The 72089-nt window shown below is 43.7% G+C and overlaps 3 protein-coding genes across 3 annotated transcripts; 1 reads left to right on the top strand and 2 right to left on the bottom strand.

The window, feature by feature from the left end:
* Positions 1 to 4978: 4978 nt before the first annotated feature.
* Positions 4979 to 5596, bottom strand: LOC115394091 (NLR family CARD domain-containing protein 3-like; the record flags this gene model as incomplete). Its single annotated transcript, XM_030099250.1, has 1 exon — positions 4979 to 5596. A coding segment is annotated over one exon (618 nt), but the record flags the coding sequence as incomplete, so codon positions are not given.
* A 56715-nt stretch (positions 5597 to 62311) lies between these two features.
* On the top strand, positions 62312 to 64741 carry LOC115394656 (trihelix transcription factor GT-3a-like). Its single transcript, XM_030100013.1, has 3 exons — positions 62312 to 62922; positions 63121 to 63324; positions 64329 to 64741. The coding sequence occupies exons 1-3, from the start codon at positions 62559 to 62561 to the stop codon at positions 64739 to 64741; spliced, it is 981 nt and encodes a 326-aa protein (XP_029955873.1). The 5' UTR covers positions 62312 to 62558.
* A 1497-nt stretch (positions 64742 to 66238) lies between these two features.
* LOC115394802 (protein ANTAGONIST OF LIKE HETEROCHROMATIN PROTEIN 1-like) lies at positions 66239 to 68786 on the bottom strand. The gene is made up of 2 exons (XM_030100144.1): positions 68320 to 68786; positions 66239 to 67401 (listed from the first exon to the last, which is right to left on the bottom strand). The coding sequence occupies exons 1-2, from the start codon at positions 68656 to 68658 to the stop codon at positions 66307 to 66309; spliced, it is 1434 nt and encodes a 477-aa protein (XP_029956004.1). The 5' UTR covers positions 68659 to 68786; the 3' UTR covers positions 66239 to 66306.
* Between the last annotated feature and the right edge of the window lie 3303 nt (positions 68787 to 72089).

Below are 72089 nucleotides of genomic sequence, written 5' to 3'. Positions count from 1 at the left end.
TACATGTATGTGTATATGTGTGTGGGTGTGTATGTGTGAGTATGTATATATGTTTTTGTATGTGTGGGTATTTATGTAGGTGTATGTGAGTGTGAGTGTGTGTATCTGGATATGTATGTGTATGTGTGTGACTATGTATGTGTAAGTGTGTATGTGTGTGTGGGTATGTATCTGTGAACGGGGTATGTATGTGTGTGAGGGTGTGTATCTGTAAGTATGTATGTATGTCTGTACGTGTGGGTGTATATGTGTGGGCGATTGGAGCTATGTATGAGAGAGTGCGGTGTCCGGGTGGGGGTCGTGGGGTGGGGGTGGGGGGGGGGGGGGGGGGGGTGGGGGGGGGGGGGGGGTGATGCCCTGGATCTCGGGGTGCGTGGCCGGAGCGCTGGGGGGTGTACTGGCCTGGGGTGGGTAGCCGCCCGTGTGGGCTGGTTCTCCCGGGTGGGTCATGGCCCTCCGCCTGGGTGGGGGGTCGGCTCCTGGGCTCGTGGACCTTGGGCTCTCGGCCCTGCCCGCCCCGGGCGTCTGGCGCCCGGGGCGGACCTGCTCCTGCCGGTCATGGCTCCGCGGGGCCCGGGCCCCGGGACTGAACGGGGTCCCCGGCCGGGGCTTTCCTCTGCCCCGTTTCTGGACTGGAGCGTGGGCGTCTGCCCTGGGGGGGCGGCTTGGATCCGGGCTCTGTGATGTCCGCTGGCTGTCTGGGCTCTGAGGGCCTCTCTGGCCTGCTTCTGGCCTTCTCAGAGGTCAGAGGTCATATATGCATGATCACTATCACCATCACTGTCACCATCATATTCACATGATCACGTTGATCTTTAACCACTCTTCACATACTCGGTTACCTTGTCTTCTTGTGGTGGTTAGACTAATGGTGATCTGTAGCAGATCTCCCTTGATGCACGCCCCTAGTTTACTACTAGTTACGACTAGCTATATTCAAAAAAAAAAAAAAAAAAAAAAAAGGGTTTGTGGTGTCCTTGCATTTCCTTCCTCCCCTACACCTCCTTTTATTTTTGTGGCCTGGTCTGTTCATTAATATGTTTCGGGAAGAAAAAAAAAAAAAAAAAAAAATGTATGTATGGTTCTGTAATTTTGTGTGTTGGTTGTCGGCTCTGTTTCGGTGTTGTCTAGATTGGGGGTTTGGGATTGTTCTAGGTTGCGTGTGGTGCGTCGACAACACTGTTTTGTATTGTGACTTTGTACATAGGTTGTGCCCCCCCCCCCCCCCCCCGTTCTCCCTCTCTTTATCTTTCTCTCTTTCTGTTCCTGCTCACTGAGCATTTCCGTCCCGGTCCTGTCCGGCAGCCATGCCGGATGCCAGCTTTAAATAAAGGCAGCAGCAGGAGGAGACTCAGTCTCCTCCTGCTGCTAATATTAAAATCTGTTCGGATAGTAAAAGGCTACAATCATACAATATTGCACGCCCCAGCTGCCGAACAGGACAAGGGGAAAAAAAAAAAAAAAAAAAAACTGAGTTAAACTACAACCGAGTGTGCGTGCTTCATTCCTGAGGTTACAACACCGAAGATGACGACTTGTGTTGTTTTGGTGGTGCCATTTGGTGAATTGTTTTATTTACTGATGTATACGATCCTTCACTGGCTTTATTTGTCTTTTAGCCTTATTTTGCAATGTGTTGCAGAAAGTTGAAGGTGGGTTATCTGATTGTGATTACCACTTGCTGGTAATGGACAAAATATGAATAAATTTGTGTTTACAGTTTACATACATTTCTTCCGTTCTTAATCTTTCTACCTTCTTCATTTATGTCTGCATTAACTGCATTATGTCTGCATTAACTGAACAGGAGCAATTTTACACACACACACATATATATACACACACACATACACACGTGTGTGTGTGTGTGTGTGTGTGTGTGTGTGTGTGTGTGTGTGTGTGTGTGTGTGTGTGTGTGTGTGTGTGTGTGTGTGTGTCTTGATGCCAACTCAAAGCCAGTGGCACAGGTGAGCATCAAATGCGGCATATACCAAGGTGATGCCCTGTACCCCCTGCATAGACCTGAACCCCCTCAGCCAGATCATTACCAAGAACGGCTTTGGATACCAGTTCAAGAGCCACCTACATGGATGACATCAAACTGTATGCCAAGAATGAGCGTGATATCGACTCCCTGATTTACCTCACCAGGATATACAGCAATGACGTCGGGATGTCATTCGAACTAGATAAGTGTGGACTAATGGTATCTAGAAGAGGGAAGGTGATCACAACTGAAGGAGTTGAATTGCCTGAAGGGAACATAACAGATGTGCAGGACAGCTACAAGTACCTGGGAATCCCACAGGTAAATGGTAACCATGAGGAGGCAGCTTGAAAGTCAGCCACAGCCAAATACCTACAGAGAGTAAGACAAGTCCTGAAGAGTCAGCTGAATGGCAAAAATAAGATCCAGGCCATAAACACCTGCGCCCTACCAGTAATCAGATACCCTGCTGGCATAATATCCTGGCCACTGGAAGAAATGCAATCCACTGATATCAAGACAAGAAAGCTCCTTACAATTCATGGAGGGTTCCACACTGAGTCCAGTATACTGATGCTATACACCAAGAGAAAGGAGGGAGGCCAAGGACTAGTGAGCATCAGAGCCAATATCCAGGAGGAAACCAAGAGCCTTCATGAGTATACCAAGAAGATGGCCCCCAGTGATGATCTGCTAAGAGAATGCCTCAGACATCAAAAGCCCAGTAAGGACGAACCAGAGGAGCTATCATGGACAGACAAAGCCCTGCATGGCATGTACCACCGACAAATTGAAGAAGTGGCTGAAATTGAGAAAACATACCAGTGGCTGGAAAAGGCCGGACTGAAGGACAGCACAGAGGCCCTAATCATGGCTGCACAAAAACAGGCCCTAACACAAGATCAATAGAGGCCGGGATCTACCACACCAAACCAGACCCCAGGAGCAGACTGTGCAAAGAAGCCCGAGAGACAGTACAGCACATCACAGCAGGGTGTAAGATGCTGGCAGGCAAGGCATACATGGAACAGCACAACCAGGTTAGCGGGCATCGTGTACAGGAACATATGTACCGAGTATGGACTGGAGGTCCCAGGGTCAAGATGGGAGACACCTCCAAAGGTGGTCGAGAACAATCGAGCCAAGATCCTGTGGGACTTCCAGATCCAGACTGACAAGCAGGTGATGGCCAATCAACCTGACATAGTGGTGGTGCATAAACAGCAGAAGACAGCTGTGGTGATAGATGTAGCAATCCCAAGTGATGGCAACATCAGGAAAAAGGAGCACGAGAAGCTGGAGAAATACCAAGGGTTGAGGGAAGAAGTCGAGAGAGTGTGGGGTGTGAAGACAACAGTGATACCAGTAGTGATCGGGACACTGGGAGCAGTAACCCCCAAGCTGGGAGGATGGCTCCAGCAGATACCAGGAAGAACATCTGAGATCTCTGTTCAAAAGAGCACAATCCCAGGAACAGCTAAGATCCTGCGCAGAACCCTCAAGCTCCCAGGCCTCTGGTAGAGGACCCAGGCTTGAAGGAGACAGACACAATACCGCCGGGGTGGCGAGAACACAGTTCATATATATATATATATATATATATATATATATATATATATATATATATATATATATATATATGTGTGTGTGTGTGTGTGTGTGTGTGTGTGTGTGTGTGTGTGTGTGTACTGTACATAATTTCAAAAGGGTTGAATTATGATTCACAGTATTAAACGATTTACTTTTACTTTTTGCACTTAAGTATTTTCTAAAGCAAATACTTCTTTATATTTACTTAAGTACATTTTTGATTTGCCAACTTTTACTTTTATTGGAGTAGTATTTCACTGGTAATATCTGTACTTTCACTCAAGTAATGAAATTGAGTACTTCGACCACCACTGCATACAGGCCTTAACGTAGAGCCCTGGTTGAGAAACATTTCCACAGAGGAACTATAACTACTTCCAACAAACATCACTGAGACATTGATCATGATGACATGTGGACTCACACAGCTTTCCTGCAGTTCCTCACAGCTGGGATCAGTCTCCGTCGTCCCTCCTCTGATGTGTTGTACTCCTTTAGGTGAAATTCCTCCAGGACCTTGTCTGACATCTGCAGCATGTAGGCCAGAGCTGAGCAGTGGATCTCAGAGAGATTCTCTGATCTGTTCTCTGACTTCAGGAACTTCTGGATGTCCTGATGCACTGAGAGGTCCTTCATCTCCATCAGACAGTGGAAGATGTTGATGCTTCTGTCAGGAGACATTTCATCACTGTTGATCTCCTTCAGGTTCTGGATGACTCTCTGGATGGTTTCTGGACTGATCTCTGTCCGACCCAGCAGACCTTCTAAGAGTCTCTGGTTGGACTTCAGAGAGAGGCCATGAAGGAAGCGGATAAACATGTCCAGGTGGCCGTTCTGACAACTGAGGGATTTCTGCAGGACTTTCTTCAGGAACTCGTCCAGAGATGAGAGAGCATCATCACCACCATCATCCTTTTTGAATAACTTTGACAACTTATCACGAAAAGACTTTTTCTTTTGTCGCATGTGTTTCTGGTCCTCATTGAGGAAGGTCTTCAGTACATCTGTCTTCCCGTTGGTGAAACAGTGGAACATGAAGACTGCAGCCAGAAACTCCTGAACACTCAGATGGACGAAGCTGTAGACGGTTTTCTGGAAGATCACAGACTCTCTTTTGAAGATCTGAGTACAAACTCCAGAGAACAGCGAGGCCTCAGTCACATCCAGACCACACTGCTCCAGGTCTTCTTGGTAGAACAGGATGTTTCCTTTCTCCAGATGTTCCAAGGCCATCCTGCCCAGCTTCAGAAGAAGCTCCCTGTCAGCCTCCGTCAGCTCCTGTGGACCCGTCTCAGGTCCTTCATGGTACTTGAGCTTCTTCCTGTGTGTCTGAACCAGCACAAAGTGGGAGTACATGTCAGTCAGGGTCTGGGGCAGCTCTCCTCTCTGCTCGCTGCTCAACATGTGCTCCAGAACTGTAGCAGTGATCCAGCAGAAGACTGGGATTCCACACATGATGTGGAGGCTCCTGGAGGTCTGGATGTGGGAGATGATTCTGCTGCTCAGCTCCTCATCACTCAGCCTCCTCCTGAAGTACTCCTCCTTCTGGGCGTCAGTGAAGCCTCGCACTTCTGTCAGTCTGTCCACACATGATGGAGGGATCTGATTGGCCGCTGCAGGTCTGGAAGTGATCCAGACCCGAGCCGAGGGCAGCAGATTCCCCCGAATGAGGTTAGTGAGCAGCACGCTGACTGAAGACTGCTGGGAGACGTCAACCAGCCGCCGTTTGCTGCTGAAGTCCAGAGAAAGCCTGCTTTCATCCAGACCGTCAAAGATGAACAGCAGCTTGCAGACAGCCAGCTCCTCTGCCGTCAGCTTCTGGAGCGCCGGATGGAAAACATGGAGCAGCGTGAGAAGACTGTACGGCCGCTCTCTGATCAGGTTCAGCTCCCTGAAGGAGAGAACAACCAGCACACTGACATCCTGGTTCTCCAGGCCCTCGGCCCAGTCCAGAGTGAACTTGTGCACCGAGAAGGTTTTTCCGCTGCCGGCCACGCCGCTGGTCACAACCACTCGGATGCGTCTGAGCTGCTGGGCCAAGGCTTTGAAGATGTCCTGAACCCTGATGGCAGTGTGATGGAGGCTCTCCTTCCTGGAAGCTGTCTCCAGCTGCTTCAGCTCAGGTTCCCTCTGAAGCTCCTCACTGAGTCCCTCTGTGATGTGGAGCTCAGTGTAGATCCTGTTGAGGAGGCTTCCTCCTCCTGCTTCATCACTTCCTTCAATCACACGTTCACATCTCCTCCTCAGACTCTTCTTATGTTCTTCTAGAAGCTGCTGCAGTCCTGATGAAGAACCCTGGTCCTGCTGCTCCTCACAGACATCACTGCTCTTCTTCTCTCTGTGGACACCAAGAAACATTTACTCTGAGCAACACGACACACAGCAGAGACACAAAGATCCAGCTTCAACTCTCACACTGATTCAGAATATTGGAAATGAATCTGAAAGTGAGCAAAACATCTCTCACTCTGGCCTTGAGAAAATGAAAGGACACATATATAGACTTTCTTACTCTCTGTCTGAAGGTCCAGGTTCACCACTGAAGTCTGGTGGATAAAGTTTGGACCGGCCACTGTTCAGAGACAACCTGCTGGATCCTGAAGACTCTGCTGTGGGTCTGCTCCTGTAAGCACGCACACGCACACGCACACGCACACACACAAATTCGGTACAACATGAGCAAAACATCTCTCACTTTGGTTTGGAGGAAACAACAGGAAACAAAGAGTTTCTTACTTTGTGTCTGAAGGTCCAGGTTCAACACTGAAGTCTGGTAGCCAACCTTTGGACCAGTCACTCTTCAGAGACAACCTGCTGAATCCTGAAGACTCTGCTGTGTTTCTGCTCCGACACACACACACACACGCACGCACGCACGCACGCACGCACGCACGCACGCACGCACGCACGCACGCACGCTGCAATTGTTAACCATTAAATAACAATGTACTCAATATAACTATTTAATAAAATTACTAAAAGTAAATAACTGCTTTCAGTAATCTATACTTTTAGTAATTTAATACGAACAACATGTAAAACCCAACAAATACATGCAAAACTGAAAAGTTCTGACATTTTTGTCATGTATATCTGTGAATTAATGATTATTTTGATGTCAGATTCCTTTCTTTGTTGTTTTATCAAAGGAAACCACTGTTTAGATGATTGAGGTGCCCCAAGATCAAAATATATGACCAACAGAGTCACAGATTTACTTAAAATAAATTTTTCAGAAAAAGGTCGTTTTCTTCCATTTTCTGCTCTGAGAGACGTGTTTTTGGTGACACCACCCTACTGTATGATTTACTGCTGATTAGTAAAGAACACTAAAAGGTAGAAACCAGCTTAATTTTTTTGATGAAAGAAGAGAGCTTCCTCTTTCATTTGACAGTTTCAGTGTTTACACACCGTAATTTCCAGATTATAATCTGCTAATTTTCCCCATGCTTTGAACCGTGCGGCCAATACAACAATGCAGCTCATCTATGACTTTTACATTATTAGCTATTCGCATGGAACTACAATTACCTCGGGCCCTCTGGTAATTTGTGAATTACCCCCTGACGTCTGTGTTTATTTCAGTGCATTCACACAGATTACGGTAAAAACTGTGTTTTACTCCAATTTACAGACATCAGAGCCATATATTATCACAGAGGGATACATCCATTCAGGTCAAAATATTGTTACAGTCATACAGACTTGTTGGATCTTTAGGCCTCATTCAAGCTAGGGTTGGCGATCTGAATGAGATACATTTTTTTAAATACTGATTAAAATGATCTTTATGACCCGATGAGAAGCAATTCATGGCGTGTTTTTAAAGTAGTTTGGAGCTGGGCGGAGCTAGGCGGAGCCTTGGGGAGATGCTACATTCGTGCTCCATGCCAGTTTTCCAAGATTGCCAACCCTAGCTTTGACACAGAAGCCCCAAAAATATTTTTTTTTTAATTTTTCGTCCTTTTTGCTGTGATCACGGGCAATGCATGCCATTTTTAAAAGATGCATTTCAGGACTTATCATTATGCATTTTCTCTCAGGCATTTGGCACACTGGTTTCTCCCTCCCAAGAGAGCACCTCCCTGGCTCCCTCTTGAGAGTGAGGTCTCTGCCCCATTCACACCTCTCTCTTGTCTCTCTACTAACCTTGTTCCTCAAACTGAGTTGCATCCCATCTTATCTCATCTTCAGAAAGTGTGAAAAAGAATATCCCAGATTTTTAAATTCAACCCACATCTTAATCAGTCTTCAGGTCTGTGGCATCATCCAAAACTTTGTATCGACAAAATCCCACTCCTTTGGAAATCTTGGTTTATGAAAGGTGTGTTAGTATTAGGATATCTGTATGATAATGGTACTTTGAAGTCATTTGAAACTTTAGTAGGGGAATTCAAAGTGCCCAGGCAGGACTTTTGGAGGCAGCTGCGACACTTATTAGTGAAGACCTTTGGATCAGCAGCCCTAGCACCCCCAACTTGTGGCTTCTTAGAAATGCTCGAAAAAGCTCTTGTGCGAGGCCATGCAGCCTCCACTTTTTATAAGATGTTATTGACTGAGTCTGACAACAACCTGATCCCTCTGAAGATGTCATGGGAGAAAGATTTCAATCTTGTTTTTAATGGAGGATGAGTGTGATGGGATCCTTAGAAATGGGAAGAGAATATCCAGGGAGCTGAGGATTCGATTAATTCAATTTAAAATTCTGCATAGAAAATACTGGACACCCCATAGGCTGCAGAAAGTAGGATTAGTAGATAATCATACTTGTTGGAAATATCAAGATGACATCAGTACTTTGATTCACAAGCTGTGGGGTTGTCCAAAAGTTCAGGACTTCTGGTTATCAGTACAAAAGGTGGTGGTAGGGATTGTTGGCAAAGATGTCCCATTCTGGAGCAAATTTTACATTCATGGGGACCCATCAACTACGAGGGCTTTACCGTCATCTCTCTCACAGTGGGTCCAAACAGTGATTATGCTGGATAGAAAATTATTGGTCACTGAATGGAAGTATCCCTCAGCTCCATCTGTAACGCAGTGGAATAACTCTCTTGGCCAACCAGCATCTTTAGAGAGGTTATCTTTCAGACTACTGAATAGAGTAGATGATTACATCCACAAATGGGGCCCCTATTTAGCGTATATTTACTCAATGACGTCTCCAGCTCAAAGAAATACTACAGGTGTATGAATGTAAATGGTGTTATTATTTTATGTATAATTTAGCTTGGCATTTATCGCTATAGTGAGTATCATTTATTTGTTTATGATTTTATATTTATTCTTTTTTTTTTCTTGGGCATATTTGGAAATTTTGTTTGTTTTGTATTGTGGGAGCTGTTTTGTCCAGTTAATTGAGGCATGTTGTTACCCGTGTTGGTCCACTTTAAGCCACATGCCATGGTTTGGATCTTATTTTATGTGGATATGTTCTGTCTTGTTGAATTTTGAAAAATTAATAAAATTCAAGTCATAAAAATGCATTTCAGGACAGATTCTGGTCAAAATATTGTGCATTCCAGTTTTATGATACAGACATGATTAAGTACTTTTTATTTTCTCTGCTCCGCTGCCACGGCCCACAGATCAAGGGGCTGGAAGAGGAGGAGAAGGGATACAGGACCCCAGAACCCAACACAAGTCACCAGGCCCAGACCGGACCGGGTCCAGAGCTCCTGGACACAGCAGACCAGGACCCCACTGTGAGATGGGATGGAGAACCGGTTCTTATTGTGAACTGGTTCCCAGTGTTTCAATCTTTTGGACTCATTTGCCGATAAAGCAAACGATTCCCTGATCAATTCCACTGGGATGAGTGACGTTACCACAGACACTGAGTAGCTTATGCAAGTTACACAACATCTCTGTGGAACCAAGAAACATTTACTCTGAGCAACACGACACACGGCAAAGACAAAAAGATCCAGCTTCAACTCTCACACTGATTCAGACTAAATAACTGAATTTGAAGGTGAGTAAAACATCTCTCACTCTGGTTTGGAAGAAATAAAATAAAACAAAGAGTTTCTTACTTTGCGTCTGAAGGTCCAGGTTCAGCACTGAAGTCTGGTAGCCAACCTCTGGACCAGTCACTCTTCAGAGACAACCTGCTGGATCCTGAAGACTCTGCTGTGTTTCTGCTCCTGCAAACACACACACACACACACACACACACACACACACACACACACACACACACACACACACACACACACACACACACACACACACACACACACACACACACACTGTAATTGTTAACCATTAAATAACAATGTACTCAAAATAACAATTTAATAAAACTCACTAAAAGTGAATAACTACATTCAGTAATCCATACTTTTAGTAATTTAATACTAACAACAAAATGTAAAACCCAACACTTACATGCAAAGCTGAAAGGTTTTGAAAGTTTTGTCATTATATCTCTGAATTAATTATTATTTTGATGTCAAATTCCTTTTCTGTGGTGTTTCATTGTTTTATAGAATGAAACAACAGTTCAGATGATTAAAGTGTCCTGAGATCAAAAAATAGGACCAACAGAGTCACTGTTTTACTTCAAATGTGTTTCTTAGAAAAAGTTTGTTTTTTTTTCCATTTTTTGCTCAGAGAGACTTGTTTTTGGTGAAACCACCCGATGTTGTAATGCTGGTTAATAAAGAACACTAAAAGGTAGAAACCAGCTGTTTTCCTGATGAAAGAAGAGAGTTTTGTCTTTCATTTGGTCATTTCAGTGTTTATATCATCCCAGAACTCAAATATTATGTGAGTCTTAAATCATCAGTCAAAACTGAGCGGCTGGCTGATCTGATGAGAGCAGTGTACAGTACGGAAAACGGCTTGTGGTTAGAGACCTGCTCTACCCAGGATTATTGCACATGAGATATGTATTGCACGTGAAAAGGATATCGCCATCATTCAGGGGGGCAGACATTTTACAGCTTGGGGGTAAAAGCTGTTTTTGAGTCTGTTGGTTTTGACTCTCAGTGCCCTGTAGCATCTGCCTGATATGAGGGGAGGGGGGAGAACAGAGAGTGTCCTGGGTGTGAGGGGTCTGTGGTGATTCCCCTGGCTTTCCCCTGTCTTGCTGCATCCTCAGAGACTCTACAAATGTTCTATTTCCAACATTTCTGAGGTTGCCAAATGTGCTGCTATTGCCAAATGAATTGCCCCTCAGGGATAAATAAAGCTTTTCAGTCAATCAATCAATTTCATGAGAAAAGATTATACTTGCAGAGTGTATATTTCTTCAAATGGAGGAAATACGACCAACATGCAGCAACATTTGCACACAGCAGGTGATAACTTTAAATCAACGTTACATTTTCAATCTGCTCCAGAGTGAATCTCAACCCAGCAGCAGCAGAAACGTCAGCACGTCCTCTGCTGTTCAGACTGGAGGGAACTCACTACTGAACATTTCCCATCATGACAGCACAAGAACAGACACTGAACTGAAGGTTCATTAGCCTTGGAACTTGCCGCTTACTGTTAATGAGAGCACTTTTTTTCTGATGAACGTAACTTATTTATAGTAATGAAACATTAAGTACTTTTAGCTGAAATGTCCCCTTATTGCAAACAGAGTGAACAGGAAGGAGATATAACCCCAACTTGGCCTTTGCTCTCAATCACAACAACCAATGTATCATTGTATTGTGACATCTAATGGTAAGTCCATGATCGTTGTTGATTTGGTGTTGAGATCCAGATCGTGACTCCCTCTGGTTTTCTCTCTGTGATGTTTATTAATATGTAAAATAACCAACAACTCAGTGTCCTTCAGTCCTAAGACTCTGAATTGCTTTGTTTTGTTGTATTTCTTTCATTTAGAAAACTCCACTGTGTTCCAGACTGTCTGTGGAGCATCTTTTCACAGCTGCTCCTTGGATCTGATCTACTCTGGTCGACTCTTTCCTCTGTGGCTCTTGAGCTCAGTGTTTGTTCTTGTGTTGCCATGATCAGAGCCTCCATGTTGACTGTCAGTCCAGGACTTTCTAGACATTCATAGATCTTCTTGATATCATCCACTTCGTCCAATGAATGAAGCTCACTTTGAGCCAACAGAAACACTGAGAGCTGCATCTCTTCTTGTGTTTGGTGTCTTTGTGGATTCTGTACCTGGACTCTGCAGGAGCAGCTGGCGTCTCTTCCCTGTCCACAGACTCTGCTCTGTCCTCCTCTTCACCCACATCACTCATCTTCAGTCAGGCTGAGAGAGAAACCAGCAACAAGAACAAAGCTGTGAAACCTGTTGAAGACTCACTGTCAGAAACCAGACTCCTCTCATGTGGAACTCAGCTCCCACTTTCAGTTATGGAGGTTCACACAGTCTCTACTTTGAAGTTTAAGACTTTTCTAATGAGAAAAAAACTGGCAGTTAGAGCTGGTTCAGGTCACATTGGATAAATCTCTAATGAAACTGTGACAGATTTTTACACACACACACACACACACACACACACACACACACACACACACACACACACACACACACACAGTCTTGTATTTCTATCCTTGTGGGGACCGTCCATTGACTCCCATTCATGTCTAGCCCCTAACCCTGACTCTTACCCTAACCCACACCAAAACAATGCGTAGCCCTAAAGAAATGTTTTTGCACTTTTACTTTTTTCAGTAACAACTACATGGCCAAGAAAACACTGTTTTGACCTCATGGGGACCCAAGAAATGTCCCCACAAATGACATTGTGCCTGGTTTTCCTATGTTGTGGGGAAGTTTTGTCCCCACGACCATACAAAAACCCGTGCGCACACGCACACGCACACACACACACACACACACACACACACACACACACACACACACACACACACACACACACACACACGCACACACACAAACAAAGTTTCTTTTGTTCTAAACACTGACATCAGAAAACAAAAGTTGGACAAACACTCACCTGCTTCTCCTTCTCTGACAGTCGACTGGAAGTTGAGATTCTGAACTCACTCAGTTCTTCTCTTCATGGTTTCCTGGTTGGACTGTTGAACAGCTGCTTCTCCTCCTCACTGTCTGTTTGCTATCACAATTTCACAGTGCAGGAAGTGTGAGACAAGGATCAGCCTATCAAAATAAGATCATGTGTTTTGGATGCAGTGTGAAACAGAAAGTAAAGAGATGAATTTCATCTCACCTCAAGATATTACAGTTTTTCTCCATTGGTTTGAGTCATTTTCTGAAAGAGAAATTACAATCTCAAAATAACATGAGGAAATCTCCAAACTGCTCTGCAATTGCTCAGAACAGAATGGTGTTTCTCATTCATTTAATCACACTGGGAATGTTTTAGTACATGTCTTTATGTCTCAGAACATCTTTGCAGCTGATTAAGCACAGCAAGGCTCAATTCAACAGTGAATAGACATGTTGATCTAAACTCATCGATTCTCAGTCTTGTTCACTCCAAAACACATCAGCATATCAGTCATCACCTGCAAAATCATCTGTGCAGCTGTGAAAATTAGTCAAGAACACACTGCAATAACATGAATATCAGACAGGAATCTGTTTGCATGAGGGTGAGGAGGGTCAGGAGGGTGGTCAGTGAAGAAGTGACCATCACTGTAGGCTACACACATTATTCCTTTTTTGTTTGTGTTTGTTACAGAATGTTGGGCTCTGATGGATAGAAGCTACTTTGTGTGTGAATAAAAATAACAATTTCCTTGGAAGTATGAGTGCAATGTTGGATTACCATTGGATTATCATGCGAAAATGAAAGTTGGGTTTCCGTTAAATCCTTACGTAGCTTTGACGTCAACTTCCAACGTTAAATAGACATTGAATATTTGTTGGACTTGCAACGTTGGATTACCATTGGATTATGATGCGAAAATGAAAGTTAGGTTTACGTTACAAGACTTGAAGGTTTTTCTTACTGTAAAATGCTTTTTTTTCTTTATTTTCTTATACAGTATGTATTCTGTTATCTAAACAGCCCAAAAAAATAAATAAATGAATAAATAATTAAAAACAGCACAGTAACCATTGCGAATGAAGGACTAGGCTCAGGGAGGCAGATTTCAGAATTCTTCTGCCTTAACGACAAAGCATCTAAATATTTTGACTGTCAGTGCCACACAATGCCAAAAGCACAAAGCATTTTGAGGGCATTGACAATTTGTTTGAAAAAGAAATTCAGTTTTGACACCTGAATAAACAGTTTTGCAAGATTTTTTGAGATTTGACAAGTGAACTGTGGTGTTGAGCTGAACCATTCAGGTTGTTTTTGACAAGAGAACCAAGACTTTTGAGAACGTCTGGTCTGTTTTGAGAAATGAACCAAAGCAACTTAGAAGGATCTTTGCATTTTGGAGGCTCTGACTGTTTACATGGGAAAGAAATTTAGCATTGAAACACGATTGAACAGTTTTGGGAGAGATGAGCTTTTACAAATGAACTATGGTGTTGAGCTGTTAAGACTTTTTTGCCAAATGATCTTGGAGTTTTGAAAACATAATTTCTGTTTCAAGTAATGAGCCAAACCAATGAAGAACAACTGTCATATTTGCAACAGGCTGGTCAAACAGCCGACACGCCACAGAATCGCAACCACATTATTGTTTCAGAACAAGGAAATGTTGAGAAGCTCAGGAATGCAGTTCAAGATGAAGATCCGGACCAGGAATGAATAACAGAGGCTCCCTGACAACAGTTACACAACAAAGTTTAATAACAACCATCAACTCAGAGTCCTTCTGTCCTGAATTGAACTCTTGAATGCTGATTTTAGATTGTGGAATCCATCTCTAAGTGTTCATTGTCTTGACACGTCATTCCAAGTCACCAGTTTCTATCAAAGCCACACTCGTATTAAACAAGAAATTCTGACTTCTTCCTGAAGTACTGAAAACATCCTGACCTCATTGAATGGCTGACAGCAACACACTCCAGCCAAACCTGTCTGGACCTGTGCTGCTCCACAAGAAAAGAGTTTGAATCGAGGCCAATAAAAACACTTTGCTGTTTTCAGTGATTCGCTTCAGTGACTTAGACATTTAAAAAAGTCAAACTGATAAAGATTAAAAAAAGGTAGAGGGAGAGCCAGCAAAATGAATAATTCATAATTCGTGGGAATAAAATAGATTTACAAAGTATGTTTTTGAAGAACAAAAATGAGCTGTACACACTTTTTAATCAAATGTCACATCATTCCATAGTTTAACTCCAGTGAAGAAATATCTCCTTCTTACACGTTTGTTAGCTTTAAGCAGAACAAACTTGGAAACAGCTCACAGGTCAGACTGAGTCTCTCTTGTCAAAAACTACTTCTGAAAAGAAACTGGAAGTGAGTTTGTTCTGAACACCATTTGTATTTGTTGTGGAATTTTTGGTGAATCAGAGCCAAAGATGACGAGTCAAGGTGTTGACGCTGCACAAGGAGGATTTATTGAGGATTGCAGAGGAAGCACACACAAATCAGCTGATTGAGAGCAAGGCTGTTGCTCCGAGGAGAATCCAACCCGACTCTGGCCTGACTTCCGGCCATGCCAGGTCATATAGCTAGATCTCACGAGACTAGCAGACGCTGTTTCCAAGTGACTTCAGACAAAACAGAGCGGCCTTCACACTGTGTTCCTGAGAACTTTGAAAACAAAGCATTATTCCATATCAATCCCTCCTGTTGTTAAATTTCAATTTAAACAAAACCAGACACAAAATAAATTCGAATTTTAACAATAATCTAACTCACTATCGGAAACAGTAAAGCCAGACAAAGTAAAACCACTTTTCATTTGTGTCACACATCAATATTAATGTTCTCCATAAACATCAATAAGATCAGTTCCTCCAAGTGCATTGTCATTTTTATTTTATATGTCCTAAGTTACCTATGTTTCAACGACCATTTCCAACTGATCCACTGTCACAGAAACACCAAGCAGCACTCAGTCATGGATGCACAATTTAAACAAATCAGCAACCCATGGGACAGTGACAGCTGGAAATACCTTCATGCCAAACAATCAATCCTGGTCCAGGCCGATCAACCAGGAAGGCAAAAGACAATCAGTGGCCGCGATGTGTCCAATCAAGCTAAACCAAGAAAAGAAAGAAAAACCCTTAAAATTAGCAAACACATTGAACAACAATAAAACACTGAACATCTGGTCGTTCTCAAAGTCAGTCATCAATGTCAATGTTAGTTTGTTAGTAAGTTAGTTTGTCAGCTGTAACACAGTCATAGTCACATTCACACATATTCAATTGAGCAGATATTTCAAAGGTAAAAGTAAAACCACAGAACATGGCTTCACACCCCGACCCCCCTGCTGACAGGCACTCTGTGCTGTATTCACCAGCAGCAGAATGTGACGCATGTACTACGCATCCGTCGCCCCGAACCAAAACCTGCTGCAGTGATAATCTCTGCTGGAACATCAGCTGCTCACAGACTATTTAGGAGCCCAGGAACCCAGTCAGGAGTCTGCAAGAGAAATTAGCATCAGGGTGAAACCGTGATCCATGTGTCCAAACCAGAATACCTGTAGAGAACCGTCCTTTCTCTTGGAATAGAGATGACAGGGCGGTCCGTAGCCAGGTAATCTCAGACCAGAGGCTGATGTTTAGTCTTCTTCCAGATGTTAACCCTCACGTGACATTGTCTCTGTTCACTCCAATCCTGCAGAAACACCCTTGTGTGGTTGTTTCGAACACAGAGTCTACAGCTGCAAACCAAAAATCCAGTGACGACAGCATTCTGCCAGACCTAGAAAAGACAACGTCTCTTCTTTTAGTCTGTAGCGGCAGATTAGACCACAGTTCAGGTCTTCCCGAAGACCAGGACCGGTTCTTCTCCTCCAGATCCTCTCCTCCAGAACGTGTCCAAGGAACGTCACTTTCAGCTGCAGCTGGGCTCAGGATGCTCGGCGGCCTCCCTCAGGGAGATGGTTCAGGAGTAGAACATTGTCAGGCTCTTCAAGCTTCCTTCAACCTTTTGGTGTGAAAACATCAACCTCATACTGTATCAGAGTTCCACCTGACAGGTCCAGATCCAGATCCCCTCACTGCCGATGCACGAACTCCCAGACTAGAGACAAAGTCCTGGGCCAAATGTGAAGCATTATTTACCTTTTTAGGTGAATGCAGGCAAATATTGCCTTTCAGGATCCAATCTGAGTGAAAATAATGCAGCAGACAGGTCAGACAGGTCAACGACTGGATAGTAGCATGAGTCAGAGGTCCAAAAGACAAAATGATTTTAAAATCAGTAGATTTTGAAGTAGCAGATAGTACAGTTCAGTTGATTTCTATAAAATCTTGGGAAAATGTCCACCCATCAGGTCCTCCTCTTCTTGGTGTAGAAAGAGTCGGTACTAAACATCACTGAATCATTCAATGACTTCATAAAACATTCAATACCTCCCATGACTTCTGGACAAACATTCTATTGTCTATCTGTATCAGTTAGACATTTAGCTCCCGTGTGATTCTGTGAGGTTTAGTCGATGCTAAATCTGAGTAATCTCTTTATAGTTAGTCCACAAATTCTCCAACTAAATCAAATAAAGGTGCAAATGTAATTCATTTCAGTAGATTTCAAAGTTAGGAATGTAGATTCATAGACAGTAACAAATTCTTGTAGCACAGTCATGTAAAAACATTGTCATGCTAGTTTTGTTATGTCGAAGGGGAAGGTCGAGATAAACCTGTTGCTTCTGTCTCCACCCTTCCCTCAGTTTGAAAACCCGGAATGTGACCTCCAAGTCATTTCATTGAAACTGTATTGAAACAAATTCATTTAATTAATTCACTTTAATTCTTCACCCAACTGAGCAATTGGTCGATAATTAAAACCATTTCACTAAAGCCCCACACCCTGTGTTCAGGTTACAGTGATGTGGGGGAGAAGTGACCATCATGGAGGCTTCCTGCTGCCTCTGGTTCAGTCTGATCAGGACTGTTCAGCCTGACGACCCACTGATATCTTCCTAGTGACTTATAAAACGAACAAAACACATAATTCATTCAAAAGCTAAAAAAGTATGGAATTTAAAACTCTTTAAAGTCTAATCTCTCTTCCCCCCAGTGTGTGTGTTCATGGCCTGACCTTGTCGCGGTCATGCTACCTCATATTTTTCATCACGTTGCGGGACGCGGTTATCACGTCCGATGTTTTCACGTCATAATCAAACCCACCGCCTCCACAGCCTCCTCCCAGCCAGCCACCCAGCCACCAGGAGCAGCCATCTCCAAGAATGCGTCCACTGCTTTTGCAGTCACAACATCTCCTCTCCTGTATGGAAAGTCTCAGCAGAACAGAAGAACAGAGAATCGCCACACATGTCATCATCATAGAAACACAATTTTCTCGCTAAAATCTGAGTTTCGTCACTCCTGTGTGCATGTGTCTGTACTTCCCGCTGCTGACAGAGCCTCTCCCTCCCGGTTGGCTGGTGCAGTGCAGCTGGCCGTGAGGATCGGGGCTGTGGATCGGAGCGGCGAGTGCCTGTACAGGACTTTATAACAAAACAAACACTCAAGAGAGAAAAACATATTAGTATATTATCATATTTGTCTATCAAACAATGTGACTGGTGGACCTTCATCCTCATTCTCTCACTAGTGCTGATATTTTCTCTGGATTGTTTTCTGTTCAGGGTCCTCGGCTCCTCAGCAGTCTGATAAGAACCACTGAAAGAACTGCTTTCTTCAGCTCACTTTGGAGGGATTAAAATAGTGTGGAAATGTTGTCAAAGAAAATAGACTGCCTCTCAAATTCAGCAAATTCAGGTTGTCTTTTCTCTTTAACACAATCATGAATAATCATCCTGAGAGTTTGACCTCAGGGAACCATCCTCAAACCTGTCAATGGCTCAAGCAGTGACCTCTGACCCTGCACACAGCTGGCAGTCTTGGAGAAATCAGTTTTCTCTCAAACAGGCCTGAATCACATGCTTTACAGCATTATACAGGAAACGGTTCACAGGTGGAACTTCTGGCCTCTGCCCACCTACTGAAGATGGAAAAGAAAAGAAACTTATTTTGACAAATTTCCAGAGGCAGAGGTTTCTGAAAATTTAGCACTGAAGTACAAATACTGCTACATTGATTAATGCTCAATGACCCGTAAAAGTACCAGTATCAGAAAATACTTATGAGTGCAAAGCATGTCTCTAGACAAACTGCTCAAAGTATTGTTACTTTTAACCAATGGATGTTTTGTGTTGTCAGTAGCAGACATCTTATTTGATTCTTCTGATAAAATACTGCATTCAAAGTTTGTTCCTCAGAGGAATAATGAAAAACTATGCCAAGACAGCTTGTCTTGTGACCAAATGTAGATATAAGCAGGAATCTATTTCTATTGTATTCCCTCTCTTTAGGAAAAGGTTACTGTTTTTCCTTTATTTTGGTTTAATCTGCAGTTGAATTCGATTTTTAGATAAATCAATTTTTAAGATTGCAGAGTGAATCTCTCTCAGAGAACCAATCATCAATCACATCATAGATTAATCAACCCCGTCGTGATCAGACAGGCTATTAGATTCAATGATTTGAATATAAATTCAAATCTTGGGTGTCCTCAGTAGACTTCAGGTTAAAAATAGTGGAGTAGATTACATGTTCAACAAGCAACTTTGTTGACTCGTTGATGGATTCCTTATCTTAAACATGTAAAAAACAGGAAACAAAACAAACAGGTTGAAAACCTTTCCCTTTGGTTAAAACCCTGCTTATTTTTCTTAACTTCCTGTTCTTCCTCCCTGTTCATCAAACCCTTCATCTCTTCACTTCACTCTGCCGCTCTCTCTCTGCCTCTCTCTCTCTCTCTCTGCCTGTCTTTCTCTCTGCCCTGTCTCTCTCTCTGTCTCTCTCTCTCTCACCCTGCCTGTCTCTCTGTTCTGTCTCTCTCTACCTGCTCTGCCTCTCTCCCTCTCTGTCTCTCTCTCTGTCTCTCTGTTCTGTCTCTCTCTCTCTCTCTGTCTCTCTGTTCTGTCTCTCTCTCTCCCTCTGTCTCTCTCACCCTGCCTGTCTCTCTGTTCTGTCTCTCTCTACCTGCTCTGCCTCTCTCCCTCTCTCTCTCTCTACCTCTTTCTCTCTCTCTCTGCCTGTCTCTCTCTCTTCAGCATTTCTATCCTCACACTTCTCTTCAACAACCGGTTTTGTGGCTCGAGTAAGGAGTCGCAATCCGTGTTTTACACAGAACCAGCAAATCAAAACCACCATGCATTAAAGTAAACTTTAATTCTCTCGGTGTTCTCAGATCACTCGGTTGTCTGCGTAACCAGCCAGAAATCATCGCTCGGGCCGTAGATTGTGACTCTTCTAAACATTCCAATATCTTGGTCCTGCCGACCACCCCGACCGGTGTGAACTTATCGAATAGTTGCTGAAAACTTTCAACGGGATCAGACCACGCCGTGCTGTTCTACTTCCTGTCTCTTCTTTTCCTATGTTTAACACTTTGGTGTTTACCAAACGTTTAGCACAAACAATAACTGCACACAAAACAGCAACACAAACAGCAACACATGTCCTCTACAAACCTAAACAACCTCCCAGCATCATGACCTTCTTCTTTATTCACCCCCTTTTTTTAACGTGAAAGAGAGAGTCAGAGTCGTGAGGTGTGACCTGCAGAATCACACTCACCCAGTTTTCAAAAAGTTTCACCAGTAGAAACTTCCACATGCGACGCCACCCACAGTTGCAACAGTGCAGGTCAGCCCGTTAGGGAAATCATCAACCCTTCTGTTACATGCACCAGGCCCGCCCTGGTGAAGAGGCTATATTAAGATACCCCCCAAGCTCTGCGGTGCGTCAATCTCGGATCGGATCCAATCCGAGTGAAAACAAAGTCGCTTCAGGGACTCAGCCCTTCCACGCCAGTGGCCCCCAGGGCCGTCCAGACTCCAAGTCTAGAAACTCTTCCAAAGCTCTCTCAGCCACAGTTCCAAGTTAGAATTAAATTATTATTACAACCCAATTGTTACTAATCATTAGCAATTGATTGATAAGAATCAATCAAAAATTTAGGGACATCTTTGGCTCTTTATGTTTAGAAATTTGCTTTAACAATTCCAATCAACCATGAAATAGTTCTTTTATCTAGTCAAACATCCCCACAGGTAAGGCATTACTTCCTGAGTTAAATATTTAACAGAGGAAACATTTGCACTCACCTCGTTTATGTTGTATTTAGATCCCGGACGAGCCCCCAAACTGTTGTGGAATTTTTGGTGAATCAGAGCCAAAGATGACGAGTCAAGGTGTTGACGCTGCACAAGGAGGATTTATTGAGGATTGCAGAGGAAGCACACACAAATCAGCTGATTGAGAGCAAGGCTGTTGCTCCGAGGAGAATCCAACCCGACTCTGGCCTGACTTCCGGCCATGCCAGGTCATATAGCTAGATCTCACGAGACTAGCAGACGCTGTTTCCAAGTGACTTCAGACAAAACAGAGCGGCCTTCACACTGTGTTCCTGAGAACTTTGAAAACAAAGCATTATTCCATATCAGTATTATTTCATCATAAAAAAAGTCATCAACTTTCATAATACGTAATTTAGTAAACACTGGATTTATTGGGATCAGATTAATTTGTTTTGTTTAGGAAATGTATTTGTGATTTCTATAAAATATTGATTGTATTTATAGTTGATTAGAAATTGAACCTCACAGTTCTTCATGTTAAGACATGTGAGGAAGAATAAGTGAACAAAGCAATGAACACAGACACATCTTTTAATCTAAACACTTTTACATTAGAAGACAAAAGTTGGACAAACACTCACCTGCCTCTCCTTCTCTGACAGTCGACTGAAAGTTGAGAGTCTGAACTCACTCAGTTCTTCTCTTTATTCTCCTGTCACGCTGTTCATTCTTGCGAGTGGCACGCGCTTCGATAAAGCACTTTATTTGGATTAATCAACCTCTTGTCATCGTCTGGTATTTCGTGAATCTTAAGGTGTCTTTTCAACATACGGACGTTTGATCGTATCCTGTGCTACTCCTCACTGCGAACAAGGACTTTTCGGAGCGAACCCCAAGTGGACTTAGCAACTTAGCTGCTAACCAGCCGCTAACTCTGTGGATTGTTGGTGCTTGTGCCGTACTTGTGGTGCATGTTGTGCATGTCAAGATGCCACCAAAAAGAGGACCGTCTCCCAAGAAGTTTGAGGATATAAAAGCCGCCCTTGACTTTCTTACTGGGGAGATAGCCACTGTCAGAGAGCAACAAACGAAGCTATTGTCCGTGCTGGAGCAGGTAAATGCGCTTCGTATCCAAAGCGCTGAAAAAGATTGGCGCATTGTGGACTTGGAGCGACATGTGGATGAGTTGGAACAATACACCCGCATGAATGACTTAATCGTGATATGCACGAGCGGTGGCCGCCGACGCGGTCAGTGGGCTGCCCAGTGAGGAGGAGACGCGCTTGGTGGAGCAACAGGTAGCATCTTTCCTCCACAACAAGGGGATAGAGATGGACCTGGGGCACATCGAGGCCTGTCACCTGCTGCCCTCCCGGAACAACGTCACTCCAGCTGTCATTCTGCGGTTTGCAAATCGTAAAGACAAAGTGGCTCTGCTAAATCAAGGTCGTAAACTTAAAGGAACCAACGTTTACATCAATGAACATCTAACCAAGAGGAATGCGGACATTGCAAAAAAAGCCAGACAACTAAGAAAAGAGCAAAAGATCCAGCAAACTTGGATTTCTAACTGCAAAGTCTACATAAAATTAAATGGGTCCCCAGAGAACGCCAAAGTGCTGGTGGTGAGAAAGATGGAGGAACTGGATATATATGTATAGCAATGGCACAGAACAAGGTAATGCATGACACTATTCCTCTTCTATGAACATTATGAACAATAGCCCAATATTAAACATGAATGCACCACCAAACAGCAACGATTTGGATATGCTGCAGAGAATCCTTCAACATAAACAAATGGAACTTGATACTTTTAATTACATGGAGTGTAACACACTTGATCTGTCTGAAATAGACCCTGTTAATAATTGTCTTTCCACTTCTATGGGAGAATGTAATTATTTCACTCAACATCAATACAATAGCAAAGTAAACTCTGAGGGAAAGTTATCAATAATACATTTTAATAGTAGAAGCATGTACTCGAATTTCAATCATATCAAAGAATATTTGACCAAATTTAAAGGTGCCTTAAGGAGTTTGCACGTTTTATGCGAAACAGCACCCCCTGCAGGCCTTGGGCGTAATGCAGCTTAGTGAAAAACTCATCCCTGTGGCTCGAGTGCACGGAAGAGAGGGACTCCGTCTTCGCTCGTTTAGTAGCGCTCAAGTAAGATTTAAGTTTCTTTTACCTGGTGGAGTCTGTGCTGGAGCTGTGGCAGTGCTAGAAGCCTATGGAATGAAATCCCTATCAAAATTCAAGAGCATTTTAAATTGATTTGAGAGCAGCATTTATTGATTTCATTCTCGGATTTCATGATATTGTCTCTCAGAACTCTGCTCTCGCGCTCAAATTTGCTCTGTGCGTGCTCAAACTGTGTCCTCGCGCTCGCTTACGATGCTCTCGCGCTCAAATTTGCTCTGTAGTGTTCAAACTGTGTCCTCGCGCTCGGTTACGACACTGCTCACGCAGATTTCCTGCGCTCGCACTCGAACTCCTCCTCTTGCTCTCACGGAACTTGTGCTCACGGATCTCTGCTCTGCTCTCGGATTTTTCGTGTATCAACGCTGTCAACCAATAGGAAGCCGGCTCGCTCTGACCAATCAGATTATCCCTGTTTGTATACGGGTGTGTTTGCTGTTTCTGAGGAGCGTCGCATACGGGCGGACACTCTTTCAACAGGTTTTATTCACTTTCTTCCTCCGGGGCTGTAATAAATGTGATTTCTTTTACTTTTTTACCACTGTTGGAATAAAATATCATGCAATACATACAACAGCGTCCAAGCTTCTCATTACAATGGCTATATTGTATAATAATAGCCGCATCGAACACTGCTCTGTGAGGTGTGCTGGTGGAGAAAACAATGTCACCATCCTGAAGGGACGAGGTACCTTTTGTCAGTTTGATTTTCTGTTAAATTGACATAATCACGTTCCAATAAACGGGCCAAATTCAACTCGTTTTCCCGTCCTGACTGACAAAATGGATTTTCCACTCATTTCCCATTTGACAGGTGGGCGGGGCTTACGCCGCTCTCAAAGTAAAGCTGTTCTTAACACAGCGGCAAATGTCTGACTGCTGCTCCAGCCTCCTGTCAGGACTGTAAATAACTCATAAAAGTTGTATTAGTGTCACACGAAGAAGCTCACTCTGTGCTTTGCTGCGCTTTGGTTCTCATTGTTAGACGCTAAACTGCATTTTTTCGACTCCCGACTAAATGAAAGTAGTTAAAAAAAATGACCAGCAGGGGTCGCAGTAGCTCAGCAGGTCGTCTTATAACCGGAAGGTTGGCGGTTCGATCCCCTCTCCCGCAGGCGTGAAACTGTCGTTGTGTCCTTGGGCAAGACACATCACCCATGTTGCCTAGTATGAAAGTTGTGAGAGTGAATGGTTGGTGGTCGGAGGGGCCGATGGCGCAGATTTGCAGCCTCGCGTCTGTCAGTCTGCCCCAGGGCAGCTGTGGCTACAGTCGTAGCTTACCACCACCTGGTATGGTGTGAATGAATAGTGCAATGCTATGTAAAGCGTCTTTGAGTGTCCTGAAAAGCGCTATATAAAACCAATGCATTATTATTATTATTAATAACTAAACCTAGCAGGATAACATCACACAGTGCAACAATAATTGATAATATATTTACTAATAACACGGGAGTTCCTGCAACCAGTGGTCTATTGCTGTGTGATATCATGGATCACATGCCTGTTTTTACTCAGTGTGATTATAAACTTTACGTCATTAAAGAAGGTAAGAAGGTCACTTGTAAACGAATAAAAAATGAAGAAACAATCAATGCTTTTAATAACAGCCTGAAAGACCGAGACTGGAGTGCTGTCACCTCAGAAACAAATGTAGACCATGCTTATGACAACTTTTTGAACATATTTGTCTCTCCATATAATACTCACTGTCCAGTTAGAGTATACAGCTTAAAAAGCAAATCTGTGAAAAGCCCCTGGCTTACCAAAGGAATATCAAATGCTTGTAAAAAAAAAAAAAAAAAAAAAAAAAAAAAAAAAAGAAGCAAACTCTATTTAAATTGTTTATTAAGTACAAAAGCAAAGATGCAGAACAAAGATATAAGACATATAAAAATAAATGAACAGATGTAGTTAGAACAGCTAAGCAGTTATATTATAAACAAATTCTATATAAAAACAAAAGTAATATAAAGAAGACATGGGTAGGAGTGTAACGGTATTTGTATTCGTCCCGTACCGTCACGGTACGGGGGTCACGGTTCGGCACACACAATCACACGACGAATACACCAGTGAGTAAAAAAAAAAAAAAAAATCCAACCTTAGATGGCGGTAATGAGCCTAAAAGCTGCCGGCAACCACCATTATCACAGAAGAAGAAGAAGTAGAACAAGCAGGTCCAAACATGAACAAACAAAGAAGAAAGTACAAGCGGAATGAGCGCTGCAGCGTGTAGCGGAGCGGATTAAACGGGAGAGTAATTGTTCCGCGTGCGTTCCCTCATACGGAGTGACGTGTGACGTGCCAGTAAACGGGAAGCAGCACAGTCAAAAAACCAGCAGAGAACGCCACGGTGGTGGAAAAACACTTTTTTAATACAAAACCCCGACATAAAAAACATTGGAGAGGCGAGATGGAACCAAATCGCGCAACAGCGAGTTGTATAAAGAGCTCCATAGCAGAATACCAGCGATCGCAGGCTGGTGTTATGGATTAACTGGTTCCCGTGTTAACGAATGACGGCGGAGGTCTGTGTAAACCAGGGGTGGGGAACCCTGGTCCTGGAGGGCCGCAAACCTGCATGTTTTCCATCTCTCCCTGCTTCACCACAGCTGATTGCAATGAGGCTCGTTATCTGGCTTTCTGCTGGACTTGGCCATGAATCTTGATTCGATTCAGGTGTGTTGAAGCAGGGAGACATGGAAAACATGCAGGTTTGCGGCCCTCCAGGACCAGGGTTCCCCACTCCTGGTGTAAACACATGCTGATTACAGCAGTTGTTAAAGTAAGACTCACAAAAGACTTTAAACGTATTCACTCACTGTAACTGTCGATAACCGACGTTCGCCAGAACGACTAGATGTTTCAGTCATTATTGGTCACAAGTTAACACGGGCACCAGTTAATTCGAAACATCGGCATGCGGCGCAGAGCTCACACCGAGACGTGCTGCTCCGCACGGCGGTGCTGCGGTCAGGGGAGCAGCCGCTCCTTCAGCAGCATATCATGGAGATTTTGGGACATTATTTGGCCAGATATCAGCAGATAAACACTCTCTGCTTGGCGCTGAGGACTGCTGCTGCAGAGAGGAAGACCTGCAAGTTCCTCGTGAGACTTTGTGCGCATGTCACAGGGTCCTTGTAAACGAGGATTCATCGTGGATGCTTTGTATGCTGTACATGAATACACTTGCGTTCAATACTATTGTTTACAATCGGATTGAAAAAACACCATGTAAACTGGGCCAATAATGTGTTGCATGGGAAAGCTTGGGAAAAATGTTCTGGTACATTTGTGAGCTTTTTTTACTTTTTCCCCACTGTGCCGAAAAACGTACCGAACCGTGACCCTTACACCGAGGTATGTACCGTACCATGGCTTTTGTGTACCGTTACACCCCTAGACATGGGATATAAACGAAATACGTAATAAAACCAGGATCAGAAAAAGCTAAGTATCCTAACTATTTTGATGACATAAATGGTGATAATGACATGAATAATATTGTAAATACTTTTAATCTTTTCTTTTTGTGAATGTTGGCCCAGAGCTGTCTGCTGAGATTCCCGACCAATCCACAAATCTCTTAAAGAGGAACGGTCGTTTTTACAATCTGGACCTTATTTCACGTTCGCAACAACAACATTTACTCATCCGTTTGACTTTCGTGTGATTTGCAGTTGGTTCGGAGATAATTAGATGCTCCCATATCCATATAACGGCAGCGGGCGGGGCACCGACATGCAGCCATTACAGACGCTCTTTTCTCTTATGTTTGTTGTGGGGTGGTAGATACATGTAAATTTACTAACTTAGTATCACTTAACGCTATTGGGAAGTCTGTAAACCGGCTAGATTGAGCAACTCTCCGGGAACTCTGAAGCGATGATGTCATCACACTGCGCCGTGGCGCACATTCATTCTGTTTGTTTACATGGAAGTAGCGTCTCTGCTCTGCAGTCAGACCACGGCATCTCGATCGGCTTTTTTAGGCAGTCAGAGTTTATTTTCAGCTGGTTGTAACTTTGGTACATTGGTTCCAGTGTGCATATATCCTGGCTGTGAAAGTAAAATGACAAGCTGGACGTCACCGAGCTCACAGGCTCCCACTTCGTGACCGGGATTTATTGAAGCTATGGCTAATAGCGCTCAACACGGACCCCAGCATCACAGTTCCAACTTTACCACATTTGGATTATCGGGTGTGCAGTGCCCACTTCGCATCGGAGGACTTCTTCCCAGTTCAGGAAAGAAATGAAGGACAGAAGATCCAGAGAATGAACCTCAAAAAGAATGCCATTCCAGGAGCTGCAGGAGGAGGACAGGTCGAGGTAACGTGATGCTAATGCTATTCATTTTTTTCTTTACTAACGTCTAGAGGCTGGGATGTTTACTGTTTAGTTCATTTGAGCAACAACAAAGGATGATACAAGTATATCTGTCAATAATAAGAGTTGTACATAAACAGTAAAATATTCTGTACACTGTTGCTCAAAAGGAGTAGGAACAAGTTTATAACATTCTAGACATTAGTAAAGAAAAAAATGAATAGCGTTAGCGTCTTGTTACCTCGACCTGTCCTCCTCCTGCAGCCGCTGGAATGGCATTCTTTTTGAGGTTCATTCTCTGGATCTTCTGGCCTTCATTTCATTCCTGAACTGGGAAGAAGTCCTCCGATGTGAAGTGGGCACTACACACCCGATAATCCAAACGTCGTAATGTTTGAACTTTGATGCTGGGGTCCATGTTGAGCGATATTAGCCATAGCTTCAATAAATCCCGGTCACGAAGTGGGAGCCTGTGAGCTCAATGACGTCCAGCTTGTCATTTTTAATTTCACAACCAGGATATATGCACACTCGAACCATTGTACCAAAGTTACAGCCAGCTGAAAATAAACTCTGACTGACTAAAAAAGCCGATCGAGATGCCGTGGTCTGACTGCAGAGCAGAGACGCTACTCCCATGTAAACAAACAGAATGAATGTGCGCCACGGTGCAGTGTGATGACATCATCGCTTCAGAGTTCCCGGAGAGTTGCTCAATCTAGCCGGTTTATAGACTTCCCAATAGCGTGAAGTGATGCGAAGTTAATAAATTTACATGTATCTACCACACCACAACAAACATAAGAGAAAAGAGCGTCTGTAACGGCTGCATGTCGGTGCCCCGCCCGCTGCCGTTATATGGATACGGGAGCATCTAATTATCTCCGAACCAACTGCAAATCACACGAAAGTCAAACGGGTGAGTAAATGTTGTTGTTACAAATGTGAAATAAGGTCCAGATTGTAAAAACGACCGTTCCCCTTTAAATAATGGTCCAAAGGAAAGGAATTCACACTCCATGTTTCTTTCTCCTCCTGATGAGCTAGAAGTCAAAAAAGTTGTTCTAAGCTGTAAAAGCAAGTATTCCACTGACTGTCATGATATTGACATGTCACTTGTTAAAAAAATTGTAGATAATATCGCAACACCACTGGCCCACATTTGCAATATATCATTTCAGTCTGGCTGTTTTCCAAGTAAAATGAAAATAGCAAAAGTGATACCACTATTCAAAAGTGGAAACACAGTTTTACTAATTATCGTCCGGTTTCTTTGTTGTCTCAGTTTTCAAAACTAATAGAAAAAATATTTACTTTTTAACTTGAAAATTTTGTAAACAAACATCACCTAATAAATGAAAACCAATACGGCTTTAGAGCTAAAAGAACCACTTCAATGGCTATAGCTCAAGCAGTAGAGGAAACTAGAAAAAATTTGCAGTTCCTGAAGAAACTGCGAGTGTGAATGCTGAGTAGAGGTCGACCCATATGGGTTTTTTGGGGGCCGATGCCGATGTTTTCCAAATTTGGGCAGCCGATGCCGATATGCATAGCCGATTTTTCCAATTTGATATTTAGGCTGATTTTTTCAATAAAAATATATATTTATCACATTTTTGTGAAATGCAGCAATTTCTGAGCAACTAGAAGAAATCTATAACAACAAGTCGTGTCCAGTCCTCTGAACATTTATTCAGCTTTCAAAACAATGAAATATGTTGTCTGAGTAAACACACAATGCAACAAGCAGTAGTAAAAATTCACACTCTTCTTAAAGTGTCAAAAAAGAAATTTAAACTTTAATGGAATTTGAACAAAAGTAGCCAGAAACAAGGCTGTAAAAAAAGCCATACATACAAATAAAAACAGAACTCCGGTCATGCATTATGTGGAGGAATTTGCGGGTGGCTAATACATGCTTCAGAAAAAGCCCCATGATTGATTATTTACTCTTTTATTTACTCTCACCATTTCCTCCTATTTACTTTGTTCTGTTGTTAACTACAGTAGTGATGTGTTTTCAGCAACAGGGTTGAACACGCACAAGTAAAGTCAGCTCAGACCACGCTAATCTCTTACTGCTAAAACTTATCACAAAGTAGCATTTGAAGTTAACAATATGCAGGGTTTCTGCCAGACCTTTTCAGTCCGGGCGCCCCGCCCGCTAAATTGTGCAGCGACCGGACAACGGAGAAAAAGAAGAAAAAAATAACTCTCCGACGGTCGAACACGGCAGCATTAGCAGCGTTAGCACTGCGGCACGATGCGCTCCCCGGCCAAACTTTTTTTCTGCAGTAAACACTGATAAGCTGCAGACTGGAGCCATAGAGCCACAAAAACATTGAAATGTTCAACAAATCCATTCTTCATTGCAGATGCAACAGATGCAGGCTTTTTCCACAGCCTGGATTCCACCGGGCACACTCCGCTCTGAAGTAACTGAATGCAGCAGCGTGCCACAGGGGTCCTTTCTTGAGCGGCAGATTTAGCTGCCCGCACATGTGCCTGATCAAAAATTGCGTCATTTTATACAACTGATCAAAAATCGGCTTTTTAAAAGAAAATACGGCCGATGGCCGATGGAGAAAAATGTCCAAATATCGGCCTTATATATCGGCCGGCCGATAAATCGGTCGACCTCTAATGCTGAGCTGAAAATGCTAAACTGTAATGCAGAAGAAGTTCGAAATGTTGAAAAGGAAGTTGAAAAGTTTTAACAAAGCTTGAAAACACTGCAAAGAGTTGAAAAAGGTTGAAAACCTTTGAAAACACTGCAAAAAGTTGAAAAACCTTGAAAAAGGTCGAAAGCGTTGCAAGAAGTTGAAAAAGGTTGAAAACACTGCAAAAAGTTGAAAAAAGTTGAAAACGGTTGAAAAAAGTTCGAAAACACTGCAAAAGTTGAAAAAGGTTGAAAACACTGCAAAAAGTTGAAAAAAGTTAAAAAAGGCTGAAAACACTGCAAAAATTTGAAAAAGGTTGAAAAAGTTTGAAAAATGCTGCAAAAACTTGAAAAAGGTTGAAAAAGGTTAAAAACGCTGCAAAAAGTTGAAAAAGGTTGAAAAAGGTTGAAAAGACTGCAAAAAGTTGAAAAAGCCTGAAAACACTTCCATTAGTTGAAAAAAATGAAACACAGTTAAAGAAACTGAAAAATTTTAAAACACTTAAAAGTTGACAAAGGAGGAGAGGACAGTAAACAGAAGTGGAGTCAGTGTCAGAGTAACAGAGGATCAATGGACTCTGCACAACTTCACCACTTCCTGAACTTCAGGAGGCTCTTTGTTTCCTGTTTTTCATGATAGGACGAGCTGATTAATCCAGGTGTGTCTGACCTCTGTAACCACAACAGTAATGGACAGACACACCTGCATCAATTAGCTCGTCCTATCATGAAAGACAGGAAGCAAAGAGCCTCCTGAAGTTCAGGAAGTGATTGAGTTGTGCATAGACCCTGTCGGTACCCGATCCGCACCCGGAACACGATCCGTACCAGACGCCTCTGCGCATGCGTCAACACCCCGCACATGCGCAGAAGTGGGCGTATTTTACGACACTCTGCGGTGGTAGTTAACTATAAAAATATATATTTTAATTGCTGCCAACTGTCACACATTGGCCTGATTTACACGCTCCCACGCCACATCCTCCATTTCTCCCGCTGAAATGTCTTTTCAGGGACTTTGTTTTCGATTTCGGCTCAAAAGTGATCCGTGATCTGCCTGTTCAGCCTGTGAACTCGCGATCGTTTAGTTTCGTCTCAGAGGCCGTGCAGACATGAACTAACGCCGTCAGGTATGTGTGTTTTCAGTATTTATGCTCTTAAAGTTATAATTACATTTTCTAATTAGTTTATGTCTGTTGTGAGAACATTTAAGGCGTTTTGAGCGCTTTGTGGGCACTATTCGGAGGGTTACATGCTTAATTAGTGAAGCTGCTTCACTCCGTCCTCCCAGCCTGCTCCTTGTTTCCATCTGGTCTGTATCGATGCTGATCAATCAGGGACTCCAGAGCAGGATTCACTATTTATCAGTTTTGGGATACAGCTGTTGTTCTTATGAGTTCGTTTGCAAGCTGAAATGTGATCAAATAAAACTAAACAGACATATCTCTACAGTTACTATGCATTCAATAATTCATGTCTATGTGTAGAACTTAAGAACAGTTTTATGGTCACTTGTTAACGATTTGTTTTCACATGTTAAAAAAGGGGAATTACAATACACTTGTTTGTGATATTAACCTGTTCGGAGACAGTCACTGGTTCACTCCTGTAGGTTTAATAAACCAACATGAGGTTTGATAAGACAGGGCCAGTGGCAGGAGGAAAGAGGGAACAGGTTTTATCAAGATCAAAATAGCCTCAGGACCACAGAACTGGAACAGCTTTGTTGTTTGCTGATTCAGTGAAAGGAAAACAAGAAAATAGGAACATTTCAGAGCTGATTCCCTCTGTTCTTTGTCCAGTCTTCATAGATGATGGGGCTAAACCTGTCCCAGAAGTTTGTCACCATCACAGGGATCGTCCTGGTCCTGGTCCTGGTCCTGCCCCACTCCGGTGCAGATGCAGTGTGTTTTCTGTGGTGGGACTAAACAAGACCAAGACCAGGAACAGCTTGGCTCTGGTTGGAACCCTGGAACCCTGGAGTCCTGGAGCCCTGCTTCCAGTGGGAGCCCTTCCCCTCCCCAGCATCTGGGCCTCAAAGACAAGAAGTACAAGTACAAGAAGACTCAGAGCTTCAACATTTTGACTACAGCATCCTTTATGCACAACCTGAGACAGAGTAATGGGATTACAGTTTGCACATAGATACACCAGCCTTACAGTACTACACTGCTAAATAATATTACATAGAAATTGAATAAGTTTTGTTATTCCCTGCTCCTTTTCAGACCTTTTTTGTTTGTATTCTGTTCTTTGTTTTTCAATTCATTTTTTAAATGTTTGAAATAAATTCCTTCTCTTATTCATACATACAAATTACATTTGTTGTCTGTGGATTTGTTCTCTGCACACTGGAGTTGAGTGTAATCAAATGTAATTAAAAATAACTGCAGCGAAAAGACTTTTCTCTGGTCTGTGTAATAGTGTGATGTAATGAAATTACGCAACTGTTGTGTGTCAGATGTTTACTATTGAAACTGTGTTGGTGTAACATCACATCTGTCTGATAATGTACAAAGTCATAAAGTGTGGAGAGCCAGGTACCAGGCCCTGGAGAATGGGACACTGCCTGCAGGAGGACTGCAGAGGCTCAGACTTCACTGTCCAGAGAGGCTCCATTCACCACAGCTACATTTAGCTGAACTGAAGTGTGTGTTGTGACACACAGTGAAAGCCTTCCGATTCAACAGTCTATTATGATTACATTCTTTTTAAAGCTTCTTTTCACAATTAATGTTAATAAAAGCAGATATGCAGGCCATGGTTTAGACAGATAACACTGTCCACATAAAGAAAGTGATAAAACAATGTGGGTGATGTCAATAAGTATTAAATTAATCACAAGCAAAACTTTGAAATAAAAAAAATTACTGTGTAATAAATAATTTTCAAAATGTATTCCATTGCTGAGACTGACTGAGGATGCTAATATATATTTTAGTCTTCAGTTGGCATGTTCTCCCTGTGTTGTAAACTGTTTTCTTGTCTGTCTCATTTGCTGATCGTCTGCCCGTCCTGCAGAGGGATCTCTCCTCTGTTGCTCACGCTGAGCTTTCTTCCATCATTCCTGGTTGAGAGTTTTCTTGGGAGTTTTATCTCAATGGATGTGAGGGTATAAGGGCAGAGGATGTTGTTATGATGCTGTGTAAAGCGATTACAGACAAATTATTTGTAAAAATGGCTTTACAAATAAAATTACCTGGCTTTGTTTCACCATTTAGAGTTTAGCTTGATGGTATTTTTAATATAAGATGTTTAAATGATCATTTCTGTGTGAGATAATAGGATAAATGTATCTTTCTAAACTAGACAGACACACAGATCGTTTTTTAAGTATGTAATTTTGCTAAACTTTAAACGGACATACGCCTTAATAAAGTTTGTCCCAGTAGAGTTGCCGTAACGAGCTGTCTCACCGTAAATCATGTCGTGATGATGAGGGCACATGCGCAGAAGCGTCTGGTACGGATCGTGTTCCGGGTACGGATCAGGTACCGACAGAGCCCATAGAGCTCCAGTCTTAATGGAAAAATCCAGACTAATCAAGCAGCAGCCAGCACAACAGGTGTGTCTGTTGCTATGGAGACCAGCTGCACAGCAGCCATGACAGTGAATCAGCAGTTCTTATGGAGTGCGCATGGTTGAGAAAATGTCATTCCTCGAGAACCCAGAGGTGACATTGAAAAAGATTTTCACACAATCAGATTCAGAAGTCTTTCATGAATTTAATGGTGCAGGAATCATGTCTGTAGGATCATCCATTCAGCCACAGCGAGGGTGCGAACATGAGTGAAGTTTTGGATTTGAGCAAGAAAATCTCTCTCCAAAATGCATTGGAGCGGATGGGAGAAAATTCTGCACTCTCCTCAAACAAATGCAGCTGGAGAGAGAACCATTTGAGATAGAGACAAAGTGACTCAATTGTACGGGTCACAAGAAAAATGCCTACGTTTTGAGGGGTTATTGTGCAGATTGAGCCAGAAATGTGGCCGTACGGATGAGAAAAGAATTGTTTTTTTGGTTAAAATTCAGAGCCTCCCGCACTCTAAATTCCTTTCTCCCACTCTAGCTTTTCCAATACACACCCATTGTAAACTCCAAATACTGCTGCAATTCTCTCCGTACTTGAAGGCTCAAAGTTTAAATGTGGTAAAAGATCTGGACAGGATATAACATACCTGAATAGAGGACAAAAATGCCTACATTTTGCAAGTAAAATGACTTGTCTACGTCAAAGTATGACAAAGTTGTAAGGGGACAAAGTTGAAGGAGTTCAAAGGTCAGTTGAAGGGTTTTCCCATCCACTTCAATGTTAAAAATATTTTTAAAAAGTTGAAATATTTCAAAAAGTTGAAAAAAGATGAAAAAGTTTAAAAAGGTTGAAGAAAGGGTTTAAAAAGTTGAATATTTTAAAAGTTGAATGGTTAAAATCGCTTAAGATTTAAAGAAGTTGTAAGGTTCCAAAGTTTGAAAAAATCTCCATCCGTTAACATGGGGAAAAAAGTTGCACAAAAGTTGAAATATTTCAAAAATTTTAAAAGATATTAAAAAGTTAGAACATAGCCGGAATGTCCTTAAAAAGCTGCACAATTTGATATATGAATGGTTCAAATCGGACAAGATTTGAAGGAGTAGAAGCGTGCCAAAAAACGGCTGAAGAAGTCAGAAGAGGAATGTAATCGTGTGAATGCCTTCAGCATTCACACGATTACAAATGCATTGGACCAAAATAAATACACTGTTGGCATTTTTATTGATTTGAAAAAAGCATTTGACACAATCAATCACTCAATCTTAATAAGAAAGCTTGAATGTTATGGTATCAGAGGAGTCGCTGGAAACTGGGTTAAAGATTACCTTACCGAAAGAGTTCAATATGTTCAAATGGGAGAATACACATCTGAAAAACTTGTCATCATCAGTGGCATTCCCCAGGGATCAGTATTGGGTCCTATTTTATTTAACCTCTATATAACATTTCATGTCTTACAAACATTACATCTAATTCTCTTTGCCGATGATAAACATTTTTTATAGTAGTTCAGATCACAAAGAGCTAGTGGATACAGTAAATGTGGAAATGAACAAAATAAAGAAATGGATGGATTCAAACAAATCGTTATTAAATTTAAACAAAACAAAATTAATGACTTTTGGTAATCGCATAAGCAAACAAGAATTAAAAATTACAAGTGACAGAGTACAAAGTGAAAATGTATCTGAGAACAAATTTCTAGGTGTAATTATGGACAACAAATTAACATGGAAAGCCCACATCAGTCACACAAAATCAAAGATAGCTAAGAGCCTCTCGATTCTAAATAAAGCCAAACAATTTCTTGATCACACTGCACTCCGCATGTTATATTGCTCTTTGGTTCTCCCTTATTTCTCATATTGTGTTGAAGTATGGGGCAATAATTATAAATCTGCAGTTAATCCACTGTTTTTATAGCAAAAAAAGGCAGTGCGGATCATTTACAAAGTTGGCTTTTCAGAACATACATATGATCTTTTCCTTCAGTCTAAATTATTAAAATTTCCTGACCTTGTAAAATATTACACAGCAATTCTACTTTTCAAAGCATTCAATAATCAATTACCAAAAAATTTGCAAAAATTATTTGTTCAAAAAGAAAACAGTTATAATCTCAGAGGTTATGGAAATTTTATTTTGCCAACTGTCCGAACTACACGTAAAAGTTTTTGTGTGACTGTTTGTGGGATAAAACTGTGGAATGCTCTGGATTTACAGCAGAGGCTCTGCCAAAACATTCACAAATTCAAGTTCCTACTTACAGCTAGGGTTGGCGATCTTGGAAACCTAGCATGTAGCATGAATGTAGCATCTCCCCAAGGCTCCGCCCAGCTCCCACCCCATTGGAGGAGCTCCGTTGGGACCGGAGACGCGGAGACGTTGCGCGCAGTGCTTCCGCGTCCAGTGCGTTCCTGGCGTAACCTGTCCTCAGCGCTTCGTTTCTTCGTTTTTCTTTATTTGCACTACGCCAAGTTATGGCGCACTCACCGGTAAGTAAAGCCCCAAACATTCTTCTCCGCCATTCTGCAACGACACTCCGTCCTTCTATGCGCGCACTGAGCCAGGGTCAGTGCACGCCATTGACATGTACGTGCAGGGGGCGGGTCGAACGGCGAAGGGATTTGATTGGTTTAAAAAAAGGTGTCCCGGCAAGACTATTGGTTGCTGTTTTTCCCGTTTTACTCCTGATGTAGATAGCGGATGTAATGATATCAGCAAATATGTATTTGCCCAGCAGTGATGTTTAATGTGAATGCTGTTTATACCTCCGGACAGCAGGGGGCGTTCGGGGGACTGTGAGTAGATACACTGGAGTGTCATGACATGTTGGACGTGATCCTGTCTGTAAATATGCCGTAACGAGTTCTTCAGATAAAGTATCTTTCTCTTCAAACAACGGCCTGGTTATTGAGAACCCCAAGAAGAAACAACACATGGTGTAAGAAGTGGGATGTTGAAGAGAGGTACCGGATGCAAATATGAACAAGGAGGACGAGCTACCGAGGCAAGCTAATGTTAGCCACCGAGCTAGCGATACGGATCCATCAGTTCAAGAGTAAATGCTGTGTTGCTATCCCGCCGTGAGAGAAAGAGGACGAGCGACGACAACATGGACGGCTTACACCCACCTCCCGCCCTTCAGCTTACTGGGAATGTGGCTGAAAATTGGAGGAGATTCAAGCAACGCTTTGCTTTGTACTTATCGGTGATTGGACTTGATGAGGCAAGTGACAAAAAGCAAGCAGCAGTGTTTTTGCACGTTGTGGGTGAGGACGCACTAGAAGTTTATAATAACTTCACATTTGCTGATGGAGACGGCATGAAGCTAAACAAGATAATGGAGAATTTTGAAGCTTACTGCATACCTAAGAGAAATGTGACATTTGAGAGGCACAGATTCTTCACGTGTGTACAGAAGACAGGAGAGACAATTGATCAATATGTGACAGAGCTACGGAACAGAAGTAAGACGTGTGAATTTGGAGGACTGACAGACTCTTTAATAAAAGACAGACTTGTGTGCGGGATCCCTGATAATGGTCTAAGAGAGAGGCTATTGAGAGAGGAAAATCTTGATCTGGAAAAAGCATTGAAACTGTGCAGAGTGGCTGAGACTGTAAAAGTGCAAGCAAAGGAACTATTCAGTGACAGCTGCAAGGTTGATGTTGTGAACAAGAACACGCACAGAGTCAAAAAGAGTGCTGCCTCTGAGACTAAACACCAATCAAAGTCACCAGTTAACAGAAACAGTAAAGAAAAGACTTGTGGTCGTTGTGGCACGCAGCATCCTCCTAAAAAATGTCCAGCATATGGTAAAACATGCAACAACTGTAACAAAAATAACCATTATGCCCGGTGCTGCAGAAATAATGCCCCAACACAAAGCAAAGTCCATACAGTGGATGAAGATGACACTGAGGAATTCTATGTCGATGCGGTGACAGACAACAATGTGGGAAAAAAGGATTGGATGATGACACTCAAAGTGAATGACACGCACATGGAGGTTAAACTGGATACTGGTGCCCAAGCCAATGTTATATCAGAGACAGAATTCAAGAGAATCAGACCCAGACCCAAAATACATCCAACTAAAGTGAAAGTAAGTGGATACTCAGGAGCAGAAATACCTGTGAAAGGAAAATGCATGGTTAAAGTGACACACAAGGACAAAGAACACACACTAGCGTTCCTTGTGGTGCCAAAGAACGTGCAGCCCATACTAGGTTTACATGCCTGTGAGAGACTGAACCTAGTCAAGAGAGTGCTTGTTGTAGAAACTGATGATGTCTTGGACTATGATGAGTTGATGAAAGAATACAGTGATCTGTTCCAGGGTCTTGGCTGCCTTTCAGGAGAACACACAATCAGAGTGGACAGCAGTGTGCCACCAGTCATTCACCCATGCCGCAAAGTACCATTCGCTCTTCAAAAGCCACTGAAAGATGAGCTGGACCGGATGGAGAAGCTGGAGGTGATTGAAAAAATCGATGAACCAACGGAGTGGGTGAGTTCTCTTGTCATTGTTGAGAAAAAGAATGGAAAACCAAGGGTATGTATGGATCCTAGAGATTTGAATAGAGCCATACAGAGAGAACATTTCAAACTCCCCACGAGAGAAGAAATAATGTCACAGTTTGCAAATGCGAAGTACTTCAGCAAACTAGATGCGTCATCAGGATTTTGGCAGTTAAAGCTGGACGATGCAAGTTCAAAACTATGCACATTCAACAGTCCATTTGGCAGATACAGATTCCGGCGGCTGCCATTCGGCATTGCTTCAGCACCCGAGGTGTATCACAAGACAATACACATGATCTATGAGCACCTGGAAGGAGTGGACACATCAATGGATGACATCATTGTGTGGGGAAGCACAAAAACAGAACATGACATGAGACTGAGAAATGTTCTTGAGGCAACCAGGAAAGCAAACCTGAAGCTAAACAAAGAGAAATGCCAGCTTGGAGTGAAAGAACTGACATTTGTTGGAGACATCGTGAGCAGTGAAGGCATCAGACCAGATCCCAGAAAAGTGTCAGCAATCGAAAATATGCCGAGACCACAATGCAAGAAGGATGTACAGAGGTTCAATGGCATGATCAACTACATGGGAAAATTCATACCCAATCTCTCTGAAAAAATGGCGCCACTGAGACAACTAACAGAAAAGAAGATTGAATGGGAGTGGAATCATGAACATGAGAAATCTTGGTGCGACTTGAAGAAGTTGCTCACAGAAGAGCCAGTTCTGAAATTTTATGTGAAACCGATCAAGATCTCATCAGATGCATCACAGAGTGGGCTTGGAGCAGTTCTGATGCAGAAGCATGGTGACTGGCAGCCTGTTGCATATGCTTCGCGATCCATGACAGATGCAGAGACAAGATATGCACAAATCGAAAAAGAACTGCTCAGCATAACATATGCCTGTGAAAGATTCCACCAGTTTGTGTCAGGGCAAGCTATCAGTGTTGAAACTGACCATAAACCGCTGATTGCTTTGTTCCAGAAGCCGCTCAATGACTGGCCACTGAGAATCCAAAGAATGATGATCCGACTGCAACGCTACACGCTCAACGTGATGTACACCCCTGGTAAGCTGATGTACACAGCCGACACCTTATCCAGGGCGGTTGACCCAAAAGAGCCAGCAAACACCAAAATGGACACTGATGTAAAAGCATATGTGGACATGATCACGAGCGCACTGCCTGTTGCAGACAGGAAAATGGAGCTCATCAGAACAGAGACAAGCAAAGATGACACGTTACAAACACTGTGCAAAACTATCATAGACGGATGGCCTAACTGTAAACAAGACTGTTCGCCTGTCATTCAAGAATACTGGAACTGCAGAGCAGAACTGTCTGTGGTGGAAGGCATCGTCTACAAGGGAAGCAAACTAATCATTCCAAAGAGTCTAAGAGGAGAAATGCTCAAGAAGATACATGCAGGACATCTTGGCATCGAAAAATGCAAAAAGAGAGCACGTGAAGTGATGTATTGGCCACGGCTTAATCAGGATGTGACGAATGAGGTGTCAAACTGCTCAACATGTTTGAAGTACCAAGCAAGTAATCCTGCAGAGCCACTTAAGCCACACCCTGTGCCAGGCCGACCTTATCAGAAGGTGGGTGCTGACCTCTTTGTTTCTGGAGGAAAGGAGTACATTGTAGTCACAGACTATTATTCCCTGTATCCAGAAGTCAACAGATTGCACACTACAACTGCAGAGGCTGTGATTACATCCATGAAAGCCATATTCGCACGACATGGTGTACCAACTGAAGTTGTTACAGACAATGGACCGCAATTTGCCAACATGAAGTTCAGACAGTTTGCCACAGCATGGGACTTTGTTCACACAACATCAAGCCCTCACTACCCGCAGTCTAACGGACTAGTGGAAAAGTCGGTTCAAACGGTGAAGAGACTGATGAGTAAGGCACGAGACAGTGACACTGACTTCTACCAGAGCCTGCTGGTCTACCGCACAACGCCACTTGAGTGTGGTGAGTCGCCTGCTCAGCTCCTAATGGGACGACGCCTGAGATCAAACCTGCCCATCCAGGATGGCCTACTGAAGACAAAGGAGGGAAACAAGGTGAAGAAGTTCAAGGAGCAGCAAAGAGCAAAGCAGAAGTTCTATTACGACAGAGGAACAAAGAACCTACCGGAACTGCATGCTGGGGACCAAGTGAGGTTTAAAGACAAATCAAACACATGGACACAGAAAGCAAATGTTCTGAGTGAAGTTCAACCAAGATCATATAACATTCAAACAGAAGATGGAGCTGTACTGAGACGAAATCGCAGAGATCTTCTCAAGGAACCTGCAACTGGAGAACAGAGGATTGAGGCTACTGAACAACCTCAACACACACTCAAGACTCCATCACCTGAGTCACCGGCCCAGGTGAAAGAACAAACAGTCAGAAAGTCATCAAGAAATGTGAAGCCACCTGAGAGACTCATTGAACAGATTTAAATGTGTTTATATGTTGGTTGTAAGGCTATGATGGCATGATGTCTTTAAGTTTTAAATACAGTTGTGTACTTGTGTGGTACAGACTGAGGTTAGTATAAGCTGATTTTGTTGTTAATTTGAAGTTAGTTGAGTTAAGCTTTACAAAGTACAAAGAGAGTTATCATTATTCACAAATTGTATAGATAAGGTGAGACAATGTTAATGTGTCTATACGGATTAAGATTGTATGCTTATAATTAAGAAATGTTCAAACCTGTGTTCTGAAGAAGAAGAAAATGTTATTCTGATAGTAGCATAAGTCTTTTATGTTATTAACTGAGAGAGGTTATGTTTCTGAAAGTAGAAGGCGATTATTTTGAAAAAAAAAAAAAAAGGAAGATGTAATGATATCAGCAAATATGTATTTGCCCAGCAGTGATGTTTAATGTGAATGCTGTTTATACCTCCGGACAGCAGGGGGCGTTCGGGGGACTGTGAGTAGATACACCGGAGTGTCATGACATGTTGGACGTGATCCTGTCTGTAAATATGCCGTAACGAGTTCTTCAGATAAAGTATCTTTCTCTTCAAACAACGGCCTGGTTATTGAGAACCCCAAGAAGAAACAACACAGCGGATATTTTCCAAACTACTTTAAGAACACGCCATGAATTGCTTCCTATCGGGTCATAAAGATCATTTTAACCAGTATTTAAAAAAAAATGTATCTCATTCAAATCGCCAACCCGAGCTTTAAAGACATGGTCTGGTCAAAATACAGACAAACTTGTTCTAATTATGGATTGTCAAATTATGTTTCCCTGAATCTGTGACATGCTTGGCGCATGATGTTTCTTACCATCGCTGGAATGCGTTATCCTTCATTGTTACTGTGCTACCATTGTTGGTATTTTTGTCCTCACTATTGCTGGTATTTATCTGTTGTAATAGTCAAATGTTTCTGTGAGGAACACCATATGTGTAACTTTTGTCTAAAACCTTTGAGTTCTTTTCTGAACGAGAATGAATTTTGCATTTGTCTTTTTTTTCTCTATTGTACAGATAAGGAAGTTAAGTTCTTATATTTAGTTATGTCAGAATTGGGAGACAGGGGTGGGATTCAATAAGTTTTTCTTCTTCCCACTCCTTTTTGAGCAGTAGATGTATCTGACGAACTGGTTGTACTGATGTACTGTATTTTCTTTTCTTATGAAGACCTGCTCGAAATGAACCAATAAATGAAATGAATGAAATGAAAATTGTTTCCTGGTTGGACTGTTGAGCAGCTGCTCCTCCTCCTCAGTGTTTCTCTGAAATCACACCCTCACAGTGCAGGAAGTGTGAGACACGAATCAGCCTATCAGAATAAGATCATGTGTTTTGGATGCAGTGTGAAACAGAGAAGAGATGAACCTCACGTCACTGACGATCATCACGATGAAGAAGAGGTCAGATCCACAGCATCCAGCAAAAAAAAAAAGCAATGTATTGAAAAGACAACAAGGAATCATCCACATGATCATCAGTCAACAGCAAACAAAAAATCTGAGCAACAGCTTTTCAGCCTTCCTCTTGATACTGGCTCTTAATTCATAGTGTGGAGTCACCCAAAAAAGTCCCATTTACTTCATGGTGAAGTTTGAACTGAGCAGTCGACCCTGTTGAATGCCTTAATTCTGAGCATGAAGACTCAGGAGCATTGTGTGGTTTGATTGGAAGTTTAAAGCTCTTCTGACATTGTTTCCTCCTTGACGTCCTGGTATAAATCCAGTCTGATTAGCGCTGATTCATTTACAAAGATGTTTTTGTTTGTCTGGCTGCCAGAATAGAACTGAGAATTCTTGCATCATTTCCAAGCAGGCTCGTCGTCCTACAAGAGGAGCTCCAGCAGGTCCTTCCTCTTTATCAATCACTGTCATTATCGCCTCTGATTAGCTGTCGGGAGGGTCGTTTGTGGTGAAGGCATCCACAGAAACCTTGTAGAATTCACTGAGGAATCCATCTGCTCCTGGGGATTTGTTGTTTTAAAGGATTTGTTGGTTGCTGATATTTCTTAATTTGTGATCAGTGCTGCTCACTGCTCAGCTTGCTGATATGCTGGTGTGTGAATGTGTGTGTGCATGGGTGAATGTGAATGCGTGCAAAGCGCTCTGGGCTCTGCTGTAGCAGCGTAAAAAGCTCTATATAAGTGTAGTCCATTAACCATTAACCATTCTTTGAAGAATGGAATCATCTTCATTTGGTGCACAGAGATGTTCATGATGGTCAGATCTACTCCCCCTCTTGATCCTATGATTATAACATTTCTGCCCTGTTTGTCTTTTATTTCCCTCTGGACACCGAAATCGACAAATGGACTCTTCAAAATCCACTATTGGGGCTTGATGCAGAAAGAAATGGCTCCACCCACTCTCTTCTCTTCTTCATTATTTTATGTTCAGTGTCAATCTTTCTTCTCTTCAGAGGATTAATGATGCCTATAACATCATGAGAGACTCAGTTTAAACCAAAGGATGTTGTCAATTAAGTCTCCTCCTCCCTGCTAATTCCTCCTATTATGCTCGATCTCATTAATTCAATCCTCTGGTTTTCCGTTCTTCACCTTCACTTTATGGAAACTTACACATTTCAAGGCTAACAGAACTATTAGAGAACACATTTAAGTGACCCAAGAACATGTTTGACCTTCAAAAATCCAGTCGGCTGGAAGAAGGAACCCAGCTCCAGGTGGAATTCAGAGTGGTGACTTCTATATCTCTCTGGGAAAAAATGGACAGAGTCTTGACCAAATCCCCCACCAAAGAGAAAAGCCTTTTCTCTCATGAGACTGGAACACCATCTCTGGCAAAAAAAGAGAAAAGTTTAAAAAAAAATCCAAGGAGGAGAAAGAGTCATCTCCCCAGATGTTTATCATTCCTACAACTTTAATTTCAAAGTGGTGAGATCAGCTGCTCTCTGTAACTTCTAAAGACACACGAAATCAATCAAAACAAAGAAAATGAAATAAAAGTGCAGGACACGGTCAATCTTCAATTACCGGAGCTGACCTCATATGAATTTCTGGGGAGTGCTAAATCCCTACGTGAGCTTCAGAACATGGCACCACAGGAAGTCCAGAATGATCCATTTAAAAACAGCCTCCTCCAGTGCTACATCAGCAAACATATCAAAGCTTCCAAGCAGCAACATCATGAGGAGATATTACATTAAAAAGGCCATATAAGGAAAACAATTCTGATAGTTAAGCATAAAAGTTACAATTTTGATGAAACTCTCATCAAATTTTAACTGTATCAAGAAGAGAAGAGTCTAAATTAAGTCTGAAATGTTCAGATTTACAACCACAAGCAGAATATTTCAACTGAAAAGGAAATTTCTTTGTTTAAAAGGTACATAGACTGATTCATAGACTTCAGAAACACCTCAGAGAAGCTTCAAAGCAGCAAAAGTCCACAATAAGACTCCAGAGAGCCTCCAAGATGTGAAAATATGGTGTAAAAATACATGAAGCAAAGCTGATGGAGGACAGAAAAGTAAAAAGTCTCAATTAAAAGGAGTCAAACTCTTTTTATGACGAGAATTATCATCAAATGTCTTCACAATTCAAAGGAAAGAGGGTTAGAAATCTGGGCCCAATAATTGAAAACTTCATCTAAAAGACTCCAAAAAAAATTTTAATCAAGGTGTCAATATGTGTTATTAAAAACCACCCTCCTCACTTCCAGACTGTGAGAAGGTAGCAGCCCCTTCTCATACCAAAACTGAGACTCTCTCACATGTGTGACAGTGGGGAGTGTGGCGGATGTGAGGAGTGGCGTGGCGTGGCTGCGGCTGGAGTGAGGGTAGTGAGGTACCCAATACCCCCTGAGGACAAATACGAGCAGAAACGCCACCAAAGTACTCACCACGCACACTTCCTCCTCCTCCTCTCTGTCCAGCTGATACAAGCAGAGCGGTCTGCTGGAGAAGCTGTATTTCACCTGGCTGATGCAGGATTACTATTGCAACAACACATCATCAGTAGGGTAAAACTAACCTGTCTCACGACGGTCTAATTGTGTGAGGGGGAGCACAATTGTGTATTCATTGTAAATACTTATGTTCCAGGAATTGATTTATGGGGAAGGTCATCTGTAATGTGAGACTGAAGTAATATTTTCATTTGTTTTAATATATCACAGGGGATTTTGTAGAAATGTTTTTGCAAATATGAATGAGATGACCAGACACCCCTCCTGGAATTTTTGTCTAGTCCAGCCCAGGGATTGGTTAATTAGGTCTGGGCTGGGCTTATTTAAGGAGGACCATGGTGAAGTCAGGGATGAGACCCTGTGAGGCTGACAGTCTGGAGAATCCTCGGTCAGCAGCCTGTTTTGAGGGAGTGCAACTTTGAAACCTGCAAATAAATGAGAGAATTTGCGAAGAACCTGTGAACCTCCACCTCATTTTTCCACCGATCCTCTTCCAACGCGATCCAGGCGAGCTGATCCCGAGTCGGGGTTACCGCTCGGTCCTTCAATAGACTTTTTTTTGCGTTATTAATTTTCAACAGAACACACAATGTTGACAGTTGTAAAAACAAAACAAACAAATAGAAAGCAACAGTTTTTGTTGTGATTATGTGTCTCATTCTCTACCCTGTCAGGCTCCACCCTTGAACCAAACTCCCAGGTCCAGAGACATCGCTTGAATGTGTTTCCAGCGCGAACACGAACACACACACACACACGGAGAATGAAAAGGTGATGAAGAACAAACATCGAACAGCCTCATCTACCTCTATATCAGGAAGCAAAATAATAGTATCAGCCAAAGAAAGAACTGGTTGCCATGTTTCCTTGAATAGAACCTTTCGACTAAAATGTAAGTTTTTCAAGCCTCAAATTAAAAAGGATCTCCTGCACCCACTGGTCATGAGACGGAGGATGGGGGAGTTTCCACCCAAGTAGGATGAGCCGACAAGCCAATAAAGTGGTAAAGGCCTGTGCCTGTCTCAGGTGGCAAGAGACATTTATATCATGAGGAATGCCAAAAATAACTGAGAAGGTGTCAAAAGGAATAGTTTGGCTGTATGCTTGGCCAAGTTTAATAAAGATCTTTCTCCTGAATGCCTTCAGCTTACGAGAGGCCCAGAACATGTGAACATGGTTAGCAGGTGATTGTCCACATCTGTTGCACCTTTCTGACAGATGGATACATTTTAGACAATTTGGCATTGGTTTCATGTACTTTATAAAACTCTTTACATTGAATCAAAGCATGACGGGCACAAATTGAGGTTGAGTTGATTACGGTAATTTCAGAGCTAAATCCCACTGTTGTTCAGAGAGAGTAGCCTGTGGTTCTTCTTTCCACCTCATTTTAGTTGAGGACATAGATTTTGTGACTGCTTTGTCAACGATATAAACAACTGAAATACATCTTCGTGGTGAGCACCTGTTTCCACACAAAATCTCTAGGGAAGCTGTTGTTTTCCCCACAGGCCTGGGGTTTGGACCGGCTGTGGTTTGGAGGGCTGCTGGCTCTGGGGGGTGCATACCTGTCTGCGGCGGTGGGGTTTGGGGGTGGGGGCTGCAGTTGTGGGTGGTGGGGGGCCTGGATGTGGGGTTTGGTGTTCCCTTGCCCTCCGGGGGGTCTCCCACAGGACATGACGGTTGGACGACGTGGGAATGTGAGTGTGTTTGGGTTAGGGTTGTGTGTGTGTGTGTGTGTGTGTGTGTGTGTGTGTGTGTGTGTGTGTGTGTGTGTGTGTGTGTGTGTCAGTGTGACGAGGTGAACCGACTCCTGCCGGTCGTGGTTCCGCAGGGCCCGGGCCCCGGGACCGCCAGGGTCCCCGGGGCTTTCCTCTGCCCCATTTCTGAACCGGAGCGTGGGCGTCTGCCTGTGGGAGCTGTTTGGATCCGGGCTCTGTGATGACCGCCGGCTGTCTGGGCTCTGAGGGCCTCTCTGGCCTGCTTCTGGCCTTCTCAGGGGTCAGAGGTCATATTTGCATGATCACGCTGATCTTTAATCACTCTTCACATACTCGGTTACCTTGTCTTCTTGTGGTGGTTAGACTAATGGTGATCTGTAGTAGACCTCTCTTGATGCACGCCCTGAGTTTACTACTAGTTACTACTAGCTATATTCTCAAAAAAAAAAAAAAAGTTTGTGGTGTCCTTGCATTTTGTTCCTTCCCTACACCTCCTTTTATTTTTGTGGCCTGGTCTGTTCACTAATATGGTTCATCGGGGGAAAGAAAAAAAAAAAGTTTGTATATATATATGTGTGTGTGTGTGTGTGTGTGTGTGTGTGTGTGTATGTATATGTATAGTTGTCGGCTCTGTTCTGGTGTTGTCTAGATTGGGGTTTGGGATTGTTCTTGGTTGCGTGTGGTGTGTCGACAACACTGTTTTTGTATTGTTAATTTGTACATAAGTTGTGCCCCCCCCCTTCTCCCTCTCTTTATCTTTCTAAAAAAAAAAAAAAAAAAAAATCTCTAGTTCAAAGGTAACAATTTTTTTTTTTTTATCTTTTACATTTCAGAGCTTTAAAAGATTCTGGGATTTAGAGCAACTCTCAGATGAGCAAATATGATGGAATAAAAAAACAAGAAACAGCTGTTAGAGGAAGAAAGGAAGAAAAATTCCCACAATCTAACAGAAAATCAAGTCAATTCTGCTGTGTAGAATTATCAGGCTTTGTCATAGCAGACAAAAGAGTGAAAATTAAGTCTGAGATGTGCTAATTTACAATCACCAGAAGATTTCTTCCACAAAAAGACCAAAAGTGTCCAGAAAATATGTTAAGTTCAGATTGAAAACAATCAAATAAAATTTCCCTCATGGATGACATTTTGGAGATTTTAAAGCTTCAGAGCAACAAAAGCCTCAAACATGAGAACGTATGTCTAAATCTCAGCACAGAGCAGCCAGGGGACAGAAAAGAGCCACAAACAGAAAACCATGAACATCACGTCAGATTTGATCAAATATGGAGAAAACTCAATTGTTACTGTGTGAATTTACTTGCCTCGTAACCCAGCCCCGCCCACTCCTCATCCGTTTGGATTTTGGAGATGAGCTCAGTCTGGGTAGGAGCCCATAGAAGAGGATTTCAGGCAGTCCCGAAGCAGCGGAGCCAATCAGCGTTGCCGCTTTTTGTTTTAAAATTTTTTTTGGCGAATTCCAGTGGCTAAACCGGAAGTGACGCTATCGCTACGCGTGTCGGAGATGACAGACTTTAACTTTAACCATCGTCTGAAAGCTGCAATCAGTAAAGTTATAGCCAAAATACCAAGAATTACAACAATCAAGCAAGAGCAAGAGTCTGCGCTTCGTGAGTTTCTAACAGGAAAAGACGTTTTCGCTTGTCTTTGCGTGTAAGGAAGCTCGAGCTAATGAGCTAATGCTAATCCTTAGAGAAGCGAACGTATTTTGATGACGTATTTGTTTTGAAGCGCTGATTGGCTGAAGTGCGCTGTCAGTCAAAGGAGTAACCGACGCCCCCTGCAAGAAGTTTCAATGGGCTCCTATGCAGACTAAGCTTAACTGAGGTGTGTGTAACGGAGTGAGCGGGTCTGGCTTACGAGGCTATGAATTTACAGCCACGGCTGAAAGGATTTGAACCACAAAGCTTTAAAATGTAATTTCTCCTCTCAAAATATCAAAATATAATTTAAAATGGTCTTATCCAGAAACACTGAAGTGATATTGAAGCTTCAGAGCAGCAAAAACTCCAGACAAGAGCACAAAATTCAAGCTGTAGAGCTGTGGGACGCTGTCAAAGAAGAACACTGGAGATAATTGTCACAGGGCGGAGAGCTCCAGTTTACTTAGGTCACAATGGGGAGTCTCTCTAAATAGATAAAACATTCAACACTGGGAGCAAGTGTCTCTAAAACTGGATTTATTAATTTAAAAAAATAAATAATTAAAAAAAGAAGTCCTTAAAACGGCGCCGACTAAAAACCTAAAACTCTAAAACCTAATAAATATATCCGGTGAACGTGGGGTCTGGCTCAGGGTCCTTGGTGCGCTACTCCTCTCCTGCTGTGGGCATCAGCTGGGTATTCAGGGGCTGGTGGACGCCCTCCTTCTACGACGTGTGTCTCCCTCCCGCACGCGCAGACAGAGAAGGGACCTGGAAGGAGGGGGCAGGGTAGGGCAGCCGTCACTAAAAAGGGAGCAGCGGCAAGCGTCGAGCACTTGCGTTTGGCTAGGGGTTGGTTGGGCCAGAGCCACTGGCACTACACACTGCAGCACACCACACAAGAAACAACAAGCTGTGACTCTGACCGACAACCACCAACAAAAGCCATAAGGGAAAAACTTAGCTGGAAGGAGGGGGTTCGCACTCTCCCCCCCTCCTGTGCTCCCATGATGCTTCCTGCCACTGCCCAGGAAGCTCTCGCTCTTCCTCTTTGGTCCGCGGTCCCTATGGGTCCGTCTCAGGGTCCGTCTCAGGGTCCCTCTGATGCCCCTCGGGTCTCTGTTTTCTCTCCGCTCATGCCCCAGGTCTCTCTCTCTTCTCTTCTCCCTGCCACTGGAATCACACACATGCTGCCCACACACACACACCTGCGTCCAACTTACTGATTCCAGGAGGGAGGCTGGGCTCAACCACACACACACACTCTCCAGCCCAGCTTTGCCACACCCCCCACAGAATCTACCTGTGGGGCGGCTGTGGGGCGGCTGTGGTTCAGTGGGGAGAGCAGTCATTCCTGGCTCCCCCTGTCTGCATGTCGAAGTGTCCTTGGGCAAGACACTGAACCCTACATTGCCCCCAGTGGACGGACTGAGCGCCTTGCATGGCAGCCGCCTCCCCTGGTGTGTGAATGTGAGTGTGAATGGGTGAATGAGATATTGCAGTGTAAAGCGCTTTGGGCTCTGTCAGTGCAGGGTGAAAAGTGCTATATCAGTGTAGTCCATATAGTCCATTTAGCCTGTGACATAATTCAAGTAGAAATCTTTCAAAAACACACGAATTACACAGATATGGCATCAGAATTTTATCATTAGGGAGGAAGTTTTATAAATTAGGTGCATTGACAATCAGAAGTGGATTATTTCCACTATAAGGTCGTAAAAAAATAAAGAAAACACGAGTCTAATTCATGGAACAAGTTGAGGAGTACAGGAAGAGGAGGATCATCGAAAACTCTCTCGTTGCTCCAAACGCTCAGAGGAGCGGCGCTGCGCTCTCAGCTCAGATTCTCAGTAAAAACTCTCCTCCGACACAGAAGCAGCCCGCAGAGAGAGAGAGAGAGAGAGAGCAGGAGGCTTCACCGCCTCCACACTACACAACAGGCGGCTGCCTAGCCCCGCAGCATGTCCCGAGCAGCCGGGACAAGACCAGCTCCGGTTTGTGACAGTCCGGAGGAAGGCTCGTGCTAAGCACCGCCATGTAGCACTCCAAGAACCGCTTCACGTCTGCAATAGGTTCTCTCCCCTCAGCGACGACACACCGGCTGAACTGGACACGCTGGTGATTGGCAGCTCTATAGTTAGAGACGTGAAGCTGCCAGCGGTGAAGGTTAGGTGTTACCCGGGGGCCAGAGTGGGGGACATCGAGGGGAACCTTAGGCTTTTAAAACAGGAAGGTAGGAGATTCCGTCGAGTCGTGATTCACGCAGGCGGTAATGATGCCCGGCGGAGACAATCAGAGGTGCTCAAATTACAAGTAGCCTCGGTGTGTGAATTGGCTAAGTCGATGTCTGATGCCGTAATATTCTCTGGTCCCCTGCCCAATTTGGTCAATGATGAAATGTATACCCGACTTTCATCATTCAATCGCTGGTTGTCTAGATGGAGTGAGGAAAACGGAGTTATTTTTCTAAACAACTGGTGCACCTTCTGGGGAAAGCCTGGGCTCATCCGCAGGGACGGCATCCACCCAACTTTGGATGGTGCAGCCCTTTTAGCTCACAATATGGCTGATCGGCTCAGTACCCTAAATTGACAATCCAGCTATGAGCCCCGGGCGCAGAGCAGTCGTGTAGAACGCTCCTCTGTTGATCTTATTGATCCCGTCACTAATCCTGCTCCCGGATTTTTACAAGTCAAGCATGGAGGTTTACCTAGGCTAACAGAGACTGTGTCTGTCCATAGTGCTCAAAGCATTAGAAAAAAGTCAATGGGTAACAAGCTTAACACCTGTACGAGACAGAATAACTTTTCCAGTAGGAAATACATAAAATGTGGTCTACTAAACATTAGAGCAATCTCCACTAAATCTCTGTTAGTTAATGACCTTATCGGTGACAATAACATTGATCTCTTTGCTCTAACAGAAACTTGGCTTCAGCAAGATGACTATGTGAGGCTCAGTGAATGTACCCCTCCAACCTATGTTAATTTCCAAACAGCTAGATCAACAGGTCGAGGTGGAGGTGTGGCAGTGATATCGCACTCCAGTCTTCTTCTTAAACCCAAAACTAATGTTAAATTCAAACTCTTTTGGAAGCTTAATACTAACGCTTACTTGTCCAAATTGGAAGAATCAAAAGGCTGTGCTATTAATTATTGTGTATCGACCTCCTGGTCCTTACTCTGACTTTTTAACTGAGTTCTCAGAGTTTTTAAGCACTTTAGTATTGGCTCATAATAAGATCCTTATAAAAGGTGACTTTAATATCCATGTGGATGATTCTGGTGACAGTTTGAGTAATGCGTTTATTGCAGTATTAGATAGCATCGGTTTCACTCAAAATGTTGATGAATCCACTCATAGTCACAAGCACACCCTGGATCTGGTCTTTACATATGGGATAGAAGTCAGTGACCTAAATGTTCTCCCTCAGAACACCATACTCTCAGACCATTTTTTAATTACTTTTCAGGTTTTGATTGAAGACTACTTTGCTCAAAAAGATCAAATTCAGCTGATACGGACATTATCTGAAAAATCTGTGGCTCGGTACAAAGAATTGATCCAGCCTGCATTTGCTGTATTATCTTGTGAACCCACAGAAATGAGCTTATTGACCAGTGGTGATAATAGTGATCAGTTCATTGACAGTGTTATGCACTCACTAAAATCTGCCCCAGTGTTGCCAGATTGGGCGGGTTCCCGCCCAATTGGGCTACTTTAAAAGTCATTGGGCTGGGAAAAAGAGCCTTGGGCGGGCATGTAAAAATTGGGCTGGTTTTAACTCCTTGGGCTGGAAAAATCAGACTTGGGCGGGAGCCCAAGTTCCGCGATAGCGGAATTTTTTACGGAAATCACGTCTGTCGGCTCTTCCGCGGCTGGTGCAGAAACGCCACACGCCCCCCTCCACTGTGTACCTGCCGAGCTGAGACGACTGCAAGGCGGCAGATACAGAAAACCAGTAGTCTGCAGCAACCATTGTCATCCTCCACAGACAGTTACTTGAACGGCTTTTTGAAGTGAACGATGAGAGCCGGTTCACAGCTGTCTGAAAGCCGTTCCTTTGTGCAAATTGTCCACGCTTCCTTCACGTGTCTCCTGAGTGTCTCCTGAGTGTCTCCTGAGTCCAGCTGTCACCGCTGCCTTCATGTGAACGACCGAGTTTCAGTTTTCCGCAGCTTGCTCCAGTCACCTGAACGCAGCAGCTAGCTAGCGGAGGAGGAGCGTGTAGAACCTGGAGCGGAGAGGAGCCCGTGTTTTGGAAGGACTGGTTTCCCTGTTAATTGGCGAGTTCAACGTTCAAAGTAATAAAAAAGAAAAAGAAATGGAACTTCAGCCCGATTCTTCATGAAGGTAAGATAATTTCATTAGGATGTGCATATGTGTGTCCGCGTGTGTGCGTGTGCGTGCATGTGAGAACCGTGCTGTGCAGATGAGAGAGAGCAGCTGCTGGTTTTGAAATGCATTGTCTTTGCTTAATAATTTTATTGTGGCAACAGAGAGGTGTTACTTGCGTTGTCTTATACAGTTGTTTATCCTCGTTATGGTCACAATGTGAAGGTTTGTATGCTTAGGAAGTGTTTTCTGTTGTGTGTGTAAATGGGCGGGTTTTCAGCAGTGCTTGGGCTGGAAACTACCATGAGGATCTGGCAACACTGACCTGCCCTTGACGGAGTGGCTCCGTTGCAGCTGAAAACCAATCGACCCAGGCGCGTTGCTCCATGGTTTAATTCTGAAACCCGTGTTCTCAAACAAAAAACTCGGCAATTAGAAAGACTGTGGCATAAATCTAAATCAGAACAATCTCTGAAGGCTTGGAAATGTAGCTTGCTAAGCTATAAACAAACTCTTTTTAAAGCCAAGACATTATATTACTCTCGTTTAATAGAAATAAACAAAAATAACCCTCGGTTTCTGTTCAACACTGTAGCCAGACTGACAAACAGTCATACTGTAGTAGAACCAGTAATCCCAGAATCTTTAAACTGCCATGACTTTCTTAAATTCTTTAATGATAAAATCATAACCATCAGAGGCAAAATCAGTGAAGCGCTTTCCTCAGATCAAGCTCAGGGAATCCAGCCACTGCCTCCACCTGAAATACCTGAAATACTAGATAGTTTCTCATCAGTAGATGGGGCTGAGATTACTTCTATTGTAATGTCTTCTAAAACCTCGACCTGTCTCCTAGATCCAATTCCAACTAAGATTTTCAAAGATATTCTTCCAGTTATTTTAAATACGATCATAACTATAATAAATACGTCTCTAGAAAATGGCTATGTGCCACAGTCATTTAAATTCACAGTAATCAAACCACTGCTGAAAAAACCTAATCTTGATCCTGATATTCTAGCCAACTGCAGACCAATATCAAATCTGCCTTTTATTTCAAAAGTCCTGGAAAAAGTCGTGGTTAAACAGCTTTGCCGCCACCTACAGGACAATAGTTTATTTGAGAAATTTCAGTCAGGATATAGAGCTTATCACAGCACTGAGACTGTGTTAGTTAAAGTCACTAATGACTTGCTATTGGCGGCTGACGCAGGTCTAGTCTCAATCCTGGTTCTCTTAGACCTCAGTGCATCTTTTGATACAATCGACCACAATATTCTCCTGCAGAGGTTAGAATGTGAGGTTGGCATCAGAGGAAAAGCCCTCTGCTGGTTCAAATCCTATTTATCTAACAGGTACCAATTTGTTCATGTTAACCAACAGTCCTCACCGTGCTCCCAGGTCAGTTATGGGGTTCCTCAAGGGTCCATGCTCGGGCCAATTTTATTTCTGTTATATATGCTTCCTTTAGGGAACATAATTAGAAGTCACGATATCAATTTTCATTGCTATGCAGATGACACACAACTGTATTTATCTATGAAACCTGATCAAACTAATCAAATAGACAGACTCAGTGACTGTATCAGAGAAATTAAATCCTGGATGACTACGAACTATCTCCGTCTTAATCCTGGCAAAACAGAGGTCATTATACTAGGCCCCCAAAAACTGAGAGAGTGTCTATCTGAACAGATTATCACCTTAGATAACGTCAGTGTATCCTCCTCCTCTACTGTCAGGAACCTCGGGGTCTTATTTGATCAGGATATCTCCTTTAAAGCACACATCAACCTGGCTTGTAAAACAGCATATTTCCACTTGCGCAACATAGCTAAAATAAGAAACATTCTACCTAGAAGCGATGCATAAAAACTCATCCATGCATTTGTTTCTATTAGAGTGGACTACTGCAACTCCCTTCTCGCAGCCTGCCCAAAAAGTGTATTAAAAAACTTTCAGTTGGTTCAAAATGCGGCCGCCAGATTATTAACTGGAACTAGAAGACGTGAACACATTACTCCCGTTCTAAAATCTCTTCACTGGCTTCCAGTTGAGTTTAGAGTTTGATTTAAAATCCTTCTCCTCACTTACAATATCCTAAATGGGATGGCTCCAACCTATCTCCAAGATGCTTTAACGCCTTATCAACCAATCAGAGCACTCCGCTCTCAAAATGCAGGGTTACTGGTGACTCCTAGAGTCTCTAAATGGACACTCGGTGGAAGAGTCTTTAGCTATCAGGCACCATTTTTATGGAACCAGCTTCCAAGTGGTGTCAAAGAGGCAGACACAGTCTCCACATTTAAGGTTAGGCTCAAGACGTTTCTCTTCGATGCAGCCTATGATCAGGTCAGCTAGGGATTCTAAACTAAACTAAACCAAACTAAAGTAAACCAAACCAAACTACAGTAAACCAAACTAAACTATAGTAAACCTAACCAAACTGAACTAAACCAAACTAAACCAAACTAAACTAAACCAAACTAAACTAAACCAAACTAAACCAAACTAAACTAAACCAAACTACACTAAACAAAATTAAACTAAACCAAACTAAATTAAACTAAACTAAACTATACTAACTAAATACTACTTTAATACTAAACTATCCACAAAGCTGCCCTAGGAGCTCGAATGCTGTGGGAAGTACGGTGCACTGAGCCCTATCCTCTAATGTCTGAATGTTATTCCCTTTAGTCCCTTCATTGCTTTTCACCTGCTGTCCCCCCCTTCGAGGGGGAGTCTTCTCCAGTTTCAGTTGCTGACTCCACTATCACGAGGGCCTACGAACAAGCTCCGGCCGGACCGGGAGGACATTCCTGTCGGTCCTGCCCGTGGACTGGCTTCAGTTCTATCTCTGGGATCCGTGGTTCTTGTGCTGGACCGTCCAACGGACTGTCCTCAACATAGTCCTAGGCTTTACTTCTTGTTGTCTCATGCTAGCTGTTGCCATAGCTGTCAGTCTCTGGGAGAGGGATCCCTCCATACTGTGGTTCTCCCCAAGATTTCTTCTTTTCCCACTGGGTTTTTGGAGTTTTTTCTTGCCGGATGTGAGGGTCTAAGGCAGTGGTTGCTTCGTTTTGTCTCGTTACTGTAAATATTGACATATTACCATTATGCTTATTCACTGTTTTTATTTTTACCAACCAATGTAACATCTTGAAGCCTCTGAGGCAACTGTTGTTGTGATACTGGGCTATACAAAAATAAATTGATTGATTGATTGATTGAGGTCTGAGTTACAGGAACTATGAACATTCTGGAGGAAAAACAACTAAGCTCTCTTCAAAAAGTTGTTTTTTTTATTTTATTTAAGACATTAAATGTGCTCTCAGTTTGATGGTCTGAAAGGTGAAAGTTCCCCCACCGAATAATAATAAAAAGGTTACTCACATGTGAAACTCCTGCGTTGATCACATAAAGTGTTGCTGTGCGTCACAGCATCACCGCACACCGCTGCCACATCCACTCGGAGAGGAGGCACCGAGTGGCCGATCCATGAGCGGAGAAACTCCACCGAGGGGAGCCACAGCCCCTCAGAGGAGGAGGAGGAGGAGGAGGAGGAGGGGGATCTCGGCGCTGCTGCGGCTTTCGAGAGACAGCGAGATCCCAAAATGGCTTGTGGCCGGCCACTCGGCGGCAATGCCATATGGCCGGTCTGTTGTGCCACAAGCCATTCAGGAGTGACTTATGGCTGACCCAGTACTGGCTTATGGCTAGAGGGAGTAGCGTGTAAATGCCAGCCATTGCTTGAGAATCACTGTATAAATTATAATTTAGAGACTTCCCCGTTCATAGTCTTTTTTTTTTCTGTTTCATATTGTGGCTTCTGATCTGTTTCAGATCCTATTTTAATGATTTTTTTATGTTTTGAACATCTACCTGAAGTCATTATTCAATGCTGAGAATTGTATTTGTGCTCAAACTTCTCGGAGCAACGCCCTGTTAAAAAAAAAAAAAAAAAAAAACACTCCTTCAGTCCGTGATATTATTTACATGACCAATAGGAGACACTTTAAAAAAATAAATAAAAATACCCAAAAAAATAGGTATGTTAGAACAGTTTTAATATAACACTATTGATAATATACAGTAATTTATAAAAATACAAGTACAAGTACATGTCTTGCCATTACACAGAAATAGAACATTGTAAAACTGAAAGGCAATGCAGCAAACACGAAATCCCATGTAGCAAAAATGAAATGTCATATGGCAAATATGACACGCCATGTGGCAAACCTGTAATGCCATATGCACCACCCCAGTCCTGTCGCACTGCCCTACACAAAAAACCTACACCTACGAAAAAAAAAAAAAAAAAAAAAAAAACACATTGCAAATACCCTGTACCATAAAGTGAATTTGTGGTTGTCAAGACGACTGGCATTTACACGCTACTCCCTCTAGTGGTCTTGCCATAAACCAGTACTGGGTCAGCCATAAGCCACTCCTGAATGGCTTGTGGCACAACAGAACGGCCATATGGCATTGCCACCTAGTGGCAGGCCACAAGCCATTTCGGGATTTCGGCGCTGCTGCGGCTTTCCTTTAATCCAGAGACTAGAGCGATGATGATGGTGATGGAGATGAAGGAAGAAACGAGCAGGAGCTCGGAGGTGTCCTCCAGGAGCGGACCGTGGCGCGTCTGTCCAGCCGGGGAAGGGAGGTGCGCACAGGGCAGCCTCACTCCGTCTGCTCCGCTTCCTCCTCCGACATCTCCCAAAACTTCCTCCCGTGCCTTCAGCTTCTCCTCATCCTCCTCAGGTGCGACAATGACATCCTCCAAGCAAAAATGAATAAAAATAAAAATGATCCACATAAAAAAAATAAAATTCCTCTTCAGCCTCCAGATGTTTTGTTCGTCGCTGTTTCCTGCACAGAAAACACGCAAAAAGTGAGAAGTTGTACGGCGCGAACTGAGGGTGTCTGTCGATCTGACTGACCAGACTGACACACACACTCATAGCATTTTAGATATGTGTTTGCTGAATTTGAGACGAATTTTCAAATTTTCTGTAATTTTAGATAAATTTTACATTGTTTTTACAGAAATTCCAACAACGTTTTTGATGATTTCATTCAAAATTTCAGTCAAATTTTAAAGGCGAAATAAGTAACATTAAGAGGCGGGGCTTCAGGGGGCTAGGAGGGAATCACACCTCTGGCCGAGGCAGACTGAAAGGAGCCCTGTCATGAAAAATGGACTTCAATCTTACATATTTGAGTAATCTATATGAATATTCAGTCCAAGATCGAGCTCCCCAAACCTACTGGATAGTAGCTCTACGAAGATCAGTGGCACCAATCATGAAGCATCAAATCCATGTGCCCAGCATCATAGTTTACTTTAGGATGAAGGAAAACTTCTTACCTCCATAGAATTCCATGCACTGTTGCTTCTGTGCTGAACTCCACAAGATCGCGGTATCAATCAATCAATCAATCAAATTTTATTTCTAAAGCACCTTCCAACCGCCAAAAGGAGCACAAGGCGCTTAACAGAGTAAAATAAAATGAATAAGTAAAAACACTTTAAGAAACACAGTTCTAAAAGGGGCTAAACGTCAAACGCTAAACAGATAAAGTGCGTTTTCAGATGACATTTAAAAACATTAAGTTCAGTGACAGACTGAGAGTTTATGTATAATGTGTCTATGGTCATCATGGACATGCTGTCTTGCCAGTTCATCACATGACAACATGAGAGTTACCAATATGGGGAGAGGCGTGGTTCAGTGAAGTCCAGTTGTTTGAACGTCAGTGTTGAAAACACGGCATATAGAATTATCTTGTAATATAAAAGTACTCCATCATACCACGGGTGTTAAAATAGGCTGTATTGCCTGTAGCTGAATTTAGCAGGCTCGGAAAAGCATGTTACAAGGAGCCAGGCCTCCACCATGGCTCAACGGAGCTGGAGACGCCGGGGCCTCCCATGATTTGAGAATGAGAGAGCAAAGAAAATGGATATGAGCAATGTGGACGAGTTCACGGAGTGCAAGGCTCGTTGTATGACCTTCAAATAGTGGTGAGTAGGTCGATAGTTCTTCATATTGAAACTGTTTGTGACAATGTGAGCTGCTGTGCCAGTTTTACTGAACTTTATAGCTACTGTAACCTGGCAAAAGCCATCTTGACATGTGTAGCAACGAATTGCTTCATATGTCAATCTGGGATTTCACTCAGCAAATCTGTTCGGGGAAGGGGGGACTTGCTGTAGAACTCTTTGTTGTCATTGGACGGAAGGACACAGTGCACCCGCCTAACCATGTTTGGTTTCAGCCAATCACCGCAAAGAAAAAAATGAAGTCAACAGCATGCACCCAGCAAGTGAATATCAACAATCATGCCCACAGTGGATAGAAAGTGAGATTCGTGACAAGATATTGAGTGATTTTTGTCGTTTATGTTGCGAAAATCTGCGCTAGTCATGCTAATATTATTAGCAGTCCGTTGCTTCCTGCTTTCGTCAAACCTTCATGTCCCACCCTAAACGACACGTGATTGGTCTAAAGGAAAAAAATCCGAGCCCGAGCGTATGAGCGCAAGCGCTCCAAGATGGATTCTCGTGGTGTGTGTGAACAAATACCGCGAGAATTCAGCTTCCCAGCAAGGTTATAGCTACTGATACAGGCTCGCAGTTGAAACAGTTAAAGTGGGTGTCAGAATGATGTGGTCGCTGTCCGTGGTGCTGAACTGCTTTGAATTTGTGAAGTTTTGTGATTAGTGATTATGTAACCTAATGTTTTTCTTGTTCTCTTGGTTTTTTTTTCTTCATGTCCGTTTGATGGACGTCAAAATGACGTGGTCGCTCTCCATGGTGCTGAAGTTTGGGAGCCCTGCTGTTGTGGTCGTGTATGTAAAACAGTAGTGATAGCTCTAAGACTGCAAGGGAAGCTTAACTTCCTCTAAAATGTCAAAAAAATAAGCGGTCCAATATTTACTGTTGTGTGAACATTTTATTGACTAAATGTGTGCTATAACACGTTCATCTTTTGTTCAGAATCAGCTGCTTATCTCAGGTAATTGACTCGGCTTTTTTCTCACCACTCCTCGCAGCGGCACGGCGCTTTAAACAGCCGGACGCTGAGCGTCCATGCGGAAGCTAGAGTGGGTTGTTCTGCTGCAGTGAAACTGGATGTTCATTGGATAAAATGCTGGACTGGTCCCGCCCATCGGACTACCGGGCTTCAATGGGGGTCTATGGGGCAGTGGGCTGGCCTGCACGCAGAGCTTCTGCGTGCTGATTGGCTGATCTGTCTGAAGCTTGATTGACAGCGAAATGAGCAAATTGGTGATCTTGAAGTAAAAAATAATGCACCAAAGCGCTTCTGAAGTTTTTCACTGGGTTATTCTGAGTTGATTTGGAGGTTTTACTGATTCTCGGAGACTTTGTGTTGGTGAAAAACAACTAGCGTTGTGTTTGGAGACTCGTCTGTGGTTTCTGTCCTCGACCAGCAGCTGCAGAGCTTCTCCCCGTCTCTCACTCTCAAACTCAGGCCTCCAGCAGCTCCAGCTGCTCACAAGCTGCACACAACGGCAGACAATGTGAATGTTGTGGACCGGATTTTGGTGAAGCCATTTGATATTCTTCCTTACGAAGAGAAAATTGGTGCTAAACTACAGGACAGATCAACTCCTAAGACTGAGCTGGTGCAAAAGTTGGAGAAAAGTAACAGGTCTTTTCAGCTGTCCTGGTCTGACAAGGTGAGCTGCAGACTGAAGTGCTGTAACCAATAAAATGTACTGCTGGCCACGCCACTGGATGAAACCATCTCAGGGATGTGTTGTCTGGTCACAAGTGGGCTTTGAGGATCTGTCTAACTTTGTCAGGGCGTACAAAAGGCATGAAAGCTAATAGAATTTACATACAAAAACAGATTACACATATTACAATGTATGCTGAAAATGAGCTTCCCCTCTTTGGAAGACCAGCAGCCGCTGTCGGAGCCATAATATAGGGTGTGTATGTGTCACTGGGTGTTTAAGGTTTCCATGGTAATGCAAGGGTGCTTGGTCACGTGACGCATGCGGTGGTGGGCGGTCACTGTCAGGTAGTTATTAAAAGGTGTGTTCACCTGCAGGCAGGTGGAGAGAGGAGAGCGGGGTCGCCATAATTTTTGTTGACCGTTTGCCGGGGTTTTTGGCCCGTTTTCGATGATGCACGTGGATGCAAAGATGTAAAATGATCGTTATCATGAGCTTTATTTGTGTTAAAGAGCCCAGTCATTTGCCCCGCCCCGGCTCTGATTTGTTCCGCTCGTGGTTCTATTGACTCTGAATGTTTCAAATCAGAACTTCAGTCCATTTTAAAACCACAGAGATGGTTCTTCTGACTCCACCCCTCCTTCAGAGAGTTGCTCAGGTTGCCAGTTTAGGAGTGAACGGAGAATGTAGCTCCTAAACTCATCTCACTTCACTCAATCGAGTGAAGACAATTTACTGTACACAGCCAGTTGTTATTCAAATACCTTTTTTGTCTTGTTGTTGCCACTGAAAAAGTATTTGGAATTTTTTTTTTTGGAGCTGAAGATGTTGGTGACATAAAACACCAAACACTACTTCTTGTTGGCCAACCTTAAGAACTCTCATCTGATTGGCTCAGGAACCAGGAAGCAGTGATGGGCTAGCCCCACCCTCAAGACTTGTTCTGTTCCTTTACTCTATTTGAAAGGAGAAAAACTACAGAAAGAAAAAAAATCAGATATTTATTTATTTATTATTTTCACAAATTCTAAGCTGTTTTTATGACCTTTAAATTACTTAAAAAATACATGATTTGCTTAATTTTCCCCAAATTTCAGATAAATGTTCAGGCTAATATCTTGATTTTTGTCACATTTAATTTTCTTCTAGGTTTAATATGATGTACTTCTCAGCAAATAGTTGATAACTTTATAACAGCTATTTACTTATATTTGAGATCATATTAATGGTTAAATTAAAATCAGTTTCACTAAATATTAAACCATCATGTTCATTTCAGCAGAATTTAGAGGGAAAGGGTTAGATAGACAGATAGGTTTTGAGCAGTTTCACTGTCCATTTAATTGAAAATATGAGCTTTAATACATAAAAGTAGTATTGCGGCTTCCCCTTTCCAGCCTTGCAGCTGCTGAGAGTTTGAGGTCGGGTCCTGGTGTCTTATATTTGAGACGCGCAGATTGTTTGACTGGTGCAAAAATACGCTCTGATCCAGAAATAAGTGTGATGCATTTGTTGCGGAGCAAACAGACAGAGCTATCAGGACACAGCAACGTGATGATAATGACATGAAAAAAACAGAAGTTGAACTGTAAAAAAGGATGTGGAAAAATGAGTGCGGTCAACAAAAAATACGGCTACTCCCCGACCCTGACTCTCCCACCTGCACCACAGGTGAGCGGATACCTTTACGCATAACCATCCACACGTGCACACACCCACTCCAAGTGAACCTCACCTCCGCAACACACACACACACCCACACTTAAACAAACAGTGCACCTTAACCTCATTCTGTCTCCTACAAGTAGAACTGGGACCAACAGTTATTAATGTGATTAATGTAATGGATTAATGTGAAAACTGTTGAGTTCCTTCCACAGCTGAGGTTACAGTCACTCATCATCACTACATTTATCCAGCTGTTGGTGAAACTCTGAGATGAAAATGGACTCAAGTCCAACAACTATTACATGACTTGGTTTCTGCTGGATTACAAGTAAATTCAGAGTTTCTCTAAAGTCAAGTTTTAAAAGGTGTCTCTCAAAGTATCAGTGACTTTTTGGGTTTTTTTGTGTTCTGAAAACAGCACCAAACAGCTGGGATACATTTTTCATCACAACAGCCACAATTCTAACTATAGTTATATTTTCTGCAGCTCTTTCAGGCTGACAGATTCAAACCCAGAACAGTTCCAATGTGAGAGGAGAGTGAACCGCTGCACCACAGAGCTTCTACTTCACTGCATCTCTGTCTTCACAGTCAACATTCATGGGAATGGTTTTGTTTTCTGACTAATTTGTTTGAAGGTTTTAAATATTTTCAAAGGTTGATTATTCATCGATCTGTCCATCCATCCTCCCTCTGTGGTTTCCCATCATGCTGCTGGTTGCAGTATACTGAGGGCGCCCCCTGTGGGTCACTGTCAGACTCCATAGCCCCTTTTCCACAGTGACGGTATGGTTCAGATCTGGTAGGATCGGATCGGATATGCGCGCGTTTCCATAGCCACTGGTGACGTCATAAGGGTGACGAGCCGTGACCAACCGCGACCATTTGTCGGTCCTGCTTGCGAGCAGCTACCACCCGTACTGTTCCGGATATGGTAGGGAGGGACTTGAGCACCCGTGTCTGCTGATTGGTCCGTGAAATGTGCCACTCTGGCTAGCCCGCGAAAGAGCGAACTATCTCTGATGATCTCATCTCTGATGAACAGTTGTTCAGGACGTGCTTCGCGGACTCTTGGCCAAAAATGTCGACCGAAAATTGGTGTAACGGCGAAGTCGAAGCCCTCCTTGGAATTGTCGGCGAGGAGGACATACAACGGGACCTGGATGGCGCCGTGCGCAACCAGAAGACCTTTATTGTGATTTCTGGTCGCATGAAGGAGCTGGGGTTCGACCGCACCGCCGAGCAGTGCCGCGCAAAGTTAAAGAAACTGCGTGGTGACTACCGCAAAGTGAAGGACCACAACAGCCGGAGTGGGGTCCACAGAAAGAACTGGCGGTGGTTGGATTTGATGGACGCCATTTATGGCAACAGACCGGCCACACAAGGGAGGGACGCCACAGCGGAGAGCGACGAAGCCCGTTGCCGATCACTTGTGGACGGCGAAGGTGAGTTGTGCAATTCTTAACTGTGCTTTCAACCACCAGTGTTGCCTTGCAGTAATCCAGGGTTTCACTCCGTGCTTTCCGTCTTAAATTTACATTTATGTGCGGCGCTAGCTAGTAGCTAGCACGCAGCTAAGCCGGTTAGCTTCATTCCATTGTTGTCGGTGTCTCTCTGAAAGTGTTCTTGGTGTATTTCTGCAGGAGCACGTGTGTCGCTCCAGGGCGAGGAGTCCCCTGCCTCTGGGCCCAGCGAGGTCGACTTTCGGTGCAGCACTCCTGCACAGGCGACTACTGCGTCATCTTCGTCTTCATCCACACCGTCAGTCGACCCGCCGTGCTCCCCCATACCACCTCCCAGAGGACGTGAAACTCCACCGGCACTTTCACGCACGCAGCAGCGCTCAGGTGAGGAGGACTCGTGTACATGTCGTAGATGCTGCATGAGACTGTCCACAACATCAACGCAACAGAAATTGTGTCAGTACACTCCAGTTTTTCTAGCCATGGACCTTCGTTATTATTTGTCACACATTCCTGAAGTTAATCAGAGTGTAATATATGTAATGTAATAATATATACAGTAATAATTACATATATATATATATATATATATATATGAGAGAGAGAGAGAGAGTTCTATATGTCTGTGGATGCTGTTGCTCATAACACTGCAAAACATCCATATCTGTGCAAGCTTTGTGAACTTGCTCTGAGTGGAAATGTCTAATTCTAATGTATTTAAGATAAATGCACTTAAATATTACATTTCGTCGGTATGGAGAGACTTCTTCTAAGACAATTGTTATTTGCATGTTTCTTAAGTCAAGTGAAATGAGACATTTTTGCAAAAACAATCAACTTCAACACTCTGTCTCAGATGTGGAGTGTTTCCATGGAATAATAACTTTATTGGCTGGAGCATAAGTTAAATGATGAGTTAGGTGTGACACTGCACTGGGAGCTCATCGCAATCCAAAAGGGGAACATTTGCCAAATAGAAAAACTATAAATACATTGGCTGTAAGTGACAAAGCCCCTGAAGTAACTATTGAAAGACAAAACAATGCCAGTGATTAAATGTGTCAAGTACACTGACATCTTGCGCCAGGAGTCCATCGGGGTCTTCAATTGGGGTTAGTTGTATAGATGGATGCAACTTCGCTGTATAGTATGACAGCAAACCGAGATAGATGTCCAGACAGGACAAAACGTCAGTGTTCGCAGAGGAAGCAACACTAACACAATAAAGGTTTCGATGAGAAAAGAAAAAAAAAGCATGTTGGGATTCTCCCAGGCCATGTTTTCGGGGAACCATTGGTGAAAGAGTGACCACAATACGGTGAATCCTTTACAGAAGAGTCAAGCAATGGCCGTGCTTCAACGTTCTCTGTCCCTCTTTCATTTTGCAGCACGGAGGCGGCGGGATCATCCCAGTGAGCTGTCGATGGTCCTCCGAGAGCTCCAAGCTAATGACTCAAGGCTGGCACAGCTCAACCACGACCTTCTGAGGGAGGAGCTGGAGCGCCATGACCGTGCCCGCCAGGAGGAGCTGCGTCTCCGCCGTGAGGATATGCAAGCCCGCCAGGAGGAGCGGCGTGCCCGCCGGGAGGAGCGCCGTGCCCGCTACCAGGACAGAAAGGAAGAGCGGCGTCTGCACCTGCAGTTTCTTGAGGCCCAGGCTGAAACTGCCAGGCAGAAGGAAGCCAGAGTGACTGCGGAGCTCCAAGACCACAACCAATTCTTCTCAAGAATATTTGCACAGGGTGTGTCTGCGCTGACACAGGGCTCGGCAGCCTTGCGTGACACTGCGCTGACAGAGTAGTTGTCTGAGAGCAATAAAAGTTGTGTGTGAACCCTGTCAATGTCTGCAGATTCTTGTTTCTGGTCTACACACGCACAGTGAGCCTGATGACACAATTTGTCATGCGATTTTTTTTTTCTCACTCAAGTATTTGGTAGGCTGCAAAATTGAAAGCAAAAGTGTCTGCTTGACTAGTTTCTGCAGCACTGCACCAACAGATGTGCACATCCAACCACCAGTGGTAAGTCACCTCCCAGTGTGGAGCCTTTGCACCGGAGAGAGCTTCAGAAATAATAACCTGTAGACACTCAGCGCTGCCTGTTCACACTGCAGGTGCATGTCAGCACTACACAGAGCCAGATAGAACTTTATTGCCCTTGGCCATGAACAAGTTCACAACCTAGGAATTGTACCCGATGTGAATGCTGTGACATTAAAAGTAAACTATCGAAAAATAAAAGATTGAATACATATAAAACACAATAACATCTTTCAGTAACCACCAAGAAAAACTAGTGTACATTGTACAGAACAACATAGCAGCTGGGGTGGTGGGTCACAGCAGCAGCAGGTGTGTAGTTACCCGCGTATAATGCAATGTAGTACTGCAGACAAATCTTATATATTCAGGAGTCCCAAACAGGGCTGTTGGTGTGTAAAAGACATTAGTTGTTTTGTGTTCATCAGTCTGATGGCAGAGGGGAGGAAGCTGTTATTGAAGTGGGAGGTTGTAGTCAGGATGGACCGTAGCTGGTGACGTACAGGTCCTCCAGGGGTGGGAGCGTGCAGTCTATCTCCTTTTCAGCATGTCATACAGTACGCTGTAATCTGACTTTGTCCCTTTCGGTGGCGCCAGCGTACCACACAGTGATGGAGGTGTAGTAATACAGTGAGTAACGGCTGCACTTTTGTCAGTCCTACTTTGTCACTGCTACATGTTCGGTGTCCCTGGGTGTGTTGAAAGGTGCTTTTTAAATTGCATAAATTATTATAAGAACTTATTCCACAGCTTTTGGTCTGTGTTTCAGAGAAGCACTGAACTTTTGTTTTTAGGTCACATTCCCACACCCCATATATATTTATTATTCAGCGTTGGCACATGCCGCCTTCAGAATGCCACGTCAGTCTGAAAATATGTGTCACATAAGTGGTAGGAAAAATAGCAGGCATGCTAGTTGTAGAGGGGCGAAATGGTGGTTAACCGGTCGATTGCAGGAGGTCACGTGTGCCTCATGTTACGCCGCAGCTGCTGCTGAACCTCATCTGGGAAGAAAGTTTTTTGGAATCCATATGTTGCAAGTAAGGGATGGTGCAGTGGAAATGTTTGATGATTGACAACGTCTGCAGTCACTCCTTGTAGTGGCAGCTGTGTCCCTGCAATGCATACCAATCCAGAAACAGGTATGTGGCGTTTTTGGAGCTGTGATGACCTGTGTCATCCATTCTTTTTGTGTCGTGCAGAGAGAAAACGAGGAGACAAAGGATCAATGTGTCACATTTATTATAATGCACATACAGAACACACGTCTTTCGAGTGACACAGCGGAAGGGTTCAACACACACACGCATCACAATGTATATACACTTTATGAGCTGAGGTGAAGCATCAGTGCCTCCCTCACATCTTTTCCGTCTTCATCTGCAATCTGGCCCAGGGCCACCTCAGGCTCTGCTGCAGCACCAGCCTGCACAGTGAGGTTCCACTCATTGTTGAAGTCCTCGCCATGGCTCTCACAGAGGTTGTGCAGAGCACAACATGCCAGCACCATTGACTTTACGAGCGTGAGGTCACTGTCATTACGCTTCAAAAGGCAGCGCCACCTGCCCTTCAGCCTTCCGAAGGCGTTCTCCACCACCACCCGGGCCCTGGAGATCTTTCGATTGAACAGCTGCTGACCTGCTGTCAGCCGCCCGGTGTCCAGGAACGGTTTCATCAGCCACCTCTGCAGCGGGTAGGCAGAGTCTCCCAGGATGTAGTAGCCCACATCCACCCCACCGATGTCTCTGGTGCGTGTGGGGAACAGGCTGCCGTGATCCACCAGTTCCTGGAAGGAGGACAGTCTGAGTACACGCGCGTCGTGCACACTGCCAGGCATCCCAGCTGACACACTCCAGAAGAGACCTCTCCCATCCACGACCGCCTGGAGGATGACGGAGTGCCAGCCCTTGCGATTGAAATAATCGCAGTGGAAGTCTTGTGGTGCGATAATGGGAATATGTGACCCATCAATAGCACCCACACACTGCGGGAGCCCCCACCGGCTATGGAAGTACGCTGACATGTCTTGCAGGGTGTGCAGGTCGGGAAACTTTATGAGCTCCGGGACCAACAGCTCACGCGCAGCATCACAGAAGTCCTGCACGCAGCGGCACACAGTGGTGATGCTGACACCGAAAAGGTGGCTGATGCTCCGGTACTCAGCGTTGGTCGCCAGTTTCCACAACGCAACAGCAACCCTTTTCCGCAGCGGGACACATGCGCGGAAGGTGGTGTTTTGTTTCTCCATAGCCGGACGCACCTTTTCACACAAGTGTTGAAAAGTGTCTTCTGACATGCGAAAGTTTAGGACCCACTGAGCGGTTGTGAAGCCAGGCACAATGACGTCCCACCAGTCGCTGCTTCGACTGAAAGCCCAAGTGGTGGGCCTGCGGCGTCGACGTTGCAGCACTGCCTGGATCACCTGGGAGACAACAGCAGATTCACACAGTTAGATGCAAGTGACAGCAAGTTGAGAGCTCCAAACACCGTTTTCTTTTCCACTCCGTTGCATTTCCTATTCACCCCCAGATGAAATGTGTTTATCAGGCGAGAAACCAGAAGCTTGAAATTGAAGTGGACATAAACCAAGTCATATGTTCCTGTAGATTGAAGTTTGTAGTTCATAAGCAATATCTGATGCTATTTGTGCCACCCCTTTGTGTTATGTGTGTTTGTGTGTATGTATTCCACTGACATGTGTGATGTCAGCAAAATGACAGAGGAACATGGAATAGTTAAGCTGTACATAGGACAGAAACCTCAACAGTGTTCACGAGCAAGACAAAAGCAAACTGATTAATTGTAAATGTTTCCAAAATGGGAAACCTGTTTAGCACTTTTATTTTGTCAGCGAGTGTATTTAAGTCAGATTTTAACGTATATAAAAGCAAATCAAGCTTTTTTGCGAGCACATTTGATGTCATATGTAGTTAAATCTTGTTTTTATAGTTGCAGTACTGGACGGTACTTTGGGTCAGAACAGATAAATTAATTTAAACTTCCCTTTCTCACTACTGAAGCTACATGAGGAACAGGAATAGTCCATCTACACCAGGACTTGACTCGTACATGTCTAAAATTTGAGTTCAATTATACACATTATTAGTACCACCGCGTTTCCCTGCTGAGTTCACCAGACCGACTAGCTTGAAACATGTTTTCATTTTCCATTGGGGCATTAATGCTGGTATGTAGACGAAGTTAATATGGGTTCACCAAAAAGCAAAAACACACAAAAAAAGAACGGCTAAGGATGTATCACAACTTGTGCGAGTTCACAGGGGATTCTGTGGACGGACAGGACACGCAGCGGGGGATAAAACATGCTCCATGGGCTTACCCTGTTGCGTTGCCTTCTTCTGCATTGCTCTCTTTCCCAGTGCGCTCTTCGCAGGACGAGTCTTTTCCGCTCGCGCCTCTCCTGCTCGCATCTCTCCTCAAAGCTGGAGTCGGTGCTGGAGTCGGTGCTGGAGTCGGTGCTGGAGTCGGTGCTGGAGCCGGTGCTTGCCTCCTCGTCTGAACTCTCCGCCATCCGCCTGATCATGTCCGCTACTCTCTCCCTTTTAATTGCAGCATCTCTCCGAGCCTCATGGACCCTTCTTTCTAATACAGCCTGTCTTGTTTTAGCCAGGTAGTAGAACGCACAGAGTAAAAACACAGCGCCGATGATGTCGTCCATACTGCTCCGCAAAACTCTTCTTCAGTGGACAATGGCGGGTCTCCGCAAAACTCTTCCACAATTTCTCCCGCCTTTGCAAGCGCGTTACTCGTCACATCCTGTGTGGTGACGCACACACTCATAACCCCGCCTACATTACAGCGGTAACCCCTCCAATGGAAACGCGACACGTGATTTGTGCCTGGTACGCTTTAACCGACCTGATCCTACCAGACCCGACCCGTACCGTCACCAGCTGCGCTGTGGAAAAGGGGCATATGTTTAAATAAAGAACACACACAGTTCAAGAGCTCTGAGTCAGTGTGGAGTGCTGCTGCCCCCTGCAGGAGGTCTCTGGTTCTGCAGCCTCTTTAATGTGAAAAAGTTTCATGTTGATGAAACCTTGGAGGAGCTGAAGGTTCCTCAGTGTTCCTCAATGTTCCATAGTCCAGTTGTTGCCATGACTACACATGTGGAGCAGCAGTGAACCAGTACAGACCTAAAACCAGAACTTCCAGTCAGTCTACTTGCAGTTTAGTTGAAGGTTTATTTGATGAAAGCAGATGATGATCATACCGGGGTTTTCCTGGAGACAGTTGGAAATCTTTGTCCTGGTCGTCTGTTCCTGCTCTGTTCCTGCCCTGGCCACAACTGTGTGCCCTCCTCTTCCTGTGACCTTTGACCTCCGCATGCACAGCCTGTGTCTAATTACTGCCACCATGTGTCCAAAGGCTGAAACAACAAACATCTAAAGCTTCACACCAAACGCGATTTTTCACCAATCGCATCAACACGAGAAGCTGAACGCGCATCAATTCTGAGGTCCGACGCTGAACAACGCGTCACGTCTGGTGGGTAGGCGGGGCTTCCGGCCGTATTTCCTGTGTTAGCTTAGCATCATGGCTAACCCTGTTGAGCAGGTGGCTTGGCTTTAATTGCTAATAAAGCCAGACAACAACGCCGTCGGTGGACAGTATGCCATGCCTGGGTGCACAATATTATCCACAGACTGTCAGAGTTTGGTGAGTTTCACTATTTGCTCCAGGAGCTGCACCAGGATGAGTGTTGCTTTCACCAGTCCCTGCTCCCTGACCTACGTCACCATAGATACGCTCTCTGATTGGTTTGCCGCAAAATCGTGACGCATCAAAGTTCAGATTTCCCAACTTTAGCGTCAGACGCAAAATCGCGACGCGTTGCAACATCGTGCCACCGACATGTCAACACCCCGACGCGCCGTGAAAACGCGTCTGACGCATCGCGTCTCGTCGCCGCTGGAACGCGCGTTCCCATTGTTTTCAATTGTATTTTGACGCAAAATCACGGAAAGCATTTTGGTGCGTTCACACCGGACGCGTTGCAAGCTTCATGGGCATCACTGACACCTCAAAGTTGACACATGTAAAGTGTGGAATTCAACGCGTGTTCAAATTACACACGGCGCTTGCAACGCACGGCAGCTCATTGGCAGGAGTGGGAGGATCTTAAGTGCGTCACAAGGAGGGACGTCTTCCCCCGTCTGTGATTGGATGATGCTCTGCGTTGACGCTTCCAAAGTTCAATTTTCCCAACTTCAGACATTGACACCTGCAACGCGTGACGTGTCTGACGTGCGTCGACGCGTGTAACGTGCTTTTTCAACGCTCGAAACACTCGGAAAGCGACGCTCGAAAAGCGCCTGATGTGCGTCAGGTCCGTTAAAGCTCGTCCACCATAGACTTTGAATGTAAAAGCAACGCCCGTGACGCTTGCAACGCGTCCGGTGTGAACGCACCATTTGGCGCTGTGAACGCAGCAATAGGATGAGAGCAAAAATAGTTGTGTGTGAAGTTTTTCTTTTGAGATGTTTCAAGAAGTGACACCAGGAAGAGAATAAATGAAAAACAGGATCAACAATATATAAACATGAGAAAATGTTCTTTTGTATTTGTTCACAGGTTGTTAATTTAGATCCTCAAAGCAAAGGGAAACGTTCAATTTGGGAAAAATATGACTTGGGTTTTTGATTAAAATTCAGTGAAATTAAACTTCTCTTCAGTGTTTTTTGTCCTTATTCTCATTAAGGTATTTACACATTCATCTGACATCATTCCAGCACACATAATGTGACAATTCAGATTGTCCTGAAAAAAAAGATGTTTGATTTAATATGACTTCAAAGACTTGAGATTCTCTAAACATTAGTTCACAGAGACCAGAAGGACAGAAAGTGGTTTTAAAGGCTGAGTTATCAAACTCTGTACAGCATGGACCACCTGAGATCAAGTTGAGCAGCAGCAGGAGCAACCTGATCCTCCCCGATCAGCTGTGGACGGTTCTCAGAGGGGACATGTTGAGTCCTGATGGGACCAGTCGGCCACAGCCACACTGTACAAAGCAGCTGCAGCAGCCTGCTGACCGGTGTGTGACGGTGCAGATCACTCAGTGTGACCGACACACAGCGGAGGATTCATTTCACTTTCAAGACACAGTCAGAGCCGACTGGAACAGGAAGTGTCTCTGTTCATGCAGCTCACTCTCTGTGCTGTGGACAAATCCTCAGCTGATGGAGGTGAAGGTGATGGAGTGTTGAGCAGCTCCTGGTCCACTTTACAGAAGCTGAGAAACTCCACACAGACCAGTTCACTCTCTGAAGGCTACAGAGTCTCATTGTCCTCTGAAGGTTCAGTCCACACACTGATGGTTTTGCGTCACATCCAGAGGAACCCTGGTTCGATGCTGGACTCTCTCAGCTCTTCACACTGCTCCACTGACACTCAGCAGATCTTCTGGTGGTTCCTCTGTCACTCAGTCTGGATGAAGCTCTGCTCTCCTCAGTAGATCTTCAGGACACACAGCTTCCTCTCTGCTCTCAGTTCTTCCACCTGCAGAGAGATGAGAGGAGATGATCAGAGTCTCTGTGAAGCAGCGAGGACTTCAGTGGTGGTTCTTCAGTCTTGAAGGACCACCACTGTCAGACCAACACAACAAGCCTGTGGCTCCGCTGATTGGCTGACTGTGTGTCCTCTGCTGTCCAATCCTGAAGCTGCTCAGCGTTCTCCTCTCACAGCCTCACTGAGAGTCAAACACTGGATCTTTGTTCTCACACTGACTGTGTTTAGTACAAACCTGCTGAAAGCAGCATGGACTCACTCCAACCATCTACTGACCTCAGAGTCTGCAGGCTGCAGTCTGGACTCTGCTGAAGATCAACCAGCTGTTGCACATCTGGATCCTGCAGATTGTTATAGCTCAGGTCGAGCTCCTTCAGGAGGGAGGGGTTGGACTTCAGAGCTGAGACCAGAGAAGAACAGCTGATCTTTGACAAACTGCAGCTCCTCAACCTGAATAAAGAGAGAAAGCAACAGAATCAATGAGGAGGAACCAACCAGATGTGTTGATGGAGAGATGAGCAGCTCCACATTACTGTGTCCTGATCAATGAGCTGTTCTGTTGTTGTGGATCTTCATCAC

This window comes from Salarias fasciatus, chromosome 9 (genome assembly GCF_902148845.1).
Source record: "Salarias fasciatus chromosome 9, fSalaFa1.1, whole genome shotgun sequence".
NCBI classification, from domain to species: domain Eukaryota; kingdom Metazoa; phylum Chordata; class Actinopteri; order Blenniiformes; family Blenniidae; genus Salarias; species Salarias fasciatus.
This window is presented reverse-complemented; position numbering and strand designations above follow the sequence as displayed.

Bases quoted from the DNA above. Each gene is read 5' to 3' on its own strand.
- LOC115394656 (XM_030100013.1), top strand. From the start codon at position 62,559: ATGTCGACCGAAAATTGGTGTAACGGCGAAGTCGAAGCCCTCCTTGGA. The intron at 62,923-63,120 runs GTGAGTTGTGCA...GTATTTCTGCAG, and splicing joins ATCACTTGTGGACGGCGAAG to GAGCACGTGTGTCGCTCCAG. The intron at 63,325-64,328 runs GTGAGGAGGACT...TTCATTTTGCAG, and splicing joins ACGCACGCAGCAGCGCTCAG to CACGGAGGCGGCGGGATCAT.
- LOC115394802 (XM_030100144.1), bottom strand. From the start codon at position 68,658: ATGGACGACATCATCGGCGCTGTGTTTTTACTCTGTGCGTTCTACTAC. The intron at 67,402-68,319 runs GTAAGCCCATGG...GTTGTCTCCCAG, and splicing joins GAAGAAGGCAACGCAACAGG to GTGATCCAGGCAGTGCTGCA.